At 32.0% G+C, this 72,089-nt stretch overlaps 6 protein-coding genes and 1 long non-coding RNA gene across 7 annotated transcripts; 3 read left to right on the top strand and 4 right to left on the bottom strand.

Annotated features, from left to right (window-relative positions):
• Positions 1-1,794: 1,794 nt before the first annotated feature.
• Positions 1,795-3,562, bottom strand: LOC106391374 (protein C2-DOMAIN ABA-RELATED 1). The gene is made up of 3 exons (XM_013831996.3): positions 3,346-3,562; positions 2,429-2,524; positions 1,795-2,358 (listed from the first exon to the last, which is right to left on the bottom strand). The coding sequence occupies exons 1-3, from the start codon at positions 3,454-3,456 to the stop codon at positions 2,059-2,061; spliced, it is 507 nt and encodes a 168-aa protein (XP_013687450.2). The 5' UTR covers positions 3,457-3,562; the 3' UTR covers positions 1,795-2,058.
• Positions 3,563-3,819: 257 nt separating this feature from the next.
• On the bottom strand, positions 3,820-6,302 carry LOC125595993. The gene is made up of 6 exons (XM_048771355.1): positions 6,108-6,302; positions 5,944-6,030; positions 5,837-5,870; positions 4,250-5,768; positions 4,078-4,174; positions 3,820-3,987 (listed from the first exon to the last, which is right to left on the bottom strand). Exons 1-6 carry the CDS (start codon positions 6,200-6,202, stop codon positions 3,954-3,956), a joined length of 1,866 nt encoding a protein of 621 aa, XP_048627312.1. The 5' UTR covers positions 6,203-6,302; the 3' UTR covers positions 3,820-3,953.
• A 6,646-nt stretch (positions 6,303-12,948) lies between these two features.
• LOC125595988 (wax ester synthase/diacylglycerol acyltransferase 1-like) lies at positions 12,949-17,653 on the bottom strand. The gene is made up of 7 exons (XM_048771352.1): positions 17,399-17,653; positions 16,068-16,646; positions 15,912-15,978; positions 13,976-14,070; positions 13,668-13,877; positions 13,434-13,571; positions 12,949-13,289 (listed from the first exon to the last, which is right to left on the bottom strand). Exons 1-7 carry the CDS (start codon positions 17,597-17,599, stop codon positions 13,122-13,124), a joined length of 1,458 nt encoding a protein of 485 aa, XP_048627309.1. The 5' UTR covers positions 17,600-17,653; the 3' UTR covers positions 12,949-13,121.
• A 29,928-nt stretch (positions 17,654-47,581) lies between these two features.
• Positions 47,582-49,784, top strand: LOC106451553 (protein REVEILLE 2). The gene is made up of 5 exons (XM_013893496.3): positions 47,582-47,877; positions 48,272-48,346; positions 48,488-48,599; positions 48,733-49,043; positions 49,129-49,784. The coding sequence occupies exons 1-5, from the start codon at positions 47,821-47,823 to the stop codon at positions 49,537-49,539; spliced, it is 966 nt and encodes a 321-aa protein (XP_013748950.1). The 5' UTR covers positions 47,582-47,820; the 3' UTR covers positions 49,540-49,784.
• Positions 49,785-53,002: 3,218 nt separating this feature from the next.
• On the top strand, positions 53,003-54,417 carry LOC125595991. The gene is made up of 2 exons (XR_007330739.1): positions 53,003-54,077; positions 54,225-54,417. It is a non-coding gene; the product is annotated as an uncharacterized LOC125595991 (long non-coding RNA).
• Positions 54,418-56,688: 2,271 nt separating this feature from the next.
• On the bottom strand, positions 56,689-61,503 carry LOC125595989 (sucrose synthase 5). Its single transcript, XM_048771353.1, has 13 exons — positions 61,208-61,503; positions 60,700-60,854; positions 60,438-60,621; positions 59,836-59,954; positions 59,431-59,743; positions 59,170-59,343; positions 58,946-59,062; positions 58,531-58,697; positions 58,211-58,435; positions 57,467-58,033; positions 57,229-57,367; positions 57,051-57,136; positions 56,689-56,968 (listed from the first exon to the last, which is right to left on the bottom strand). The coding sequence occupies exons 1-13, from the start codon at positions 61,451-61,453 to the stop codon at positions 56,920-56,922; spliced, it is 2,541 nt and encodes an 846-aa protein (XP_048627310.1). The 5' UTR covers positions 61,454-61,503; the 3' UTR covers positions 56,689-56,919.
• Positions 61,504-64,952: 3,449 nt separating this feature from the next.
• LOC125595990 (NDR1/HIN1-like protein 6) lies at positions 64,953-66,302 on the top strand. Its single transcript, XM_048771354.1, has 2 exons — positions 64,953-65,672; positions 65,785-66,302. The coding sequence occupies exons 1-2, from the start codon at positions 65,213-65,215 to the stop codon at positions 66,078-66,080; spliced, it is 756 nt and encodes a 251-aa protein (XP_048627311.1). The 5' UTR covers positions 64,953-65,212; the 3' UTR covers positions 66,081-66,302.
• The last annotated feature ends 5,787 nt before the right edge of the window (positions 66,303-72,089 follow it).

The following is a 72,089-nucleotide window of genomic DNA, read 5'->3' as shown; positions in this document are numbered from 1 at the left end:
AGAGGCTGTCCCTCTACCAGCAGATCAACTGAAGGATTCTCTACTTATTTAGGATCTAATATTGTATCGTGGTCATCTAAGAAGCAATCTACTATCTCTAAGAGCTCTACAGAAGCAGAATATCATTCTCTATCAGAGACAAGATCGGAGGTTACCTGGCTGTGTCTCGTGCTTAAGGACCTCGGAATCCCTCTTTCTACTACGCCTCTGATGCTCTGCGACAATCTCTCCACCGTGATGCTTGCAGTGAATCCTTCGTTCCACTCCAAGACTAAACACTTCACCAGAGACCACCACTACATCCGTGAACGTGTGGCTCTGAAAGCTGTCAAAGTCAGGAACATCTCAAACAAGTTTCAGGTCGCCGATATCTTTACGAAGTCAAGCCGTACCTGCAAACAAGACAAAGAAGACATTAAAGCTCCCAACGTTAAAGACCTGTAGGCGGCGTCCGTAAAAGCAAACTCAAGCTCACAGACAGCTCATGTGATTGCAACGGCTAATAAATTCCAAGCTCTATGTGATGAGCTGGCAGAGACATCTTAAACCCTAGTAGAATTCTCTATATAAGCAATTGTAAACAAAGAACAATGCAAGAGAGTTTATGAAATAAGAAAGTTTTACCTCTTCACCTCTGTTAAGCCTCTGCTTTCACACCAAACAGAACCATGAGCAGAGCACCATTGAAACAATCAAGACTGCTTCTCCGGGAGCTGAGAACCGGTGCCGTGTAGAAAAGAAACAGAGAGAAGGAAACCGTCAGAGCTGTAACGGGGAGGCTATAGACGACCCCACCGAACAACAACGCCTCTTGTCTCCACGGGCCTACGCTTGGAGGACCGACACACGCCGCTACACTGAAGCTGAGCTCGCCTCCGAAGAAGAAAACACTCTGGAGCTCTCTAGAGAAAGGTTTTGTTACAATGAATAGAAATTTTTAACAATGCAATCAGAAAAATTTACGGCTCCTCTGTTTGAGCCTTCTGCGTATACCACCGTGTATGCTTGGGCGCAATGTTTACATACAATCATCGAACGAAAACATGATAGTGATTGTTTTCTTTGATTTTAGGTATGAGGAATCCAAGATTATTGAGAACAATACGTTTGTGATCAGTTTCCAACTAGATTCTGATAAACTATAAGGGGTAAATTAGGTGGGCTTACACATTGTTGCATGTTTTTCGGCATTCAATTAAAATGCAAAGTAACTATTACATTGTGTCATTCAGTGTGTAAGAGTATTTTACAGGAGAATTTTTTTATTAAGCACACACTTAAGCTAGTTTTAAAGAGACAACATAAGGAAAAGAGAGAAAAGGACGAGTCAGTGAAGGATTAGCTCGCTATAGATCACTAGCTGATATGTTCACGGCCACCACCAACTGTAGTCCATTGCATCTCGTTCTTTGACCTTTTGAGTTGGGTTGAGTGGCTTTTCTTGTAAGAAACTCTGAGCAGAAGCGGTCATGTCTGCATGCATTGCAAGGACTCTGTTTCAGGAGCAGACTCCCATAGCTCGAATAACGCAAACCCGTGATCACACTGCTACTCCGGCGGACCGGCCATATCCATTTCATCCACAACCACAGCTTCATTTGGAGGGTTTTATGTAGTATGTATCATTGACTTCCGAGACAAGATAATTTTAGGATAGATCTTCCCTCAATGAACAGTGGCTATTTGGGAGGTTGGCAATCTTATTAAAAGCTAGTACTTTCTGTGGGTGCAACCTCACAAATATGTGCTTGTGTAGCTAAAACTTCTGTATTTTCATTGATATTGCTTGGAATATTGCTCTAACAAGAGTAGCCTTTGAATTTAATGTGATCATGTTTAAGCTATATGAGAAACAACTGTCTTTGAAACCAAATGCTACACTTAGTTATTCCTCATGGACATGCACTTTTTTGGGACTCAAATAAAAAAAAAGAAGACGAGATTATTACATAACCAGTTCGAGATTCTTTCTCTGACCAGTTGGAAACCCCACCGCAGGTCTAAGTTCTAAACCATGTATGCACAAGTGACGAAGGATCGGATCAATAAATTGGTGACTTAAATACCCTTTGAACCGGGGACATCGATCCACTCAAGCTGTATCTCTACCTCTCCACATTCCACGTGCTGGAGCCTAAGGAACATGTTCTGAACAAGCTTCCCTTGGTTCCACACAATATGGCTCTCTTCAGACAAACAGTTCTGTCTGGTCGGCTGTATCTTCATTATAATAGTTCCATTGGGAAGTCCTCCTTCGACCTTAGGGCGGTATTTAACGGCTTCAAGATATGTAGCAATGCTGAACTCTGCTTCTCCCATCTTATCATCCGCCGAGAACAAGTCCTTGTCATAAACTGTCTGCGTCATGACAAAGAATGCTTCATTTCTCGGGTGAAACTAGCTAAACGAAAACGTAAGGATCACTTACGAGTTTAATGGGTAGATTTGGATCAGTCACAGAAAGAGTCAAGTCGTCGTTCCATTCGGGGTTTACACTGTGTTTGATCACGTGGGTCTTCAGCTTCTGTATCAAATAAACAAAATTATAAAAAAAAAAAAAAAACATCACAAACTACAAGATTAGGATACAATTCAGTTAAGTAAAAGAATCAAGAATTCTAGTATGCTTTTCTTATTTTTTCTTACAAAAAAGCATTTGATAGTTTTTGATTCTTATTATGAATATGTACAGAATAAATATCGCAAGTCATCATTTCAATTATTTTGTGGTGGAAATGGAGTATTTTTGTTGACAGAAGGAAGAAAGTTGGTGGCTTGGAGTAAAAAAGTACCAATATGCCAGTTACATAAATTCAATAGATTAGTTGTACAAGGACCCACAAATAAGAACATAATCATAAGTCTTCTTTTTGCAGAGGAAAAAATATCACGTCTTCTCAACCACTACCCTAGCAGAGAAGAAAGATATGCAAAAGTCTAACCACTCATTTATATTAGTTTAAGACATAAAGACACCATAACCACTCTTCAAACATATACTAGAAATCAAGACCAAAGACTTCACATTAGTTAATGCATAACTATGACATGTACAGCCTCTAAGTCTGCCTTCAAATCCCATTAACACCTTAAATCTCAGTTCTTCGTGAAATTATGTTGGAGATCTATACCATCAAGAATAAGTAAACCTCATCAAAAGACCCAATAGAGTTATCACTATACAGATCATATTATTTTTTATTGATTACCAACCAACATTTAACAAACACACCAGACTCGAGCAGATGCATCAATAGATTTAGTCTTTTTTTTTTTGAAACACAACAACATATTTAGCCAAACATGCAAAAACTGAAACTAAGAGACCAAGATATTTTCCTTTACCTGCTTTCCAGAGTGAACGACGACGTAAGGATCACTGCTTGAGATATCTCTAATGGCGAGATTCACTCCCCTCTTTACATGAATTCTTAGAAGGCCCAACAGATTCTCCATTGCAAATTTGGTTTCTTCTTCTTTCTTGGACTCTCGACTGATTTAACAATTTGGAAAGCTGTGGTAGGTTTTAGTATTTTATATAGAGATGCGTCAGAGGAGAGAAGGTCTCATTTGGTTTACAATAAGTTATTTTGTTATTTATCATTGACCTAAGAAAAAATATTTTTATTATTCTACCTCTGGCAACCTCTGTCTTTTTACATACGGAGAATATATATACTATTAACTTTGTTTCCCTTGTGGTCGTCATTTCAAAATACATGAAAAGAATCAATAGATTACTGGATCACGGAGTGAGATATTCTATTAAATTTTGCAAATATTTTTGGATAAATATTTTTTGGAAATAGTAACTAAAGATATGCAAAATATATTTTAATGATTTGATCTAATCAAAATTGTAAGAATGTTTAGTTTTTGTCAATACAAATATGATACATATTTCTAAAATCCATTAATATACTTCCATTCTTTCTTTCTGCGTTCCACTGCGGCTACTCCAACAACTCTTTCAATTTCAATAAGACACTGTTGAAAACAGAGATACTCAGCGCGCTTACCAGGCAAGATGAAACTATCATTACAAAAATGAAAAACAAATGGAAATAATGTGTATACCTCTTATCAAGGGAGGGTATTATCTCTTGGACAGCAGAAAGTGTGATGGACTCATCTAACTTCCCTTGAAACTGTAAAGCTTGCTTTTCTTCACTCACTGAAATATATACAGACATTAAAACAAATAGAATGAACATGTACGGGGAGAAAATGTGTTTGCTTTTACCCTCACCTTCTACATCTTCTTGAAGCCTGGATTCTCCTCCTCTAAGATATGAACGTTGATCCACTTTTAAGTCTAGGCCTTTCTGGTCTGCAAATTTCTCTAGTAAACGTCCTATTAGGTTATACGCAACCAAGCTTGCGTCGTCACAAATTTCTTGAACTGCGAGGTACTTGTTCTTTCTTCTGATTGGATTCTGCGCACCATGATCATCACTCTTTATGTTTTCAACAGAATACAATGAACGAGGGCTAATCTGGTTATCTCTGACAGGTTTAAAATCACTGGACGTGGGAGTGGCAAAGATAGACATAGGATGATCTCTTGTAATACTCTCTGTCAGGTCCCTTATAACGAGAGAAGAGCTGATATGATGCTGGTTTGTTTGGTCTGAAGAAACAGTCGAATTCAAAACTGAGCATTCTGCACCAACTTCGTCTTGATCCGGATCGTCTTGACTGTAATCATCATCACTGTCTTCTAGCTCCTCCATATAAGCATCGCCAAAGTCCTGATCAAGCTCATAATCTGGTATACATTGCCAAACTATTTGCTTCACTTGAGCACTCACATTTAATATACACTCGGTCTCTTCCTCAACTGCTTCCCCTGGAAATACTCTATGGTCTACAGTCCGCGTACTCTTGTTGACCAATGAAAGAGCGTTTGTCAAAGACTTTGGGATGACATCCATATCACAGCACTCAAACAGATATTCAATCAGCATTCTCTCGACCGCTGATCTTAAGCTGTTTTTCGATATTTGGGCTTCTGGGTCCAAGATAAGACCCACTCTTTCAAACGCAGCATCAATCCTGGCCGTACGGAGTGACCAAACTGCCTTCACTATCTCCTTCTGCAGCTTCTTTGTTTCTGGTGAGAAATGGAAAAAATCTGTGGGAGCTTTAGTTTTGTTGTAGCCAGGACTTAACTTAAGTGATAAATCTACTAATGACATTGCCTTAGCCAATGGCTCCTGCAGTTTATCCCCTGAAGAAAGTTCTGAGAGCATCTTCTCGCTAGCTTGCTTCACTTGGTCTATCAGATCCATCTTCTTTTCACCCGTTTTACTTGGTTTCAACCGAGGTATCGTCGTAACTGAACCTTCAAGTTTCCTTTTCATTGCAAGTAGAGTCTGGGTCGACAACTTATCTAGCTCATCAAGTACCTTCAACGCAGCATCACGATGAGACGGGAACATGGGTTTTGCTGAATCATTCCGGAAGTTTTCAGAATCACCAAGAGCTTGATGCAACTGCTCAACAACGTCTCTCTCTCTCAAATCTGTGCGGATAGATTCTCTGATAATCTGTTTCATTTTGGGCCGAGTCTTGTCAAACGAAGTAGAGCCTCCAGTGATGATCTTTACAACGAGAGAGAGACCTTCATTCGTTAAAGAATCAAGATACATGCTAAGCCTTCTAACAACGTCTTTAGAGCACAACATGGACTCCTTTCGTTGAGCCTCTTGGCTCTTGCGAAACCCAAATGCTTCTTCTACACGCGACTTTGCTGTCTCGTAGAATAACTGAAAAACAAGATTCGTCAAAAGGCATCTCAATGAAAAATATCAAGAGAGAGAGAGCAAGACTTTACATCATCTTCCCTGAGCAAAGATTCAGGGAGGCATCTGTCAAAACACAAAAAAAAGCTCATCATAGTTGTATAATCTAAGACATTAAAAAATTCAGCAGCTAACTCACTCGGATTCGAGAAACTCAGTCTTTTCTGGAGTGTGATCCTCAGATTCGAGAAACTCAGGTTTAGGCGTATCAAGACCCAACAGCCACCTATATTTTATAAAAACAGAACTAATCAATAGGGAGATTGGTTCAAGATCTAATAATCATTCGAGAATCATATAAACCTTCTCTTGAGTTGAATCCGCTCCTCTTGGTCTTTCATCGCTGCAGCTATCGAATCGCAATCATCCTGAAAGAAATCTGAGCCATCCATCGCCATCTTCTTAGGATTAGGGTTTATCAGTTAAATGTTTATCTGGTGAAGAGTCTGAACTTTGAAGTTGAAAGAACGGGCAGCTCTGAACACATGGTTCGGTTCGGTTCTGTCCAGGTAGGTTGGATTTACAATCCTTAATTTCTTTTTGGTACGGTTTAGATATTTTTTCGGTTCTGTTTTTCGTACTTTTTCGGTTCTATCCAGGTAGGTTGGATTTACAATCCTGAATGAACAACCAAAATAAACTCAGATCACCTAGCTTATGCAGAACAGATGGAGACCAAACTTATTTATTGAATTGCTGTATTTAACTAAATGTTAAAAAAAAAAATTTAAAAAACAAGTTATAAATTTAAAATAAACATCATGTTGACAAATAAAAAAAATATCTAGTAAATTTTTTGAAAAATATATAAAATTCATTACAATAAAACTCATATTGTTAATTTTATATATGGTATTATATCAGCATAATCTTCATCTAAATTTTTAAAATATAACAATACATACATATATATATATATATGTTTAAAGACAAACAAATTATGTTTGATATTTCATTGTGAAAAAATATTACGCAATTATAAATAACCGTTAAATATATAAGTATAAGTAATAATATGAAAGTATACGCATCATTTTATTAAAATAATTAAAATAAAAATATTAATCATGTTTTCTTACTAATAATAATTTTAAAGGATACACTTATATATGTATATCACTAATTATAAATAAATCCATCTAAAATAAATATTACGTAAAAATAAGAAATGAATTAAATCATACTTTTAAAGAGTTTTGTAAATGAGATAAATATTATATGATTATGTAGTTAAATAATACATATTTTAGATTATATAAGTCATGCATTACTACTTATTGCAAATAAATTATATAAAACTAGTATTATGGTCCCTGCTATGCAGGAGCACGTTATTTTTAATACAAACTAGATGATAATCCGCGCGTATGTGCGGAGTGAGTTCTTATAATAATGTTTGTTTATGAAATGATTTTAACATTTTGAAACACTACAATCTTTATTGATTATAAAATGAAGAATACAAATGTTGGTCTCTTAAATATATCATCGGTGTTGAAGAGTTAACGTATTACGTCTCATTTTAATTATTTTAAGACTTTATATACACAAAATAAAATTAAGTTTTGCGGCTGATACAAATCACCAAAACCAAATAGGTAACATCAATTGTATAATGACAAAAGGGGATTATGTTTTCTATTCTCTACTTGTTTACTATTGACTACTTATTGCAAATAAATTATATAAAACTAGTATTATGGTCCCTGCTATGCAGCAGCACATTATTTTTTAATACAAATGTTAATAAAAAATATATTAAAATTTCTAAAGATATGAGCGATGTAAAATATACTTTTTCTTAAAATATAATATAAATTTATTTATTATGATTGAATAAAATATTTATAAAAATATTAAGATATTTATAAAATATGAAAATATTTATCAAAATGATTAAATATTTTTACATATTTTTTTAGAAAATTAAAAGCATACACATTTTAAAAATTATATCTTAGCAATTAAACACAATATTACTATTTTCTTCAATTAAACATATTAATCAAACTTGTGAAGGTAAGAAGAGAACACCTATTAGAAACATGATTTGCAAAAATTTATGGACTTGGGAAGCACTAGATTAGGGTAGATCATGATCGTCACCAGTTTTATCTACAAATTTTGAAAGTGAATCATGATCCTCGCCAGTTTTATCTGCAAATTTGGGAAGAGTGTCAATTGAAATCTTAAAAAGTCACAATTCAATAGAAAACAATACTTACCCATGAGCATAAATTATCTTAATTCTGACATCTTTATAGGTCAAACCCAGAAAAAAAATCGTATGCCTATGTAATGTTTATCGTTTTTTTACACATAATAAAGAGTAAAGTTATCCATTGATGGTGATTTTAAGAGAGGAATTATAGTTATTTATGTAATTTCAAGATGAGTTGAGATCGTGGACATAAAAAGTTAAAAACAGTTAAAGAGATCATGGGAAATAATAATTGTCATAATTCATTTTTGTTAACCCATTTGTTTTCGGAAAAAAACACAGAAAACAATTGTTTAAAATATTTGGTGACACATGTCAATACTAAAATTGTAAATTAACTTGTGCTTTATAATATAAAAGATTATAATATGTAAACTAAAATTATAAATATTTTCTAAACCATTTTATAAGAAACAAGATATAAATAATAGAATACATATGTATATTACATATTCATAAATAATATTTTTTAAAAATTATAATATAAAAAGAAAATGGTATAAAATATTAACAATAATTATGAAAGATTTGGTTTTTGGTTTGAAAATAAATGAAATGAGATAAATAAACTATTTATAAAAAAATAATAGGGAGGAAACAAAATAAAACCTACATGATTGGTCCTCTCTATTTCTCACACCATTTTTCCTTACTTTTTGCAGATCAATAAATATCCTTGTAACAATAATCTGCATGCAGATTATACGATATATAAATGATCTGCATTTAAAAAGATGAATAGACAATAAATACAGTTCATTATGCAAAATAAATGTTTTGAATTAAATCTGCATTATAAACTGCATCTCATTCAAAGGTATACAATTTGAGTTTACACTTAGAGACACGTCCCACATGTGACACACAAATTTCATGTGGATTGTCTCTTATACCCCTAGACTAAGCTAACTATGCACTTTCCTATTTTCAAACTAAACAAAGATATATAAACTAATCATTCTCTAAATTCTTCATTCTCTCTCATATCTTAGATCAAAACCATTTTTCTAAATACATGAACTCTAATTTTTTTTCTTTTTTTTTCTTCTAGTTTTGTTGACGACAACGAAGAACTGGATCCTCTCTTAATCTTTCTCGTTCTTTCACTAATCTTTCTCGCTTTTTCACCGGGTTTTCATGTCGCCATTCCGCCTCGTCTCCGTCAGCCACAACCACTGATGATGGGTTCTTCTCCATCATCATTGAGAGGAGAAAGAGTCCGAGATTTGTTGGAGCTAGAGGTTGAGTTCTTGCAAAGAGCTGATTACCTCAAGTGATTGTGTTCTGGGGGATGGGAGCCACATGTTAGAAACCAAGCTCTTGACTGGATTCTAAATGTTTGATCTTTCTTGAATCTGGTTTGGTCTCTGTTTAGAGTTCCAAGCTATGGAGAAGAAGAAACCAAGCTATGGAGAAGAAGAAGATGGAGTTTGCTAAACCTTTATCTCAATTGAATCCCAATATCCACTGTTTTTTATTCATTTCGACCTTATCACTGGTATATGTTTCGCGGCCATTGTCTCTTAGCCACCGCCTCCACACATCCTTGTTCCCAAGATCATCAGTTGCCGACATGCAAGGTAAAGTTCTCAACTTTGTTGGTTAAATTTATAGTTCTTGCCTAAACTTTGATCTTGAGAGACCTTGTAACTCTATATGAAACCAATTTTACCCCAGGGAATCTTATATGTTTACCATTCTTTTTTAATTTATCGTGGGAGGAGATTTGAAGATTCAGATGACATCACTCAGTTGGGGGTCGTCATCTGTGAAGACTTGAGCGCAGCAGATGGACGAGAGTTACCAGTTGCAGCTTGCGCTAGAGTTGTGATTTTGGACTGAGGCTACTTATGCCTACTTGCTCGAAGATCCAAACTCTCTGAATCCCGTGTTGGACGAGTCTACGACTTCCCCAAGTTCAGCTGAAACTGTTTCACATCAATTCTGGATACTATTTTAATTGCATCTTCTTCCTTCATGTTTAGCTTTGTGTTCACAGAATTTTTAAATTTTGGGTTTCTTATTGCTTTGGTTATCTTGGTTTATTGAAAGCTCTGAATTTTTATAATGATATTGTTAAACAACACAGATCCTATGATAGTACTGATCTGGTATGTTGTATTCATCCAACGTTCTGGTTCGAACAATCACAACATTGTCATCATCTGCGATATTTTATCCATTTGCAGTATCGTTATCAGCTGCCTCTGGTTCATGGATTACAGCCCCAAGATCACAAATCTTCTAAAGATGAATACTAGGAAACAGATGTTGCAGTACATTCAGGCTGACTTATGATTTGATAATTTTTTTTACTGTTGAGCCATTTGGCTAAATAGAAAGTTCAATACTACCTTTACGGATGATTTTCAAAGAAATGTCTTATTTTCGAATAATGGAATGATTGACATTGAAGTAGTCATTGATGAATAAAACAAATTATGATGCTTATTTATGGGGACCCTTTTTAGAGAGACAAGAACAAGTGAGGGAACATCTTACGCGTTTTACCACTTTGAGAAATAGATCTTGGTTCATGATCAGTGATTTTAATGAGATTACTTGACATAATGAAAAGGAAGGAGACATGCACCAATTACATAGCGCTTTTTTTTGTCTTTCAAGCAGATGCTGAGTGATTATGGAATGTTAGAGTTTTTATTTTCTGGAAATGTGATGTCTTCGATTCGAAAAAGATGACTACTGCCAGTTAGATGTTATCTTGATCAGGCTGTAGGAAGCGAAGCCTTGCTTGAAAAGTTTCCACATTCTTCAGTTTAGTATTTACACATGTAGGGATCGGATCATCGTCCGGATCTAGCCAACTTCCTAGTGAAACCAATTTAAAAAAAAGTTCAAATTCCATAAGCTCTGGTTGAATAGCGAGGAGATCCAACATGTCATTTCAGAGGGATGGAATTCACCAGAGCTTCCATCATGCAAATATAATTTCCAATATCCCGAGTTGCCGCAGAGATTTTAGCCAGTGGAGGAGACAAAATGATATAAATTTAGAGAGGCAAGTAGAGGAACTAAAAAAAAGTGGAGGCTATGTATTCAAATGATGATGCATCAACAAAAGAAATAGCAGAGGCATTAAAGAAACTATCTAAAGCTCTTAAGGCTGAGGAAATATTTTGAAAGAAAAAGAATAGAGTTCTCTGGTTGAGAGAGGGGATAGGAACTCAAAAGTTTTCCGACAAAGCAAAGACTGGCGAAAAATCAAATTGGGACTGGTATCAGGAAATTACACGACTAATTGATGCATCAGGAAATATAACTAAGGATTAAGAGGGACTGGTAGCGATGCTAATAGTTATTTCAGGAGATTTTTTGAATCATAAAATCCAGAAGAGGTAGAGAACGCATTAGCAGATATTACTACGACTATCACAGATTCAATTAACGATAATTTACATCTCATGTTCCAGAATTAGAAGTCTAACTAGCCATGTTTTCGATGCATCCTGAAAACGTTTTTGGACCAGATGGAATGACTGCTCTAATCTACAAGGAGTTCTGGAATATAGTGAAGGATGATTTAGTCCATAAGGTTAACGAGTTAATCTTTGGTGTCTTGCACAGAGAGCTGGAGGTCGGAGATTTGGTGGCTTGTTGTTGACTCTTAGCCGACGACACCGCCAGTAGTAGGGTTCATGTCGTCTTTTGTTTACTCGATGTCGTCAGAGGATTTGTGGTGGTGAAGAGTTTTTTTCTTGTCTTCGCTGGACCGCTGGCTTTGCTAGCTAGTGGTGTGAAGATGGCGGCTAGCGCGGCGAGACACTCGTTTGTCTCCTTGTAAGCCTCTTCCTGCTGAGCGAGGTGTTACATAATGAGATGCATCATTTCCGTCATGGTCGGTGCCTCTTCTACCTGTCCAGGTTCAGTCCCAGCATCGAACAGTCAGGATTCATGCTGATCTTATTAACGCTACTTTGTATAGCTCCACGATGGGTGCCAACTGTTTAATTGGAGTTTTCTCGTCTTGAATAAGAAAAACAAAATTTTATTATGGATTATTTCGAAGACGTTTCTATTTATCTGATAAGAGAGGTGTTACAATGTGTATGAAAAAGATAGAAATAAGCCGGCATTCGGTGGAGTATACCGGAAAAATACAAGTCGGCGAGAAGGAGTTAAGAAAGTGTAAAACCCTAATTTCTAGCCGGCACTCTCTATGTGTCCTAGTCTGGATCCTCCCTCTGGTCTTCCTTGTCCTCCTTTTATACATATACCTCTTCATCTCTTTTCCCTAAGTCGGCTTAATCTAATGTGTTGGGTCAAGCTTAACGGGCTGAGCAACAGGGCTGAGTCTTCGGGCTATCAGACCAAGCTCATGGCGCCGAGTTAAGTCGAGGTTATCAGGCCGAGCTCGTGTGTCGAGCTCATGATGCCAAGCAGCATTGAGTTGAACAGACTTTGTAAACCGAGTTTTCATTCGATGAGCCTTGTTGAAGGAATGTAGGATGCAATTCATCTCAACAAATATTCATAACTATACGCAACTGTGAACATTGATTTATGAGCTATATGCTTTTCTGAAAACAGTAGTCATACGTAAACAATATTCTATGATATAACAATGTTACTAAAGAACAGTCCTAATATTACATGCAAACAATGAATAAATTTTGATGAATGAAACAATGATTCAAAATGGAAAAATCACGAGATTAAACTCTAGCTTATTAACGTTAACCTGATCTCATCAAAATGATCAAACGATTATCTTGAAATGAGGATAAATGTATATCATCAACTAAAGCTTAACTCAAATGATTATAAACTTGTAAACTCGTGTTGATAATGTATTATAAGTAAAGAAGAGACGAGAATGAATTGGTGTGTATTATTCCATGAATATAATGAATTATTTATATAGTAAGAGTACAATAATTTTGAGACAAAGTCTAATTTGAAAAATAAGTAAAATTTGGGAAACAAATATATTAAAGACTTTCCATAATGGACATCACCACAATATTCATAAACATTAACACCACAATATTTGTAACATTAACGAATTTATTCGAAAATAAAAGACTTCATAATTATATATTGGAGAACTGCAGGGGCTAAACATCCAATAACATGCTTCACACCTCCATGTTATGAGATCTTTTCTCCTGTACTGCTGATTTGATGATCTTAAGCGCTTCTACAATTTCATCACATAACTGATGAGGATCTGGAATTGTCGTTGTATCCACAGCTAGATTGATGATAATCTTGTTTACGTAGCTTATAAAATGGATATTGAGAGCCTTGTTGAACATCAAGTAACACCCACAAACGACAATAAATTAATTAATCTTATAAAAACTGAAAATTGTTTCTGAAAAATAAACTTATATTCTTGAGAAGACATGATAAGTTGATAACTATATTCTTCAGAAAAATACACTCACCTGTGATCCAACTAATGCACTTCCTGCGACATAAGAGATTGGATGGCCAAATAAACTTATTTCTTCGTCGGGACCTTTCACATTTGAAAATGCTAATGATGTGTTACCAAATATCCTCTTTCCAAAAGCTTCTACTGCCTATTATTTTATCACAATCAAAATTAGTAATAATGTAATATGCACAATAATTAATATTTTGGATTGAATAGATCATATATACGTTTGGTATCTCACCTTTCCCCCAAAAAAATTCAAGGTGAATTTAATGATTCCATAAAAAAGGAATGCTTCTAGTGATATTTTCTTCCTATCCATAGTAGCTTTGGCTCGTCGTACGTACTCCAAAGGATCCTTCTCTGATTTTATCCATAATGGAAATATAATAGTTCCTATGAAGTTTCCCCACCTACACTTTGATCCCTTCGTCATCATATTAGCCAAATCCTACATTTTCACATTTTATTAAAAATTTACACTCTAGTTAATTAGTTAAAAAAAATACAATTTCGTTTGATTGTATAATTATATATATTGATTATCACCTCTATATTCGTTGCTGGTCTGAGGTTTATAGCTACAGCTCCACGAAAACGGATTTTTTCCAAGATTTTTTTCTTCTGGGACATTGTATATCCATCTGTCAATGATTATCAGATTTTAGAACTGTTGTAGAAAAATGTATTAACAAGACTCTCTTATCTAGTAGAAAACCTAACATTATGAAAAATATAAAGTATATGAGTTTCTGTTGATATTTGAAACTGGGATTAAAATCTCCTAGTATACGTTTACACTAGGTAACTCTTATGTTCTCATTCACGGATATATATATATATATATATTATTACAAATGATTAATATTTTGTTTTCAGTTTTATTAGTGTTTAAGTGTTTTATAATGTAATTTATATGTATAAAAATAAATACAATATTTCAAATATATATGTGACTTTCCTTGTAAAAAACTCTTATCGGTTCAGTTATTCTTTTGTTAATATTGGATTGCATTTATTCCTTAGAGTTAGACCAGACTTGTTTCATTGTTCCAAATGAGCTGAAATTATATTAACTGTTTTTCTTGCATTTAGTTTAGTTCAGTGTCTTGGATTTATAATATATTTTGGTTAGATCATGTATAATTTGATATACGTTAATTTGGAAAAAAAATAGGAAAATATTGTCGATCTGAAATTGCATAAGTGAATATAACCAAAAATATTTTAAATTTCATGAATGCATATAAATATTTACAAAACCTAAATCTTAATAGCTTTTAATCACGTATTCATTAGTTTTGAGTCGTTTGTAATTCATATACATAAAAATTAAATAGAATTACTCTAAATAAAAATATGTTAATGTCTTAATTAGGCCTCTATTTTTAGTATAAGAATTTGGATCCATTCAGCTACTCATTATTTGAGATATTGAGCTGTATATATTCATCTAAATGAAACACCACTATTTTTGTTCTAGTTTAACTACAAACAGATTATTTTTCTTGTATATATTTTGGTTCTCATTTTATATTTTAAAATATATACTCTGTGCATCTATTTTCCAAAGATGCGTATTTATGTGTGTTTACACATATTAAATTTTGATAAGAAAATAATATTTTCCGACATAGAGGCAGTATGTTTTAACTTTTCTACAATTTCATAATATGCTAATGCTATTTAGAATAATTTTATCAACCAAATTTATATATATGGTAATAATATTATTTTTTGTTTAAAAATAAATATCTAAACTATTCTGTAAAATTTGGTTTATATATACAACTATATGTATTTAAAAATAGATATTTTCGTTTTCTTATTTATGTTGCATTATGCAAATATGAAGAAAAATAAAATTTAAATTCTTATACGGAAAATTTATATATTTTATAGATATTTTGTTTTTATTATTTATGTGATTTTAATAAAAGTTTAAAAGGAAATTAAAATTAACAAAAACGTAACTAAAATTAATTAAGAAAAAGAAAGAAAATATATTCTTTAATAATGGTAATTATTATGTTAGAAAATATAATTATTAAGGATAAATTTGTAATTGATCTATGTTATAATTAAGGTAAGAGAGACACAAATAAAACTGATTTTTTAAATAATATTATAAAGATAACATATTAAGTGGGTTAAGAAAACTTAATAAAATTTATTTAATATTTTTATTAGATCATATTTATTTTATGTATTATATTAAATATCATTAACAAATAAATATAAATTAACAAATTATTACTATTATTATTGAAAATTATTATCTTTTTTATAAGAAGAGTATATCTCAAAATAAAAATATCTTAAAATTTTATAGTACAAATCATATTCAGTAGGCAATTATTTTGAACTTTTTATGTTTTGTTTGTTACATCTTTATCCATATTCAATCATATACTATTGCAAAACTTGGTATCAAGTAAATGGTAGGTTTGATAACAATATTATGGTAAGAGAACTTTGAATTTACCATATTTTGTAGTCAAATATCTTGAAAGACCTGCTTGGGTCATTCCAAGAAGAACATCATTCACCTTCTGCATGATAATATTCACGTAATGAAGTTGTTAGTGTAAGAAGACGATATCAACTATTAATATAAATCAATACAACAATAAATATATACCATGTTCATTGTGTTCTTCACTAATTTGACATCATCAAAACTTATTATCCGATGGATAACCTTCCAAGATTGAATTCCATCATCGGGGTTTCCCATTAGAGGATTTTTGGTATCCCGCAAGAAACATGTTGTAAGCATTAACTTGAAAAACTCAACAAGAGTGGTGAAGGTGACTCTTATCATAAACCAAAGTCCAGCAATCAACCACCATGCCGAAATCATGGATTTAACAGGTTTTTTTGTGGCCGAGGTATTAGAAATTAGTGCGCTAGGGTCTGATGTTTTTCTTGAACAAGCAAGCAAAAGAGACATAAGAGACATTCCATCACCAACTGAATGATGTATTTTTGCTAGAAGCACAGATTCTGCATTTGATGTCTTTATGTTGAGTAAATGGAGTTCCCAAAGGGGTTTAGACATGTCCATTGGAATATTAGCAATTCTTGAAGTATAGTCTTCTAGGAACTGATCAGGATTTTCGATATTGGGGTAATCAAGATCCGGAACAGTTACATGATCTTCTATTCGGATGCTTACAGGAATCCAGACCGGTTCTCCATTTTTCTTATAGTTAATAACCTGAAAATTTTAATTTATGAAAACAGATCAAATTAAGTAACTTGTAATTAAGTAATTTATGAAAATTTTAATTTAAACTGTTTACGAACAAATTAAAATTTTATGTTTACACATATTGAGTGAACCAAAGGAATTATATAGATCATCATGATTTAGAAGAATATATACCTAGACATTAACAATGGAATTCAAGCAAAGTGAATTTAAGAATACATAAACAGTTCACATTTGTGACTATAGTATCAAAGACCTTAATATAGTTTTTTTTTGCGTTGATCTAAGATATTTTTTTCAAAAACATAAGGTGTATGTTTTTTTCATTTATGTTTGTATAATATCTTTTCATCTTTTGTATGGATTTGAATATGTAATACTTATTTCCAAAAGAAGAATATATATAGTGATGATTTTGTTGGATTATAAAAAAAAATACTATCAATGTTTATATTATTTTTGGGTTTTTCTGAAGAGTGTATTTTGTTATTGAAAAATAGATATACTTATTTTTGTATTTACACCGTTTATATAATCATGAAGTAAATAGTACTTAAGAAAATAAAACAGAATCCAAAGTAGAAACTAAAAATAATAGAAATAATTAATCAGTTTCTACCTAACCAAATTAAGTGGATCATATAAAATTCCTATCGTTTATTGAAGACTTTTAGTTATTATACATAATAATAATATACTTCTTACACATTCCCAGTTCGTGTGTGCACATATGCATGCGTGAATGTAATTTGTTTTACCATTTTGCTAGAAAATCTGGGAGCATTGATCAGTGTGGTCTTGAAGCCTTCAACAAAGGCCGATGGGTTGCATTTAGTTTTAAACCCAAAAGTTATCACAATGAACAAATTTGGCGAACTTAGCATCTGTGACATTGGGCTAAGCGGCTCCATGGACGTTGTCTCGAGGTCGTCTCTCTCCAGAAATTTTTTCTTTTCCATAGTTAGTTTGATGATTCGACAACCTTTGCATTAGATACGATCCATTTATACCAATGTTTCTTTGTCCTATTTAATGAAGGTTGGTATTAGATCAGGGTTTTGTGGTTGTTATTCTTGTGACCTTTTATGTAGCTAAGAATGACTTCTTTCATTTCTCACAAAAATGATTTTATTTTTATTTTATCTTAGAGGAAGGAAATTATATGATTTTTTATGTTTCAAATAAAATCTGAAAACTATTATTTTACATATTTTGTACAAATTAATATGAATAATTTATTATATATAGCTTATATATTAAAACAGAAGTCACAACCTTGATTCATGTGTGTTTTTTTTTTTAAATGGACTTATTCCTAGAAAGTCATCTTACATGTAATCTCTAATTTTATCATTTAAATTTTGGGTCTACCATAAATTTTTATTGGGCTATCAATAATTAGATTTAAACAATAAATGATCTATTGATTTATAGATAATATAAATTAAATATATATAATTTAATATTTTAATACCATACCTCCATATGTTAATTATTTAAATATTTATCGATGTTAACTTTTAAAATTATAAATATTTTTTTAAACAAAAAAATAAAATTATTTAACAATGATTAATCTTTACTACCTTAAACCAATGAAAACAAATTTTAAATTATATAGTTTATTTTAAAAATTAAACAAAAACTAAATGTTTAATTATTTACTCGACAATATAAATCTATAAAACGAAAAGTTTAATTTTTAAAAAACTTTCTAAATTTGTGAAATGTTACAGTATCTTTGGATATGACAATAAAATAGTATTTTACTAATCGTTATATATATAGTTACGATTTTAATAATGAAATAATAATCCAAAAATATATATATAGAAGAAGATACAAATACATGTGAAAGTTTGAAACAACCAATTCAATGAAGAAAATACCGTAAACTTATTATGTTTTAAAATTGATAGACACATATATTATAATATATACCAATTTAGAACTGAAACAATCAAGTGTTTTATTAAAGTGTATATATATATATATATATGTTCAAATATTTTGTTGATAAGTATAAAATGAGAAAGTATTACTTAAATTTGATTTAGGTATTTCAGTTTTCTAGAAATATTTTTGTCCTATTATTTCTTCTTATCTTTTTTATTAAAAAGAGAAGTAAAATTTGTATCTATCATAAAAAGTTGTAATACGTCAATATCATCAATTACATTCATTTGATTATTTACATTAATCTATTAAATATATAACATTTCTCAAAATTAATAATTATAAAGATATTAATAATAAATCATTTTTAAATGTAAATATAAATTTTACTTTTAGTTATAACAAAATCTGTTTGAGAAAAATATCTAAATAAATCTTACGAAAAAATTAAATATTTTTTCAAATTAATTCATTTATTAATGTAGTAACTAGTATTATATATTATTATAATTACTTACAAATAAAAGTTTATTATACAAAATATATGATATTTTTATATAAACTTTAATTGTAGTCTATTGTATTAAAATAAAATAAATATATGAATGAAATATGAAAATATGTTAAATTGATAAATTAAAATATTTTTAAAACTTAATTCATTTAAATATGAATCACTGTTTAAATAATTAAAATTCGTAAGTTATATATTATTTTTATACAAAAAATTGTTAACAAATGTCAAAATTTTATATCTACCAATATATTGTATATTTATTTATTTTAAAAATCACAACAATATACCATCTAAAATTGATTATATACAAATATAATAGTATGTAACTAACCTTTAGTTAAAGTTTTATTTATAAAATATGCTATTTGAAAAATTTGAAATATAAATAATTCATAAAAGATACTAATAATAAATCAACTTTAACTATAAATTTTGTTTTATTTTGAGTTATAACAAAATATGCTGAGAAAATATAATGCATTAGTTTGTGACAAAAAAAATCAAAAGCGATATAACTTTCTAAATTCAAAAGTAGTTGTTTAATTTTCCAATTGAAATGATAATATTCCAAAATTTTCAAAAGATAAAATCATAGATGCTAAAGTATAATTTTTTGAAATGCAACAAAAGAAAAAAATATTCTGAATACATCAAAGTGGTATAATATTTTGAAAATTTGATTCAATAACATGAGAAAAAATATTTTTGAATACATCAAAGTGGTATACATTTTTGTTATTGATATATGCGATATGTATAAAATCATTATACATTATACATATAGCATATATCATTATACATTTAGATTATATATATAGCATATATCATTATACATTATAGAAATTTTTAGAGATTGTTACTTATTATTTTATTTTGAAGAATACGGTGTTACAGAATCATGTAAATTTTGTGTGTTTTATATTTTAGATTCTAAAACAATTTGTAGATTCAACATAATGTGATTGTTCAATATATTATTTAAGAATACCAAAATTTATTTTTGGAGTTTTTATCTGTTTTGATGCCATCTGAACGTTTTTTAATATGCATGTTTTTCAGATCTGAGTCAGACTTTGGAAGACTTACTGGAAGTCTTCCGAAGTTTTCTAAAGTCTTCCTAAGTTTTCTGAAATCTAATGAAGCTTTCTGAAATCTTACAAAGTCTTCCGAAGGTAAAGTGAAGTCTTCCCCGATAAGTCTTCTATAAAAAGTTAAATTTCTGACAAATTTCGGTCAATTGCAAAACTAACATGTTTATCCGAGTCTCGAGAAGTCTTCTTTAGGATTGTTCCGGTTTTTTTTCTTAACAAAGAAAAGTTAGAAGACTTCTAAAGAAGTCTACTTGATGGAGAACACATCTAGCAAAGTCTTCTGAATGTCTTCCCGAAGTTTTCTAAAATTCTTCGCAAACAGATTTGAAAAAAAAACGATTTCATACTTTGAAGATGTTAGATGACTTGCTTAGCTTTTCTAAACACCCAGAACTTCACTACAAAATCTACCAAGTCGTTAATGACCAAGAATCATGAGCTTCAATATTTCTACAAACTTTACAAAGCTTGGAAACAAAATCTTGGCTTTTTGGATGAATTTAAAGAGAAAGTGAAAGAAATATGATTTGTATGCATAATTAATTTGATATGAAGAGTAAAAACAAAACTTTGGTACATTAAGAGCTTCAAATTGGTTGTTTATGTTAGTTGGTGTATTGATGGTAGTTGCAATATTGTAAATACTTTGTGAAAATTAGGATGATAAGGTAAAAGACTCATTTTTGAAAAGAAAATAATAATGACATATTTGTGAATAACTCAAGTTTCTAAGGTGGATAGTCAAATTTTTTTTTTTTTTAAAACATTAAAAACATAGATTATTTTCATGTTAGACTTGAAATTTTAGGTCATATTTAAACAAAGCCCTACCTTTTTTTTTTTGTAACAACAAAAAACAAAGCCCTACCAATTGCCATAGTTCTCGCATGATCATTGTTCAGTGCTTTTGTTTTTCAATTTGTGGGTTACCAAAAGAATATATACTCATCTATTTCCTTCATGACACAAGATGTTTCAGCCAAACGTTTTTTTTTTCATTTTAGGTGATTTTAAAATCTTTTAGTTTTTTATTTTTTAAATAGTAATATTATCTATCATTTTAAGTAGTGTTTAAAGTTTTTACACAAAGATTAAAAAAATATAAAATTTTATGTAGTTTATTTTGGTTATACAAAAGTAGCATTACATAAATCAGTTCAATCAATAAAAAAAATATTTTGTAATTGGTTACAAAGTTTAAATTAAATTATTTTTTTTAAATAATGAGAACTTCACTTGGTATGAAATAAAATAAAAAAATTTAAAAACTATTTAAAGTGATACAGAGAGAGTAGTATTTTGCATCTCTATTTTATTATGTATCATCTTAAGTAGTGTTTCGATCCGCGCAACCACGCGGGTTTTTGTTTCATTTATTTTAATATAAACATTTTGTTTTCAATTCTAAATTGGTATATATTATAATATATGTGTTTATTAATTTTTAAAACATAATAAGTTTACAGTATATTTTTTCATTGAATATATATATATTTTTCAAATTATTATTTCATTACTAAAATTGTAACTATATATATATATTAGTAAAATATTTTTTTATTCTCATATTCAAAAATATTGTAACATTTCATAAATTTAGAAAGTTTTTAAAAAATTCAACATTTCGCTTTATAGATTTATATTATCGAGTAAATAATTAAACATTTAGTTTTTGTTTAATTTTTAAAATAAATTATATAGTTTAAAATTTGTTTTGATTGGTTTAAGGTAGTAAATATTAATCATTGTTAGATAATATGATTTTTATTATTTAAAAAAAAAATCTTTATAATTTTAAAAGTTAACATCGATAAATATTTAAATAATTAACATATGGAGGTTTAGTATTACAACATTAAATAATATATATTCAGTTTATATTATCTATAAATCCAATGGATCATCTATTGTTTAAATTCAATTATTGATAGCCTAATAAAAAATTTTGGTAGGCTTAAAATTTAAATGATAAGATTAGAGATTAAATGTAACATGACTTTCTATGAATAGATCTATTAGATTCATTTTCAAAAAAATTACACATAATTCAAAATTGTAACTGCTGTTTTAATATGTAAAATGTTGATATAAAATAAATGTGAGAGAGACAGAGAACTACGTGTCCAACAAAGGACTTCAATGGTACAACTCAAACGACGACACAATTTATCTAATTAAAAGTCACGTAGCTTTTGATAGATGAAAAATGGTACGCGTGTTCAGAAAAATTTATGAACAACTTTATATTGGTAGTTGTTGTATGATGTACCTACCTACTAAGCACCCACTATATTCAAATCGGATACAAACATAGTTTGAGAATAAAAGAGGTTGGGACAGATTAGAGTGCCAAACTTGAATTGAAACTAACTCAAATGAATTTCAATTGGCTGAGGGTAAGCGTGCTTTTCACAGTTAAACCACTTGTTTAATTTAAACATTGTCTTCACTTCTGCTAAATATAATTGACATCGTCTAAATCGATGTGTAAAATTTGCAAATTTCAAAAGTTTGTGTATTTAATAGAAAACAAAATATAGTTTATGTATTAAACGAGGATTCAAAAATAATTCGTGTATTTTATTAGCAAATGAAAAATAGTTTGTGTATTTTAAAAAAAATTATTTTCAAAACTTAAACACGTGTTAATTAAACACTAACGCCGTCGTCACTACCGTTAAATATAGTTAGCGCCGTCTAAAATTATGTGTAAAACCTACGAATTTCAAAAGTTTGTGTATTTAATAGGCAACGAAAATTAGTTCGTGTATTCAACAGAGATCCAAAATGGTTCGTGTATTTTATTAGCAAATGAAAATTAGTCCGTGTATTTTTAAAGAATTTTCCCTTGTATTAACTCAAATTGTTATGAATATTATTTTAGATATTGATGGAATTACACAGGGTGAACGTGCACGACTGTTACAAAAAAAAAACGTGTACCACTTGTTATGAATCTTTATAGGGTTTAATCATTAAAGATTGTAAATTTGTAATGAATAGTCAAATTAGAATATTACTTAGTATATAAGTTGTTTTACATATTTATTCTTGTTTTACAATGTTAGTTATTTTCAAAAAATATTCTAATATGAAAGATCGAAGATTGACACGCAAAAAATTCACAAGCGTATGATTTTTTCTTATAAACTCTAGAGGCGATTATTTTTTTGCACAAAATTCATTAAAACACTTAAAAGATCTTAGATCCAAAGTTCAGCCCGTGTTGGGTCCAATACAATATAGTTGCTTAATGTGGTTTTAGCAAAACAGTCGGTTTCACCATTAGACAAACAAGGAAGATGAAACTACCAAGAACGGCTGATGAGATCTGATGGATATCTTTCACAATACCATAGATCTTCTCCGGCCTGCACTATTTTGCAAGACCAGATCTAGGATTTTGGGTGATAAACAATTACTAAAATTTTGATAGATGACATATTTTATTTGGTTTATTGTGAATGAGGAAGGTGATTTTTATAGATAAATATGGATAAATTTCTGCTGGTCTTTTGATTAATTTTCTATTAAAAAATCCATCAGAAACTCGTCAGAAATTTTAAGATTTTCAAAACAACTGCATAATGGTTATTAATTCCATCAGCAATCCGTTTGAAGTTACAACTACATATTCGGGAATTCATTGATAAATTTCAGACATATGTGTTTTGTCTGAATTTCGTTGGAAGTTCTCGTGCTTTCCTGTAGAGCTACAGAAATAAAGTAGAGAATAGTTAGGTTCTGAATTGGCAAAAAGCATACGCTAGTTGGTGTAGAATAATGTAGTTGTATGGATCATACGCAAAATTTCCCAAGTTTGCCACAATTCTCTCTTTTCTTTCTCCAGGTGCAAGACAATAATCATGTTAATTTACCAATAATGCTTGAGTAAACTGGAAGAGATAAATGATATATTAGGGTTTAACTAGTTTTTAATCTATGTTTTGAGTTTTTTTATCCAGTGAAATAAGTGTTTTGGAGCCTTTTGGTGTTATTTAGTGTTTTTACACGGTTTAGGTCTACTTGGAACAAGGTCGAACTGGATGAAAAAAAATGAAATTGAAAATGCAAAACTATATAGATGCGTCAGACATTTGATACGTAAGTGGATGGCTCGACCATCAAACCTATCGATCAGGACAACCCACATGATGTTCTGGAAAACCCAAGAAAGCTTGTATTGGAATTTAAAGCATGAGAAACACTTCAGTCAAGCCAAAGTCAGTTTGGGTCATGATATTTTGAAAGATAGTTGAATCAGCCACATTCTCATCCATATCGAGCTAGTTCGATCATCCGAGGAACCAAAACATTGGACGAGCTCACCAGGTCGGCTAGGACGAGCTCATCAGGTCGGCTAGGACGAGCTCATCAGGTCATCTAGGACGAGCTCATCAGGTCGGCTAGGACGAGCTCATCAGGTTGGCTAGAATGAGTTTAACACTTTAGACGAGCTCATCAGGTCGGGCTAGGCCAAGGTGAACACTTTGGACGAGCTCATCAAGTCGGGCTAGGACAAGTTGGACGCCTGAGCAAGCTGAGAAAGCTTGTTCGACCACCCAAAAAGCTAAAAATGGATAACCTTCATTCTGATCGACCAACGACCAATCCAGGCAGGCCAAAGGAACATATTATTCAGTCTACAAAGTTCAAAGTCGTGCATCAAGTCAAGGGTCTTGACCAGCCAAAGAGTCATTCAACAAACACATTTATTTTAGTCAAAAATTCTTTGTCTTCATTTCTATTTCCTAGGTTTCTTATTCTCGTCAATCCCCTATATAGTAAAGGAGAAGCACTTTTAAAACTTACCATAAAAGTTTAATGGCAAGGAATGTGACGTGGTGACGTGGCTTCACGAGAAGCTTTTATTTAGTAAAACGCTTAGGTGTCATGCAGAGAACGCTTCTTACCAAAACTGTAAATTTAATGCGTTCACACTAACATTCCTTTAAAAAAAACTTCATACCATCTTTATCATTATTTTTCTCGACGAACACTTTTAAGTGATAAACCCTCAGCTTCAAATTTGATTAGTTGATTTATCAATCGTCTCAATATAATCATAGCATCAATAAATCTTCCTTATTTCTCTATATGTTTCTGTTAAAAACGATAACCCATTTGATCTATCGCCATTAAGTCGACTGATTCGTAGAGACGACAAAATGATGAAACTTTAGTATGATGCAAGTGTTAATGAAATAACCATTTTCTCCATACATGCCTTCATGCATTTAGTAGAGCACTCGCGTTCTTGAGAACCGTCTCTCATTACTGAAAGAGGACGTTGAAAATATATTTCTAGATAAATGTGTCATACTCGATTTTGTTACTGTTCGATGAGGTGATATCTGTTTCGAGGAGATTGAATCACTGTAAATCGTCTCAGTTTAGTGTATTAGTCTTCTCGAACAAGCAATATAAGCATTCGAGTGTCACCACCTTCACCGCCATGGGAGCTCTGCATTAGACGACTTTGAAAATGAGGAAAAAAATTCAGGAACGAACCACCAGCAAGTCTCACATGCTGGTCACATCCAGAACAACCTTTACAATTTAGAAGATCGAATAACTTTCATTTTTTTTTATTATGCAACTATGTTTTCTGAATTTAAAAAAGCTATACTTTTTTTGTTTCACACAATTATTGTTTTGTTTATAGTATGTTATTGATCCATATTTTTTCGATTTTATTTATTAAATCCCTAAATCCATAACTATTATAACGTGATAAGCGAAAAAAAAAAAATATTTTCCGAATCTTCTTCTCAAATGCAAACACCATATATCAAATTTTAATATTAGTGCACCCATTATACCTTTAGTTCTATCTAACTATCACTTAAAGTATATATTATGTTATACATAATCATAATATATCATTTCAACATTAATATAGACATCTTATCCCGCGTAAAGCGCGGGTTACTATCTAGTCCTTTTTGTTTACCAACATATGGAATTCTATAAAAGGAGGAATAACCAAAATGAAAAAAAATGAACCATTTTTATCAACTTTGTGAGACTTTATCTCTTTTGTTCTTTGATCTAGCTCAAATTACCGTTGAGAAACATCTCAAATAAGAGAATGTTTGCATCACTTAGGGATAAAATCCACATGGAGCGTGAATCACACAATAGACTATAAATATTAAGATTAAGCTAGGCAACACTATTAAAAGCGGTAAATAAACAATAAAATTGATTGTGAGATAAATTGGAAAACGTCAGACTTAGGGTTTCATATAGGCAATCAGAACTCAAATTTATAGATGTTAAGGGTTTAATAAGAACAGTCTTGGAACTCGAATTCAATAAGTAACATATCCAGCTCTTGCTGCGAGTATAATCAGATGTCTAAATCCTAGAATTCCAACTCTCGTATGTGAATTCAATTGTTCAGACAAGCATTAATTTCAGTTCGATATGTTAATTAGTTTTCTAAAAAAAACTCTCTTTGTATTTATTAACCTAGCTCAGCATGATTAGATTTAGGAGTCAAACACACTCTCGCGGTTGTCGATTATCATATGATCATGTTTCTTGTTAGCTAATCTAAAATACAAGCAATAAGATCAATCTTTTGAAGGATCCAAGATAATAACCCTGGAAGTTCTATATTTTATAAGTTCATCAAAACTTTAGAAAAACCATAAAATTTAACAAGCAAAGTACTCATACATAATTAAGCAAGACATAAAGATAAACTAAATGAGTTGCATTAAAAAGTCAAAATATAAATATTGGATTTCCAATCAAATCTGTAAAGAGGTCTTCTAATCTTCTCTTCAAAAATTTCTAAGAATAATATAAAGCTTAATTCAATCTTTTTTACCAAGACAATGGCTTTATAAACTATATAAATAGGTTAAAAGTCGGCCACGGGGAATCTTGTAATTTATGGAAACTTCTAGACCAAACTTGATTCGAGAAATAGAGTCGCGTACTCGCATCGGTGTCGATCAACACTCTTTTCAATTTTCGGCCCTCACTTCTATTTTCCTGAATAAGTACATGTTTCTTCATTTTTAAGCTCCAAATGGCTTCATGATCTCCACAATGCTCCAAAACATACCTAGACCTGAAAAGACTTTAAATTAGACTCAAAATATAATATAAAGACTCTAAGTAGGACTTATAATATGGCTAAAACCGGTAAAAACCATAGTATATCATTCTTCTTGAACAATCTATTGTTGGTGTGTCATATCATGCAGTCAAACTCAATCAAACTTTTTGTCATATCCAACAACGACTGTTATAGGGTAAATCAGACGCAATTCCACAACTTTTGTGCAATCTTTCGATCCATTTTCCTTCTGTCGTTGGTGTTAGTAACCCATCGACCAATGGCCTATCCAATTAACCATCAGAAAAGTGCATTCCTTGGTCCAGATCGTATTACGTGGTATCAAAGCACAATTTCCTAGATCGTTATCAACGTCTTAATCATCTCTTGATCTATTCATCTTAAACTCTTATCTATCTATATGTTTGCTAACCGAGCCGGCCGTATAAAAAAGAGTATATAATAAAAGAGAAAGCAAAAAGGAAAGAAAGAACAGTAGAAAATAAATAAAAAGAAAGAAAAGATCCGGGAGAAATCGAATCATGTTTAGGACAATTTTCAGCTGCAAAAATATTTCAACTACCAATCTTACTTCTCTTCTTTGTTGTTTGATTTGGAGGTTCGACTACCGACTTGATTGTTTTGTGAAACTTGAGAGTCTCTGAAAATCTATCCAAAAATTTGAGAAAAAAGAACAAATCATGAGTGAAAGAGGAGAGGAAGAGAACAGGGTGCTGCGCAGAGGAATGTGGAACATTGCTGGTGTCCCAGTGGTGTTAACGAAATGGTCACCAGTGATTGAGAAGGAGAAGCCACCCACACAATCAATTCCTATGTGGGTGCACATCAAAAATGTTCCAGTGAAGCTGTTCTCGTGGCAGGGTCTGAGCTTTGTGACAAGTCCATTGGGGAGTCCAGTGAGATTGCATCCGGAGACAACTCAATGTCTCAACATTGAAGTGGCAAAGATATTTGTGAAGGTGGACCTTTCAAAAGATTTGCCAAAGAAGATGAAGTTTAATATAGAGGGAGAGGAAGTCATGGTGGAATACATCTACCCGTGGCTACCAACAAAGTGCCCAAAATGTGAGAAGTGGGGACATACAGTAAAGAGATGTCCACAAGGGAATGAAGAGCAGTCCGAGGAGAAAGACCAAATTGAAGAGGGAGAAATAAGAGAAGTTCAGAGTGAGGAAAAAGTGGAGAAGGAAGGAAAGGAGGAAGACAGAGTGGGTCACATGGAAAATAAGGAGGAAGAGAAGAAGCTTGAAGAAGTTGAGGAAAGTACGGAGAAAGAGAAGGAACTAGAGTGGTCAGAAATTACTCCAGGGAAAGCTAGCCGCTCCCCTAATACGAGTCAAAGGGGATTGGAATATGATCAAGTTTCTCTTATTACAGAATCCAGATTCTCGGTTTTATCACCAGAAGAAGGAATGCAAGATGATGAGGAGAATGTAGAACAGATTGCAGTGCAGTCTAATTCGAAATTGAAGGAAAAGGAGGAAGTAAGAGTGTCAAGGCAAGTCTTGCCTAGAGACTCAAAGTTGAATCACAGATATTTGGGAGACAAAGGAGGTCAGAAAGCTCAGGAAGGCGATCCTAGCTATCTGAAAAAGAAGAAATCTCGACGCTAATATGTCTGGATTCTATTGGAATATAAGAGGTTTTAATAAAGCATCTAAACAGGAGGTGGTCAAAGAATGGGTGAAGAAGAGAGGGTTTCAATTTGGTTGTCTAATAGAAACTAGAGTGAAGGAGAATAAAATCAGGAGGATTGTAAATAAAGTGTTTCCAGGGTGGTCCTATATGGAGAACTATGAACACAATAGGTTGGGAAGAATGTGGATTGTGTGGAAGCAGGGGGTAAGGGTTACGCCTTGTTTTCAGAGTGAGCAGCTTATCACAGTATCTATACTAATGGAGGGTTTGGAGGAAGAATTTTACTGTTCTTTTGTTTATGGTTTGAATTTGGAGGAAGAGAGAAGAGAGCTTTGGAGAGATCTCAAATCCCATCAAGATTCTCCAATTATCAGCAAAAGGGTGTGGATCATTCAGGGAGATTTTAATGAGATATTATCAGGAATTGAGCATTCAGTAGAAAGCTCTTCTCATGATTCAGTGGGTATGAGAGAATTTCAAGAAGCTGTTGAGTATTGTCGTTTGTTGGACATGTCGTATCAAGGTCCAAGGTTTACCTGGTCAAATAAGAGAGAAAATGGTATTATCTGTAAGAAGTTGGACCAGACTTTGGTAAATGAGGTATGGCTTCAGAGCTATCCTCAATCATATTGTGTATTTGAAGCTGGTGGCTGTTCGGATCATCAGAGATGCAGGGTTATCATAAAAATGGATCTGTTGAAGCCAAGAAAGCCCTTCAAATTCGTAAATGCGCTTGTTGACACTCCGGAATTTCTCAGGGTGGTAGAGAGCTTCTGGTCTGGAACTGAGAATCTGTTTGTCTCAACTTCTGCTTTGTTTCGGTTGTCAAAGAAGCTAAAAGCTTTGAAGCCACTACTGAGGAAGCTAGGAAAAGAAAAATTTGGAGATATTTTTAAAAGAACGGGGAAAGCATATAAGGTTCTCTGCGAAGCCCAAATCAAGACATTGGAGGATCCTAATCAGAATAATGTGGTGGCAGAATCAACTGCTTATGGAAGGTGGTCTCTTCTGTCAATGGTGGAAGAGAGGGTTATCAGTCAAAAAGCAAAAGTCCATTGGCTAAGTGTGGGAGATGGAAACAATAAGAACTTTCATCAAGCAGCTAAAGTGAGAGAAGTTAGAAATGCCATAAAAGAAATCAAGAGGCTTGATGGTTCAGTACCAGAGAGTCAAGAAGATATAAAGTGGGAGGCAGTAGATCATTTTCGAAACTTCCTCACACATATTCCATCAGACTACAGAGAAGTGCCAAGGGATGAATTGAAGCTGCTTTTAAACTATGAATGTTCTGAGGAAGATGGAAGAATGTTGATTGGGGTAGTTACTGCGGAGGAGGTTAAGAAAGTTCTATTCTCTATGGCAGCGGACAAGTCTCCAGGCCCTGATGGCTACACGAGTGAGTTCTTCAAAGCTTCATGGTCTATTACAGGCAGGGATTTTGTGGTTGCGGTTCAATCATTTTTTGAGAAAGGGTTTCTGCCAAAGGGCATCAACTCCACCATTCTGGCTCTTATACCGAAGAAGAATGATGCCACCTACATGAAAGACTATAGACCTATCTCATGCTGCAACGTATTGTACAAGGTAATCTCGAAAATTCTTGCCAATCGCATGAAAAGACTTCTGCCATTGTTTATATCGCTAAACCAATCAGCTTTTGTTAAAGATCGTCTGATCATGGAGAACGTTCTTCTAGCTTCGGAGTTGGTAAAGAGTTATAATAAGGACTCAGTCACAGAGAGATGTGCAGTGAAGATTGATATATCAAAGGCTTTCGACTCGGTTCAGTGGTCGTTTCTGCTATCTGTGTTGGAAGCTTTGAATTTTCCAGCAAAGTTCATTCTCTGGATTAAGAAATGTATAGAGTTGGTGTCTTTCTCTATTCAAATTAACGGCGAGCTGGCAGGATATTTCAATAGTAGAAGAGGGCTACGTCAAGGATGCGCACTCTCGCCATACTTATTTGTGATCTGTATGCAAGTGTTAACAAAGCTTCTTGATAAAGCTGCAGTGGAGAGAAGGATTGGCTACCACCCGTATTGCAGAGATTTGAATTTGACTCATATATGCTTCGCTGATGATGTCTTAGTCTTCTCAGATGGGAAAAAGAGTTCAATTGAAGGGATTCTAGAGGTGTTTCAGGAGTTTGCTAAGATATCAGGCTTGAATATTAGTCTTGAGAAGTCTACCCTGTTCTTGGCGGGAGTTAAGAGTGAAGATAGTGCCTCTATACTGGAGCAATTCCCATTTGAAGCTGGTTCACTGCCAGTAAGGTATCTTGGTCTTCCTTTACTAACAAAGAAGATGAGTGTACAAGATTATTCTCCTCTGATATCAAGAATAAGAACTCGTGTTTCTTCTTGGACTGCAAGGCACTTGTCATTTGCAGGAAGACTTCAACTGATTGGTTCAGTGATATACAGCATCACCAACTTTTGGATGTCGGCTTTTCGCCTTCCGAGTCAGTGTATAAAGGAAATCCACAGCATCTGCTCTGCTTTTCTCTGGTCTGGACCAACGCTATCCACACGGAAAGCAAAAATTGCGTGGGCTGATGTTTGTAAACCAAGAGATGAAGGTGGGTTGGGTTTGAGGAATTTGTTGGAAGCAAACAGAGTGGCTTGTCTGAAGTTAATATGGAGAGTGTTATCTGCAAGGTCTTCGCTATGGGTTAAATGGATTTGGAAGTATCTCATAAGGAAGGGATCGTTCTGGAGTGTAAATGAAAGGAGCACTCTAGGCTCTTGGATGTGGAGAAAACTCCTGAAGATGAGAGCTGTTGCAGTGCAGTATTTTAAGGTGGAGATAAACAGTGGCTCTACTACTTCTTTCTGGTTCGATAGATGGTCACCTTTGGGGGTTCTTATTGATTTCACTGGAGGAAGAGGCTGTGTAGAATTGGGTATTCCAATAAATGCAACGGTGGAGAGAGTCATTCAAACTTATAGGAGAAGAAGGCGTAGAGTTCCTATTTTACAGCAGATAGAACAAGAGATTATGGTTCTGCAGGAGAGAAGTCTTAATCAGCTGGATGATGTTTGTTTGTGGAAAAGAGAGAGTGGTGACTACGCATCGGAGTTTTCTACTTCCCAAACTTGGAACTTGTTACGAGAAAAGAAGCAGAAGGTTCCCTGGTCTAAAGGTATTTGGTTTCCTGAAGCCACACCAAAATTCTCCTTTATGGCATGGATTGTCATTCATAACAGGCTGGCTACTGGTGATAGGATACTTAAGTGGAATCCTCAAGCAGTGTCTGTTTGCTGGTTATGTAAAACACATTTGGAGACTAGAGATCATCTTTTTTTCGAGTGTGATTATTCAAAGGAAGTCTGGTTGGGGTTAACTAGAGGCTTAACAGGCAGTGGAGTGTGTCAATGGGCGCAGGTTATGCAGATACTGATCAATGGCTTACATGAAAGGGTAGTGACGTTCTTATGGAGGTATTGTTTCCAATCTGTTCTTCATGCGATTTGGATGGAGAGGAATACGAGGCGTGTGGAGGATAAAGCTCTGCCAACTTCTTGTCTTATGGTAAAGTTGGACAAACAGGTCAGAAACAGAATTACTTCTTTGAGAAGAAAGAATGGAGGTAAATATGAGAAAGCAATGGAGGAATGGTTTAAAAGAAGGTGAAGAAAGGAGTATAGAAGTTAAGCAATAGATATGAGTTCTTTTTTGTAATAGGAAGCAGTCCCCTCTGTAAAAAGGTTTTTTTGAAGTGAATAAATTTTAAAATTCTTTCAAAAAAAAAAAAAAGAAGAGAAATCATGTGCATGTCCTAGACAAACGAGAACAAAGGAGATTGGCATTTGACAAACAGTTTGAGGAATTCAAAGAAAGAGTTATCCAGATCAGTTGAGCCACAACTCAGAAAAGGAGTAGCAACACCTGATGTATGTTCTGGTTCACTTGTTGAGAAAAAAAAACATTCCATGGTGGAGAAAATAGAAAAAGAACCAAGTTTCTGAAGTGATTCCAGTCATTGCTGGTTAAGAAACCGAACCAGAAATTCCATTTCCAATGATACAAAGGCATGAAGGTCAAACCATGAATGAGCTCGTAGGAAAACACACTGATTCCTTTGAAATTACCAGTGAGAACAAGATTGTAGTGTTTTTCAATCGGTCTTTGGATGGCTGTTTTTCGAAAAGGTGATTTTGAGTTTTGTTAACCCTAAATTTGTTTTCCCTAGCTGTTTTGTTTCTTTGTCTCAGGTTAATGGTGAAGACAGGCTAATATACTCAAATTATCATTTAAGCTACTCTCTCAATGAGATGTTTCACTGTAGCATTTAAAGGTTAAATCCACCTTGGCTCTAAGATTACACAATAGACTTTCATTTTCAAGTCAAGTTAAACAATAGAGAATGAAATGCAGTGAATAACAATTAAACCAAGAAGGCTGTAAGTTATCAAAGATGAGAGGAGTTAGACCCAATGAAACTCGCAGGTGTTCAGACCTGTAGATAAGATAAATTATCAGGAGTTTAATTAAGATTCATTCTCAAACTCAAACTCAAAACAACAATCAATCAACTCTCATTTCAGAGACTATATGATGTCTAAATCCTAGAATCCCTACTTTTGTTGCAAATTCAATTATATCAGACTAGCAATAAACTAAGTTTTGATCAGTTCACTAAATCCTCACACCAGCTCTCGCTGAAATAAACATTTAGCTCATCTAAGTTCAGTTCCAGAAATTGATTACACTGTTGTGTCTCACGTTTATCCTAAGATCTAGATTCAAGGTGATTAATCGAGAAACAAGCGTTATAGACAACTTAGATGAAGAACTAATGGATTACCCTAACAATCCTATCAAGCATAACAATTCATTCAATAGCCTTTGAAGAACTGTAATATAACACGATATTTACTCAGGCGTGATCAAAGTACACATAATTATAGACTGAATAGATTGCAAAAATAATAACCAACGGGAGTTCCAAGAAAACTCTAAGAGAGTTTTTCTCTTCTCTCCAATCTAAAATAAAGTTTAGCCGTCAAGAATGGCTTAGAAACAAATAATATAGGTTAAAACACATTATAGGCCCAGGGCCGGGCCTGATAATTTCGGGCCCAGAAGCAAAAAACAAATTTTGGTCCATAATCTAAATAAAACATGAAAATATTAAAAGGTGTTCCCATGTAATTACCTCCAGCAGTAATATACCTAGCTTTTGCCACCAAAACTAGAGAGAAACATCAGTTATTCTTGGCCTCTAAAGTAAATATTTTATTGTTGGCCCCAAAGCCAATACTTGATCTGCTTGGTATCAGGCACAGCCATGTATAGGCCCTTTTGTAAATAAAAGAAACTTTGGGGCCAAACTAAAATTCTGGAAACCTGATAAAAACTCATCAGGAGTAAATCAGAAGGAGTGTTGATCGACACTATGCCACACCCCTGACAGTTTCCCCTCACGCTTTAGACGGACCACTTTCAGTAAAACGAGCATAACTTTTGGTGCAACTGTCTGATCGACCTCAACCCGGTGGAAATATTAAGATAACTAAATTCTATATCTTGTATCAAAATATGGGATTCACCCGATTCTGGGAAGTCTTCCATCCGTTGCTATATTTCTGACATATCTACACATTTCAGCACCTCAAATTGCTTCAGAATCTTCAAAGTTTCCCAAAACGTACCTAGAACTGAAAAGACTCTAAAATGACTCGGAATACATAATAAAGACTTCAAAATTCCTCTCTTCAATACTCTAAAGGTGGTATGTGCACGGGCCAGTATAGGTCTGGGCATAAAATCCGGAACCCGAAATTTGAACCGAACCCGAACCAAAAAACCTGATCCGTTATTCGATCTGAAATGTAAAAATACCCGAATGGGTTTTTTAGGGTGGTATGAAACATATCAGAACCCAAAATGTTATTAACCAAACCCAAACATGTAACCCGAAAAATCCAAAATTAATAGGTAATATAAATATTTGAAATATATATAAGCATTTAAAATACTCAATTCAATATTTATGTTGATATGATATAGAAAAATAAACATTAAAATTTAAATAAATACCTTAAATACTTAATTAGTTATAAATAAGTACTTTATAAATTTGCTTGTTTTAATAACAAATCTATTCTATTTATAAGGTAATTCATCTTGTTTACAAAATCCAAAATACCCGCTCTAAACCCCAACGGGACTCGAACGCCCATACCTAGGCCAATATATGTTGTCATTTTCTTGGTAGCCGCATGAGAGATGGATCGTAAGGCAGAAGTGGCCTTTCTATAATGATGACCGCACGGTCTTCCTGCTCCAGGGTGATGGTTCCGGCTACCAGGGGCGGTATTTGGGTTTATAGGTGTGGAACCATGGAAGGTGTTGGGAAACAATAATCCAGAAAGATATTACTCCAGCTTCCGAGCACGACCTTCAGATTCCCGACTGGATAAATCCTGGCTCAAACTCTTCTCTCCCTTCCTCCAGGTAAAAATGGAAGATTTCTACTAAGGGGGATTCTTCAATATTTTTGAATATGGAAGTCACTGAAAATCGACTGTGACTCAACTATATAAGGGGAGCCTAAACCCTAGAACAAGGGATCGACAAACAGAGACTAGGAGAATAGAACTAGGCGACTAGAACTAAATTTTATACATCAAACGTTGTACTTCATGCTCAAAGAATCAATAATACATTTCTTTTAGTTTGAAATCTTGTTTCTTTATTGCTTACTTGTTGTTCCATAGTGATATCACTCAAATTACTCCAATAAGTGACTTTTACACTCTCAAATAAGAGGTTTAGTCGTAGTACTTAGGGATCGAATCCACAAGGAGCTAGGGCACACAATAGATCCTAACCAGTTTATGATTAAGCTAGGCAAACAGAGTAAATCAATAAAAAGTAAAGGTGAACAAGGTAGTTTTTCAGTTGATTGATTGGTTGAAAGTAAACAATTATGAGAAATGAGCTAGATCTAGGGTTTCAGGTAATCATAATTATAATTATATAGATGCTTAGGTTGTCAATCCTATAACTCGAATTCTAGTGAGAAAGTATTCCAGCTTCCGCGTGCAAATCAATTCTATTGATTAAATCCAATATCTCATATGTCGCTTGTTGATACGGACCGACCGTCGATCAATACTATGAGATTAGCGTTGATCGATGTTTCCTTAGGCACGCTTTAGAGGGTTGATCGATAGGTTCACTAGTCTTAACTAAATCAGCCGTCGTTTGTTTCTAGCAATCCTAGCTCAAGGGAATTAATTCTGGTAACAAACCATGCCGCCGCGTGCGCCTAGTTACACTAAGTTTAGGGTTCTAGTTAGCTACTCTAGAACACAAGCATTACAAGAAATTTCTTGAAGGATATCTATCACCTTATCAGTTCTATAGTTTGGGCTAATCCCTCATAACCTTACCTAAACCCTAAATCTAACAATAGAAATACTCAGACAAAAGAAAGCAGAACATAGCAAATAACTGAATAGAATGCATAAATAAAATAAGGTAGAAAAATTGGAGTTCCAATACAAATCTCTGAAGGAGTCTTACATATTTTCTCCAAACTACTAAAAACCCTAAATATGTTTGCTGTGAAAATATAAAAGTATGAAAGCGTCTCTTGCCCAAAAAATTGGTAGAACACATAAATATTAGGTTAAAGTCGGTCAAAGGTATTTCTGTAATTGATGTGGAACTTGAGCTTCAAGTCGGCTAGAACCAAGTTGGGCCTTGCGCGCTTCGCTGTTGATCGACGACAAGATATTTTTGTCGATCGATATTTAACTCTGAATGTCGACTCTAGAATGGTTTGACGAACAACTCGAGCTTTATCTCCAAAATGCTCCAAAGTCACCACATATCTCCAAAACACTCATGAACCTATAAATACTCTAAAAAGACTCTAAAACATAATAAATAGATTCTAAAAAACTTATATACCATGGCTAAAAACCGGTAAAATCTATGGTATATCACATAGTACCTAAAGATCCCACCTAACAATACCCTAACAGTTTAGTGCTAGAAGGATGGGATAATCTAAGCTATGTGACGATGATAGACAGTAAGCATGTCGAGCAGCCTCTGTCCACCACGGTCAAAATTAAATTATAAGCTCGAATCAAAGCCTTGCAAAGCCAAGTCACCGAGATGGATAAAGCTCGAAACGGCGCTGCAAATAATCATGAGCTTCTCTCGGAAGTTCAAATCCTTAAAGACCACGCTGAACGAACACTCCAAGCTATTGGAGCAAAGTGTGGAGATTTTTTCTTAGCTCGAAGCTGAAAACCTAGTTCTCCGAAAAGAGAACAAAACTCTTCACACAACGAATAACAAGGGTAGGCATAACAGAATTAGTCAAACCTTAACCATTAGGCCAACTTGTCTTTTACACATTTCTTTAAAACTATAAATATATATACTAAAATAGCCATTATATATAGAGAAAAAGACTAAGATAGCACCAAACCAAGTTTTTGTTCCCAAAGTAGCACTCAAGGCTCAAAGTCACAAAAATAGGTTTCATTAAAGAGGTAAATATACACTTATACCCCTTGGGTTAATTAATCCAAAACTTAGGGTTTAGAGTTAAGGGGTGGGGTTTTAGAATTAAGGTTTAAAATTTTATAAAAAATAAATACTAAAATAAAAAATAAAATTTTTAAAAACAGTTTCAAAAAGTATTTTTAAATTATAAAAAGAAAATTTGAAAAAAAATTCAAAAAAATTCAAAAATTTTTTTTTTAAAAAAAATTATAAAAATTTCGAATCTGAAAACACATAATCTGAAACTATAAAAAAAATTTATTTTTTTTTTAATTTTTTTTTATTTATTTTTGTTTGTTTATTTAATTTCAAACCAAGGGTATTAGGGATATTTTACCCTTTAATGAATGTCATTTTTGTGACTTTCTCCTTCTAGTGCTATTTTTGAGACATAAACTTCAAAATGTGCTATTATTGACAATTGCCCTTATATATATCACTAAAATAAATTTCCAATTAGTTGATTTGGTGTTAGGCCCTTCCCAACTGAATGTGTTACGCATAGTGCAATTCCAAACACTGTAAAAAAAACAATACTTGGGTTCACTTCCTGTAGTGAATTGTTAAATTCCCCTCACTTTTTATAACCAACCAAAATGTCACATAGGCTTAGTAAAAAAAAGTAATGATTTTTTTTAAATAATAGCTGGAAAAAAACAATACCGACCTTAACGCCGTCTGCAAACACCTAAATTCTAAAAATCTAAAGACTAACCTTAAATCCTAAACTTTAAAATCAAAACCCCAAATCTTAAATTCTAAACCCTAATCTCAAATCATAAATCCTAAACCCTAAATCCTAAACCCTAAACCCAAAACTCTAAACCGAAAATCCTAAATCGTAAATACTAAATTTTAAGCAATAAAACCTAAACCATGAATCATAAATCCTAAACTCTAAACCCTAAATCCTAAACGCTTAACCCTTAATCCTAAACCCCAAATTCTAAACCATAAACTTGAATCCAAACAAGTGATGGATTTAGGGTTTAGGATTGATGATTTAGGGTTTAAGATTGATGGTTTAGGTTTTATGGTTTAGAATTAAGTGTTTAGAGTTATTGGATTTAGGGTTTAGAGTTTAAGATTTATGGTTTAGAGTTTTTGGGTTTAGTGTTTAGTGTTTAGGGTTTAGGATTTAGGGTTCAGAGTTTAGGATTTAGAGTTTTGGGTTTAATGTTTAGAATTTGGGTTTTAAATTTTAGGGTGTTTGGTTTAGGATTTATGGTCTAGAGTTTAGGGTTTAGGATTTAGGGTTTAGATTTTAGATTTTTAAATTTTAGGATTTTGCAGATGGTATTAACGTTGGTACTGGTTTTTTTAAGCTACTTTTAAAAGAATTTTATTACATTTTTTACTAATTGACCCTTTGGTTGGTTATAAACCACAAGGGTGAATCCTAGCATTCTTCCTGTAAAAACAACCCGTTCGTGATAGCTAGGTGAAAGATTTCTTGGGTGAAAAGAACTTGGATAATAGATCTTATGTTATGATGCTACGAGAAGCCATGACCAGTCAAGTGGTATGAATCTTTCTAGGAACTATCAATTTGACATTTCCAAATTATCAGATATTGTCTATCCATAAAAATGCCCTTCAGCTTAAATTTTACATTTGGGTTTTTTATTATGAAAACCCTTGCACATCTTTCACTTAAGCAATTTATACTTTGGGTTTCATGTGTTACTTACGCCTAGCAAAGACCATTGAAATATTGGTCCAAGTCACAGATTATACATAATTATATACAAAACTGCTCTACTTTCCCATACACAGATAATACTAGACTGTTTTTATTTCTTTTTGATGCCAATACTAAACTTTTTTTTATTTCACTAAATATCATTATTTTGTGAGTTGGGTATAATATTAAAACGAAAGTGAAATATAAGATGAATTATATAAGCTGACTAGCCATGAAAACGCTATCGGAACCATCCTCCTATATATTGATTGAGAATTATTAAAAAAATTGTAACATATATTTTGTATTAATTAAAAAAAGATCTAATGATGTGTCATTTAATTAAGGTATTAATTTGGCTTACATGGCAACATAAAAATCAATTGAATAATTTGTAGGTCCAAAATCCAATTTCTAGGGAACATTATATTAACCCAAAATATAAGAATCCAATTGATAGGGAACATTATATTAATCCAAAATATAAGAAACATGTATTCTTTTCTTAAATAAAAGCTACGGTATTACCTAATATGATTAACATATATATGATAATTAATGATGATAAATAATAAATATTTGATAATAATTTTTGTATCCTTCCTCATTTTTGTTTAATTTTATATTATTAAAAGAAATTAAACAATCACATTAACCATATAATAAAAAATTAGGTTTTTTCTTATATATTATATTTGGAATTTTTTTAAACGATTATAAATTACAAAAATGTTAAAAATCCCACTTTGAAAATTTTGTGATCAATGGCTTAATTTTTTTTGTTTTAACAAGAAAAAATGATCATAAAATCGTATTAATATGAATTTTTATTTAATAGATATTCATATTAAATAATATATATTTTAATATCGTTTAAATTAAATTATATACCATTTAATAATACAAAAATATGTTAATTTCGAACTTTGCATTGAAAAAGTATTGATACCTTAATATTTTAATTTTGAAATTTGCATCAAAAAAATATCACATCGAAAATTTTTGGATTAATGTTTTAAATTTTTTGTTACATCAAATATACAAATGTGAATAAAAACGTATGAGTAGGAAGTCTCAATAATAAATATTTATATTAAAATATACTATATATTTATGTTAATATCATTGAAATTTAATTATATACCATATAAAATAAATAAAATAATTATTTTAATTTATTTACCATGAAAATATTATAAATAAACAAGAGGTATTTTTTTATTTATGTGATTAATCTAATCTCCTATATATTAATTGAGAAACAGTTGATTACTCTCGCAAATGTAAGATTTAATTAATTAATATTGTTTAAAAATCTTACAAAAGATCGATACAACAAAAATTTATTTAAAAGCTATTGAAATCACCTAGCGAGAACATGGATTGCACAACAAATTTTCTTTCCTAACCCTAAACCCCTTTCTATTCGTCACAACACCGACATAGACTATATGAAACTGTTGATTGACAATTTGAAATGGTAACTTATTTTAAGTTCAGCCCATTGTTTTCTATAAATGGGCCTAGGACAGTTTTAATGATTAACTAAATGGTCCACGTACATACTAAAATGTGTCTTGGTTTAAAAATTATTGCATACTCAAAATCAATATGAACCATCATCATTTTTGTTTCAATTTTCTTACAATAAAAATATAGTGTTAGGCAAAACATCTAAATCCAAAAAAATTGAACCAAACCCAATCCAAAAAATAGTACTGAACTTTAACCAACATTGGTTAGATATCTGAATGAGTTCAAAATATTGGTATCTAGAGAACTGGAACCAAACCTGATCAGAACCAAAATATTTTGGGTATCCGAATATATTTGAACAAGATTTATATACTTAAATCTATTAATTATTTTCAAAATTTACTATCTAAAAGAATATACAAAATATATAAGATGTTTTAAGTTGTCCAAAATACTTGGAAATATATACAAATAGTTATAAGTACATGATTAAAAGAGCTAAAGTATACTTAAAATACCTAAACTACTTAAAATATCTATTGATTTCCTATCAAAATATTTAAGTTAAACCAATTTTTATGTTAAGTTTAAGCATTTTGGCATACATTATTCAAATTTATATGTTTTATACTATTTTTATTTTTTTATATTTTGAAAAATATAAAGTATATATGAACTTTAATTTTGAAAAAATAAATAAATAGGTTATCTGAACCCAAACTCAAACCAAACCCGCAAATATCCGAACCAAACTAAACTCGCAAGGATCCGAACTAAACCAAATAGTAATCGAATGTCTACCTCTATATAAATATAAAAAAGGTTGTTGATAAAAAAATGTATGTTGTTATAATATTTAAATACAATATATTTTAAAAAATTCATCCCGCGCAGAGCACGGATTATCATCTAGTTAACTTATGTAAGAAAGATAACTAAATCAAATGTGAGTTAATGTTACACCACCATTCCAAGTAAAATCAAATCTATAACATCCCCTATATATTAATATAGAAACATTGAAAAGTTGTAACTTGTAGTTGATAATAATTACAAAAGAGTTTTTCTGAGTTGTCACTTAATTAAAATGCCAATTAATCTTACATGTCAGCTTAAGAATCAATTGAAAAAATTGGTCCAAAATCCAATTATTAGATAACATTATATTAACCCAAAATATAAGAAACGTGTATTATTTCCTTAAATAAAAGCTACATAGATAAAGATTTGATAAAAAAATTTATATCCTTCCTCATTTTGTTTAATTTTATATTATTAAAAAAACATTAATCACACTAACCATATAATAAAAATAGATTTTTTCGTATATATTTTATTTGAATTTCTTAAACGAATTTAAATTACAAAAATGTTAAAAATCCCTTTGAAAATTTTATGATCAATGGCTTAATTTCTTTTGCTATAACAAGATACAAATAATCATGCAATCGTATTAATATGATTTTTTATTTAAAAGATATTCATATTAAGTAATATATATTTTAATATCGTTTAAATTAAACTATATACCATTTAAAAATACATAAATAAGTTAATTTTGAAATTTGCATTGAAAAAAATATTGAGACTTTAATATTTTAATTTTGAAATTTACTTCGAAAAAGGAACACATCAAATTTTTTTGAGATTAATGGTTTAAATTTTTTCTTAAATCAAATATACAAATGTTAATAATACCATATGAGTAGGAAATCTCAATAATAAATATTTATATTAAAATATACTATATATTTATGTCAATATCTTTGAAATTTAATTATATACCATATAAAACAAATAAAATGATTATTTTGTTTTTTTACCATAAATAAATTGTAAATAAACAAGAGGTATTGTTTTGATTTATGTGATTACTATAATCTCTTATATATTAATTGAGAAACATTTGATTACTCTAGCAGTATAAAATTTTATTAATTAATATTGTTCGAAAATCTTACAAGAGATCAATACAACTACAATTTATTTAGAAGTTATTGAAATCACCTAGCGAGAACATGGATTACACAACAAATTTGCTTTATTAACCCTAACCCTTTTCTATTCGTCACAAAACTGACAGAGAATATTTGAAGTGTCGACTGATAATCTGAAATGGTAATTCTTTTTAAGTTCATCCTATTATTTATCTTAAATGGGTCTAGAACAGTTTTTAATGATTAACTAAATGCATCACGTACATAGTAAAATGTGTTTTGATTTAAAATTGTTGCATACCCAAAATCAATATGAACCTTCTTCATTTTCATTTAAAATTTTGTCAAAATAAAAATTTAGGGTTGGGAAAAAAATCTGAATCCAAGAAACCGAACCAAGGCCGATCCAAAGAATAGTACTTAACTTTAACCAAAATTGGTTAGATATCCGAATGAGTTCAAAATTTTTGGCATCTAGAGAACCAGAACCGAACCCGATCCAAACTAAAATATTTTAGGTATCCGAATATATCCGAACAAGACTTATATACTTAAATATATTAATTAATTTTAAATTTAATATCTATAAGAATAAACAAAATATATAAGACGTTTTTAAGTTGTCCAAAAAACTTGGAAATATATACAAATAGTTATAAGTACATGTTTAAAACAGCTAAACGATTCTTATAATACCTAAAATACTTAAAATATCTATTGATTTCCTATCCAAATATTTAAGCTAAACCAGTTTTTATGTTAATTTTAAGTATTTGTGCATACATTATTCAACTTTATATGTTATATGTTATTTTTATTTTTATATTTAGAAAAAAATTAAGTATATATGAACTCAATTTTTGAAAAAAAAATTAAATAGGTTATCCGAACCCAAACCCAAACTAAACCCGCAAAGATCCGAACTGAACTAAACCCTCAAGGATCCGAATCGAACCAAATGGTACTCGAATGTCCACCTCGAATCAAATATTATTGATAACAAAATGTATATTGTTTATAATATTTAAGTACAATATGTTTTTGTAAATCACTCTGCGTATGGCGCAGACTATCATCTAGTTAAGGTAGTATTAGAGCATCTCCAATCCACTTTTTTCATTTTTTAAAAGAGGTTAAAGTAAAAATATTTTAATGATATTTTATTTTTCATTTTAAATAGACTAAAATGAATTTATTCTATAAATATAATATATTTTTTTGTGTATCATTCTATTTTCTAATATAGAGCATAGTTGGGATAAAACATAACTCAGTTATAGAATCAATTTATTGGTGAAGTAAAAAGTAAAATGAATCATTGGAGATGGTCTTAGCAATCTTTTTAGTTAGTGATATATAATGACCAAAATATGAGTTTTAACCGAATTCAGAAAAACAAATTGTCACAAAATGCAGAAAAATACATGAAAACATGACTAATAACATATCAGATTCTCAGTGGCCACTACGCCAGTATTGCCGGTATTAATATTATATTATTATATACAATAGTGTCTAGGTTGGTAAGATCTATAAGGACATATCCCAAATAAATTATATAACTTCAAATATGAAAATTTTTGTTCACCAAAAATAAATTTCAATACTTTAAATATAAAATTTTATATTTTTATTTACATTTTAATTTTTACAATTATACATCACAATTATGATTCTGAAATACTTTATTATTTATTATTTTAATTTTTAAAAGTTTTTATATCTCATTAGTATTTCAAACTTGTTTTTACAAATTTGAATTTTACACATGAAATTAAATAAAAACTTTAAAATAAGATTAAATGTTATGGAAAAAAATTGAAATTTTGGCAATAGTTTTCTGTAATAATGTTGTATTTTGTTTGCAATTTAATATTTCTATTTAAATTTTATATATTACTGTAAAATTTTATCAACTAATATTATTATAATATTTTATATATGTGCTAATTATTTATAAAAAATTTATGTATTTAAACTTAATTATGACCAAATATAAAATATAAATATTTTTGAAGTTATGTTTGAAGTTTTAATTTTGAAGAAAAATATTTTCGTACTTTAAATATGAATTTTGCAAATTTGAAAGTAGAGTGTCCAGTTATTCTAAATGCAAACTTTCATAAACAATGAGAAAATAAAAGGAAAACATAAACCTAGAAGCTTAGAATACCGAACGAGTGGGCTACGTTTTTCGGTAATTAAATAATAATCGAGTGGCGTACAATTGCAAACCATTCATATTCATATCTCCTCTTTCTCCCCTAAACACTCTGCCACGTGTCTGACCTTTCGAGCATCCCATAAGACACTTTTGCTGACTCGGCGAAAAAGTGCAACCAAAGTTATGTTCTTTTCTTCCTTTAGTTTGAGACAGTTGTACAAGAAAAAGTCTAAATGGATAAATAGTTATTTTAGACTAGATATTTAAACAATTTTGTCCTTCACATAAATATCTATTTTATTTATTAACAATTTGTTTATGAAGTTGACGGCTACTGAAATTGAAATATCTTTTCCTTCTTTTGGAAACCACCCTCGTGTATGTTTCATAAGCTACTCGCTTTCTTTGCCACATGATTTTGGTCAACAGAGAAGCACTCCAGAAATATGATCTGTCAATAAACCTAACTATTCCTGGTTATCTATGTTCGTAGCCCAAGTTTTTTTAGTATAAATAATACCCTCTCGATTCCAAAATATTTGACGTTTTATATATATAAAGAATAATTAAAAAATATATATTTACATTAAAAATATAAGCCAAAATTTAATTTAGGCAATTTTTTTAAATAAGTATAAAACATCATTGGTCACACATTTTTCAATAAAACTAAAATTAATATAAATATATCAAAACATCATCTATTTTAAAACAGTAAAAGCTTTCCAAAACATCATACATTTTGCAACAGAGGGAGTACATGTTACGACTTTCTTTTTGTTCAAAGATGTACATGTTAAGATTTTTAATCCATTTTTTTAGCGTCAGATATTTTTGGTATGTCCATAGATGCTAAATTTTAAATTAAATGAACCAAAAAGAAACCTAATAAGTTCAATTTATAAGATAGTTTTCATAGTTTAAATTAAAATGTTGAAAAATCAAAATTTTAGCTAAATCTATCTAACCGTGCTTAAAAACTTTTTCTGTACAAAATATGAACTAGATTTAAAAAAAATCTGATCAAATTATCAAGTATTATGCTGACAAAAAAATTATCAACTATTATTAAAATTAAATACAACATTAGACACAAAAAAACATTCAAATCAACTGGTTGTCTGTAGTTTTTGCTTTAGTTTTTGGTTTTTTGTTTTTCTAAAAGTCATTTTTATCTAATAAAGTTTTACCTTTTAACTTTTAGTTTTTCGTTTTGTAAAAACCATTTGATATGTCAATCAAGATTTTTAGCAAAGGGATTCCCTAAATTTTAGGGAATTTGTTTTTCAATATTTCAACTAATTTATGAAGAAAAACCAAAAATCAACTTTTGTGGGCTTTTAATAAAAAACGAATTTATTTCTTTTTTTATAGAATGTACTCATTTATTTAATTAATAATTAAATAATTAATTAAATAAAAATATTTAATAAAGAAACATTTTCCATACAAGTTTATTAAGATAAGATATCATTTAAACAATAATGTAAAATAATTTATTTGCTTCTCATATCTGTAAATAAATTTTGAAATTTTTATATAATATCATTTAATCTTAAACCATTAGTTATTAATTTCTAAAATAAAAATACTGAATAATTGTAAGAATTATCAGACACACTAAAAATAACTAAAACTAACTAAAAATATTAATATAATATATTATATAAATTTTGAAATAGCCACTCAAGTGTTAAAAATAAATATATTTTATATAAGAAAATTAAAATATTTTAAAATTTTAAGTTCTTTTAATTTATTGATATTTTGTGGTTTATATTTTTGTATGATACTTAAATTAAATTATTGTAAGAACATGTTAATATATTTTTTATTTTTAAATAACAATCACTATATTTTGATAAATTTTAATGGAAACTTCTAAATATTTCATTGCTATTTTGTATTATTATTTTAAAATTATGTATATTGATAATTTGTGAAAAACAAAAAACTACAGCAAAACCAAAAACTAAAATCTAAAAATTAAAAACCAAAACCAAAAGCTAAAAATCAAAACTAAAAATCAAAATCAAAAAGTTAAAAACCAAAATCTAAAAACTAAAACTAAAAACTAATCCAAACAATCATCGCTTAAACTAAAATTAAATATCTTTAGCATGGCGCAAGATTTACTTGTAGAAATAGATTTCATAGGACAGCTCAGAATAATGCTATCGTCTGTGTAAAAATGAACCTAATTAAGGGGGTGTTAGTGGGACTTAAATTTCTATAGAGTTTGTTGATTTTAAAAGTTGAGAGATTTGTTAAATTTGGAAAGAGATGTAGAGAATTTTGTATATTGTGAAAATCTATGAAAATAAAGTAATGTAATGATTCTAAGAATTCAAGGTAAACATGTAGTATTCTCAAAATCTTAATTTGTGAGTTAAAATGATAAGAATTCAACTCCCAATAACATTTACTTTAATAGATTTGTAGAATCATTAAAATCTAAACTTTTTGAATAACAAATGATTTTGTATAGAGTTATAGAATCATCAAACCAATAACAATAGATTTCAATGAGAATATGAGAATCTATAAACCAATAACACTAGACTTAGAAATTCTAAGATTCATTATAAATCTCATCCCCACTAACACCCCCTAAATCAAATTTGTTGAAAAAATTAAAGTGAATTGTATTACCTACTTGATTATAAAACAAAAAATAAAACTGGTTTAATTAAGTATGTCTGACAACGTTGTTAGACAGCACGCGCTTGCCATTCGCGTTTGTCAATAATTATTATAAAATTTCCGACAGGATTTAACAGAAAACAGATAATATCTTCTCGCAAAAACAAAAGCGAAAGCGAAGAAGATGAGAAGACATCGACCACGTGTCAAAGCATCTTTTAACCTGAGCCACATGATACAACAGAGTTCTCGACTCATCTCACTTAACATTTTTAAAAACTAAATTTTAAAATTTAAATAAACTTATACTGACGTGGCTTATCTTCCTCTTGCTCTTTTAAAGTAACCCTTGACTCTGCTCATTCCATAAACATCTCTCATCTCTCTCACCAAACATAAAAAAAGACTTCTCTTTTTTTTTTTGCTTCTTCTTCTTCGTTTTCCGGTGAAACCAAGTCCGGTTTCTGGTTATCTGGTGAATATACCTACCAACGGTACTTGGGTCGAGGTGAATGGTACAAAATCTTATATCGGACGAGTCATTTTCTTCTACAACCATGGTTATGCAGGTGTGAGATCTTTCTTCCTTTGTTTATATATGTTAGACAAAACCTGAAATTAGGAAAAAACCAAGAGAGGTAAGTTAGGTCTTTCCAAATCCAAAAGATCAAACGAGTTTTGATGGTCTATGTCGGAGAGATATTGGAACTGAAGAATATTCGATTGTCGCAGGTTAATTGTGTAATAGACAAGGCGAGTTTGTGGGATGTTAAGGTCGGTTGTGTGTTAAGGAGAGTCCTACTTAAATGTTATTGGGAACTAGGTAAGATCAAGTCTCGAAACCCTAATTATTTGATGGTCTAACTCCTCTAGATGCGTGTGAATTAGTTTTGTAGAGACTTCAAATCTTTACTATGAGCTCTGCCTGTCTAGAGACTAATTGTTTTTTTTTTCTGATTATAGGAACATTGTGAGAGCTTATGCGACAGAGCTTCGGATGAGCTTATTATCTCTTCCACAGATGCCTTTTGTCTCAAGGTATTAAATTGGGTTTCTAAATCTCTTGATAGGTTTCAGATTTCAAGTTTAGTTCTAAATATTTTTTTATTTTTTTTTTTAAATAATGAGTGTGTTAAATTAGTTCTAAATTTTGTTGTTTTGGGTTTTGCTGTTATTCAGACAAGAAAGCCTTACACGATCACTAAACAAAGAGAGAAGTGGACAGAAGCAGAGCATGAAAAGTTTGTAGAAGCTTTAAAACTCTATGGCAGAGCTTGGAGACGAATCGAAGGTGTGTGTGTGTGTGTTGCTTTATCTGACTTTAGAGAATCTTTTATTTAATACACATTATTCTAAAATACTAGGTTTGAAGAACATGTTGGGTATATATTGTTTTGACATTTATTAATTCTTGATTTGAACAGAACATGTTGGAACAAAGACTGCGGTTCAGATTCGAAGCCATGCTCAGAAGTTCTTTACTAAGGTTGCTCGTGATTGCGGTGTTACCTCTGAGAAATCCATTGAGATCCCGCCTCCACGGCCGAAAAGAAAGCCGATGCATCCATACCCTAGAAAGCTAGTGATTCCAGATGCAAAAGAGATGGCATACGCCGGCAAGCTGGTTCCGGATGAAGATAGCCGATCGCCAACATCGGTTTTATCAGCTCATGGCTCAGATGGCTTAGGTTCCATTGGTTCAAATTCGCCTAATTCTTCTTCAGCTGATTACCAGGTTTGTAGTTACAAGACACACAATCTGATACTAGTGTTTAGTTGTCATTTTGTGTTTAATTCTGACATTGTTATGTTTTCGACAGGTGCATGAGTTATCATCTCACACTGAGGAATCATTGTCTCCTGAAGCTGAGACCAAACAACAAAGTCTCAAGCTGTTTGGAAAGACTTTTGTAGTTGGTGATTACAACTCTTGGACAAGCTCTAATGATTCAGAAGATGTTAAGAAGAAGTCAGACTTAGAAACGCAGTCTGTCCGATGCACTTCTTCTTCGTCTTCTTCATCAGAAAATGCTGAAACGGAATTGACACAACAGGTAGTTGTAGTAGTAGTATCGGAGGAGTTTAAAAGAAGCGAGAGATCAGCATTTTCTCAGTTGAAATCGTCTGCGATTGCGATGAAGAATATGAAAGGGTTCATGCCTTACAAAAAAAGGATGAAGGTGGAAGGAAACACTAACAGTTTAGTGAAAACGTCATATCCTATATGGTGAGGTGGTTTGTGTAAAGCTTTTCTTAAAGTCAGTTTGTGAAAGTCTTTTTGATCTCAACTACAGTCTACAGATCATGTGTATAAAATTTGTCAAGAGAGCTAGGGACAGTCATCTTGTTTGGGGTTTCATTCGTAAGAAAAGTCCAAAGTTCCCAAGTATTTTATGTAACCAGTATGAAATTGATGTATCTAATAGTCAACTTTTCTCTAAGTTAAAAAAAAAAAAAATCAAATCTTCCATGTACTCTTTTATTGCATTTCCACATGCTCTCAGACACAAATTCATGTTGCAATTTTACACTTAAATACTGCTTGCCGACAAAGGAATAACGTGTTGCACACCAAGCAAAGTGTACCGGCTCAATAAAATGTTTAAGAACATCGACAGGAAAAGTTCACTAATCTAATGATTACTAATCTATTACCCCCTCTGTTTCTGTTTCTGAAAGTAAGAAGTTTTAGATTTTTTACTAATTCCACAAAAATAGATTTTTATATATGTTTAAGGTATTTTTTTATATTTTTAAAAAATATTAAATATAAATATTTGAATTGATTAAATTTTATTGGTGAAAAGTTATTGAAAAGTGCATAATAAAAAAAAAAAATTAAATTATAAATATTTATTGAATTTTGAATAAGCATGAACACTTTAAAAATTCTTACTTTCGAAAACATAGGAAATAGCATTTTAAAGCTTATTAAAAATTCTAGAATGCATTTGAATCAATGATGATTAATTACCGAATGAGAAAGAGCTTTCAATCCCTCTGGTCGTTCGTATGGGAAGACAATGACTTGGAGAAGGATAAATAATAGAAGGATAAATACATAATTTTATTTTATTTTTGTTGACAAATACATGTACTAGTATTATTTTTTTAATAATATTAAGGATTACTAATTTTTCTTATTTTTATTTTATTCAAATTATTATTATTATTAATTTAATATCTTTACTAATTATTTTAAATAGTAAAAAAGAAAAAGAAAAATGCTCTATTTAAAAACTGAAATATCTTCATGCTTTATTAAATCCGATATCTAATCTTGTATATAGTATTTGCTGTTAGGTTAACGTCATTGATAATTACCATAAACTAATAAACTAATACGAAAACCAATTACCATAATTTTCCTTAACTCCCCCAAAATATATTATCAATTTTTGGCTTGGTTCCAAAGTTTTTGCATCTTAAATACAAATTTTCTATATTTACCTCGTACCGAATTGTATATCAAGCCAATTATATTCGATATTTAAGCATAAGAGTATTAAGTTAATAGTACTTAATTGTTTGATCTAATAAGGAAAACATCATTTATATGTAACGAAATTACACTTCTTCGAAATGTGTATACTGGTTTGCGAAGATTAATATGTTACTAGATCTTGATCCGCGCTACAAAGCACGGTATATTGTTTGTTTTGTTTCTTCGGTATATTTTTTATAAATAGCTTAAAATGAATATCATCCTGTTCATGGTGAAACAAAAAAAAGGAATATCACCCGTTCCACATTCATAAAATCAGTTAAATGTAAAAAGCAATTAAATGAAATAGGTATGTGTTTTGCTCATAGGAAGCAACAAACATATCAATATACAATTTAGTTATCAATATTATTTAGTATATGAACTTTAAGATATTAAAAATAATTTAAATGGGTTATTCGAACCAGAACTAAAATTTAAAAATATCTGAAAGGGCCTAAAATATTAAACTCCGAAAACCCAAAATACGAATTAGATCCTAACCAAATCGGAATGAGTACTCGAACAGCTACCCCTATTTTCTATATAAGATATTGTATAGGTTTAGACACATTTACCCAGAACCAAAAAATCTAAAACCAAATGTAAACCTAATTCATAAATAATCAAGTGAATCATATATCTCTGTAACCAAAAAAATGAATTGAACCGGAACCAAATAAGTATCCAAAATTTTAAAATAAAATTATATACCCACAAATATTAATTATACTTAATTTCTAAATAGTTAAATATACTAAAAATACTATTTATTAACAAAATTACCCGAATATTTTTATCCATAAATTTAAAATTATCCAAATTATTTGATATTTTTATTCAAACCGTCCGATATTTAAAGCTGGTATAATTATTTATTTATTTGTAAACATAGTTATTGATACTATGAATATAAATGCTATTAATTGTTATTGATAATGTATATACAGAATGGTATCAGGCATGGGAAAATCAAAGTATCTAATAGATGAATTGGTTGTTGTCAATGATTGTAGTCGAATACTTTTTCCACTCAAAGTAATGCATTCCGAAATTATAGGAAGTAAATGGAAGAGGAGGTTTTTTTTTCATCGGGAGGTTATAAAATACCAAGGGAAGAGGAGGTTATAATATATATACATGTCATGGCAGTTAAATTTTTAAGAAAGTGGGTTATAAATAATTGGACCAAACAAATATCAAATGGTCATGCTGCAGAATTAATAGAATAGAAATAGGTATGTGTTTTGCTCGTAGGAAGCAACAAACATATCAATATACAATTTAGTTATCAATATTATTTAGTATATGAACTTTAAGATTTTTAAAATAATTTAAATGCGCCATTTTATTCAACCAGCCACTGACCCATTTTCTATTTATTTAAATTAGATATAAAATAGACGGTAACTTCATACGAAATTAAGTTGCATATAGAAATATTCTTCTGTATAGAAAAATATTCAAATAATGTGATAAATAATATAATAGTTAAATCATTTCTTTCCTTTTTTTTTGAACTACAGTCTTTCCTAAAAGATAAATTTTACTGGAAAGATTGTTTTCTATATACATAAAGATTAAACAATATTATATTTCATTTTCAAAAGAAGACAAGATAGTGGAAAGATTGTTTTCTATGTACAAAAGATTTATAATATGTAAATATGATATAATATTTTCTCATATTTGATTATCTCTTTCAGAGCCGTTCCTATTAGTTTGGTGGCCTAAAGCACACTAACATAATGTGGCCTTTATATTTAATTATCAAATGATTATATCATATAGTTTCCTTATAACTAAATTTTATTATGATAATAATGTATATTTTTAATAATGAATTTGAAAATAAATTTTACAGAAATGAGCCAATATCTAACAAGGGAATAATAAAAAACATTGTCTACTTGATTAGTAGTGTTTTATAATAGTGACAGTAAAAATGATATGAAGCTACAAAAATCATCAAAGTATTACAACAACTTCAGATACAACAAACTGGTTATAAATAAATAAAACCTATAAAACAATAGTTATTAAGAATGAAAAGAGATTTAAGGAGAACATACAGTTTTCAGCTGCAAAAAAAAACATATAGTTTTTTTTTTCTGTAAATGAAGAAATTTAAAGAGAACATATAGTTAAATAAACAATATATATTACATCTGACAGAATGTAGTAAGAGAATACATAAAATATTATTTAAAAAAAACTACCATAATTGGAGTCGAACTTTCATAATGTCATTACTAATACCAGTGAATAAAAAAACCATAAAACAAGTTTATTAAATTGTTTATTAAATTGCGGCCCTTAAAACAAGTTTATTAAATTGTGGCCTAAAGCATATGCTTCTTCTGCATTTGCATTATGTAACGACGTCTTCAATCCAACACTATTGTTTTTCTCCAAAACGGATTAAAAATAAGTATGGAATAAAAACTATTTCAATCCTATTCCATTTCATAATGGGATTTATTCTACAAATGGAGTAATTTTTTTTTGTTCATTAATTTATTATAAAGTAAAAAATAAAATAGAATTAGAGTATTTTTACTCCATATTCAGTTTTACTCTATTTGGTAGAAAAAAATTGAATATTACATTAGAAATGCTCTAAAGAATGGACCTCATCTCTTTCCAAACTAGATATTTGTGATGGCTCTTGTTTTTCGTTTGTGTTGACTATTCTCTTTCTTGATTATTCTGTCTTTTTGTTTCATTCTGGCTATATTTTTATTCCTTTTAGATGCAAATAAATGCATGTCTACGATTAGTTCTTTGTATGTTTTTCATGCAATTATGATTTATTTATTTTTATGAGAATATGATTAATTACTTTGTCAAATTAAATGGTTAGGATCTTTTAATTATAAATTTTGCTTTGTTTCCAAATACTGTAAGATATAAATTAAAGTAATAGAGATTTGCTATCCATAGAACAGTTACAAAATTAATTGTATTCTCTCTTTTTAGTCATACAAAATGAATTGTATTCAAGTCAAAGCAACAAATGTATTACAATGACAATTAATGTTTGATTTCATTCATCTCATCATGTACATATATAATATATACATACACAAATTATACATATCAAACAACAAACATCAGTTTAAATTTTGAATTCCAAGTCTAAATAACAAAATTGTCTAAGAGAATGGCACAAAAGGTGTGTATGATAATGATGACACTGATAATGATCGGATGTCATCTAAAAGCATGCAGTGGAATGGAAAACATTGGAATGGAAAACATGTCAAAGGAAGGCCATCTCACAACGTACGTAACTTACAGTTATCACATTTATTCATCAAGATATTTTTCCAGATCAACCTTTATCATAAAAACCTAATGGATCATTGTCAATGCGTATATACATATATATACATTTTAACATATGTAATAATAATTTGTGGTTGTGTGCAGAATGGAAACAATAAGGCCAGATGATGTTCCAAACCCAGTATGCATAAGGAACTGTAGTGTTACTAGTCACAGTAAAAAAGAGTTTCAAGATTGTATCACACATTGCGGATGATCAGTTCTGAATGTTCTATGACGATGTATTAAAGATATTTACAACTCTTTTTCGATAAATAAAAATAATAATAATGCATTATTGAACCGTTCGAATACAACGGCATAGCTGAAAACGTTTTTTTTTTTGAACGACCGCTAAAAACTATTAGTACCCAAAATACATAACTAAAATTGGGAAATGCACTTAATAACACCGATATACGAAAGAATTGTTGAATTAGAGACATGAATTTTGGTCAATGAACAAAAGATGAGTCTGGTAATGTAACGGTTGTGTGGGGATCTAAATTCCAAATTACAACTTTCTTCCTACTCGAACAACTCGATAACATAAGCTAACTAATCATACGATTTGAACTTGTATCAGGAATCTTGGTGTGTTCTTCAGTTGATTCTTAGCATCTCGACTATGTATAAGTATAACTTGATTTAGATTTGGTTTGTTTATGTAAAAATGTAATTTCCACAATAAAATCAACAGTTGCAAGAAAATGAAATTTGCCGAAACGTTAGAAAATTAAGAACTTTCTTTTCATATATGTTTCTTCAAGTAAAAGAAACCATAATCGCCAAATTACATAACCTGATACGATACCCAAAAGCTTAAAACTACCAACAACTAGGTATGTGTTTTGCTCGTAGGAAGCAACAAACATATCAATATACAATTTAGTTATCAATATTATTTAGTATATGAACTTAAAGATTTTTAAAATAATTTAAATGGGTTATTCAAACCAGAACTAAAATTTAAAAATATCTGAAAGGGGCTAAAATATTAAACTCCGAAAACCCAAAATCCGAATTAGATCCTAACCAAATCAGAATGAGTAATCGAACGGCTACCCCTAATTTCTATATAAGATATTGTATAGGTTTAGACACATTTATCCAGAACCAAAAAACTAAAACCAAATGTAAACCTAATTCATAAATAATCAAGTGAATCATATATCTCTGTAACCAAAAAATTGAATTGAACCGTAACCAAACCGCTAACCAAATAAGTATCCAAAATTTTAAAATAAAATTATATACCCACAAATATTAATTATACTTAATTTCTAAATAGTTAAATATACTACAAATACTATTTATTAACAAAATTACCCGAATATTTTTATCCATAAATTTAAAATTATCCAAATTATTTGATATTTTTATTCAAACAGCTGGTATAATTATTTATTTATTTGTAAACATAGTTATTGATACTATGAATATAAATGCTATTAATTGTTATTGATAATGTATATACAGAATGGTATCAGGCATGGGAAAATCAAAGTATCTAATAGATGAATTGGTTGTTGTCAATGATTGTAGTAGAATACGTTTTTCACTCAAATTAATGCATCCCAAAATTATAGGAAGTAAATGGAAGAGGATGTTTTTTTTTTTTCCATCGGAGGTTATAACATATCAACGGAAGAGGAGGTTATAATATATATACATGTCATGGCAGTTAAATTTTTAAGAAAGTGGGTTATAAATAATTGGACCAAACAAATATCAAATAGTCATGCTGCAGAATTAATAGAATAGATACCGACCAATTTTTTTTTTGAATGTTGTTGAAGTTAACCAACATCAACACCTTCTTCTGTTTTCAACACTAAATATACAGAACACTAATTAATCCCCTATATGATATCCTGGTCTGACTGGTGACCATTCGGGAAACAAGAAGAACGAATAAAAAAATGAATGTTTGAGAATAAAATAACAGGAATGAAAAAGAATGGTTGTTCCTTATCAATTTTATCAAGGAATAATTTTGTTCTCTAATTCTCTACAAAAAAATGAATGAAAGGGAATAAGAAAGAATTATTATTCGTTGTGAATGGTGATTTTTTTAGGAACGTTAGGAAATGCATTATTCCTCGCCGTTCCCTGGTCACCATTCATACACTAGAATTATCAAAAACTTAAAAACTCACAGATTATATCACCGTTTGTATATGATTATATAGGATTATCAAATATTCCATATTTACATCATCGTTTATATATGATTCCATAATGGAAAAGTGTATTTGTATTAGACGACGTATGAATACGAATATACTTAAACCAGTTTTTTTGTCTTTCATCATAACTGAAAGACATTTACTATGCTCGAGTTTGGTTTACCAATTTGCTTATCGTATACCATAAATAATATACAGTACACGTTTGTTATACTATAAGGTTTTCTAGCTATTAGATTTTGGACTTACAAATTATTCAATTGATTCTTATGCTGCCACATAAGTCAAATTGATATCATAATTAAGTGATACATCATCAAGTCTTTTTTTTTAATTAGTACAAAATATAGGTTACAACTTTTTAAATGATTCTCAATAAATATATAAGAGATTAGTTCGATGTATATTTTCAAATCCTTCAATTTCAGCATACTAATTATTAATCACACTTAAAACTTTCAAATAAGAACAATGGTAAAAGTGAAATACATTTGTGTGTTTTCCCTTTATTTTACTGTTTAATCAAACAATTTAATACACATAAATATATGAAGTAGAACACCAACGACGTTTGGATATTTTTGCAATTAGCTACACCTTTTCAAGAGAGCTTAAGCACCAAAGAGCCTGAAACTCAATCGTGACTGTGTTCGCTTCGAGCTGAAAAGTAAGAAAAAAAACTAGCAGTAATTAGCACATACTAACAGTCTCCAGTTATTTTTGAATAGTTACTTCAGTTTACCCTCGAGTTGCTGATGGTTTAACTAAAGGCTTAGGAGGAGGGGGAGGAGGCTGAGGAATATCACTCACTATGGGTATAATTTTCACCTGGTCCAAACAAAAAAAAACATGTATGCTTCAAACTTTTGATTCTGATCATGTCATAAGTTAAAGAAAAAAAGAAGATTAAATTATTTTACCAAACTCTTGTATTGGAGATTGTAGAAGGAATGGATGTATCTTTGCTTTGCCAATTTCTGATCTTTGTTCAAATGCCTCCAGTAGCTATATGTGCTTCCCATGTTTATCAGTTTGTTTGCATATATCTTCCATGTATAGCTGCACATATATAATCATAGAAATGATACTACTTTTAGAATCATTCCCTTTGGATGGCCTAAGCTATTATCTTCCATAAATAGCTGAAGATATATATACCATTCATATATGCGTTGCAGCCCTTCAGCCGAAAACAGATTCCAATAATTAGGATCGATATTGCATTTCTCAAAGAAATCTGCAATCTTATCACTCGATTCTTCTCCATCGCTCGGATCAATGTGGAATCCAGAGACACCATCCATGATAATCTCGGCAGGACCTCCTTGGTTCGTGGCGAATGTGACCAAACCACAGCTCATGGCTTCAATGACAGTAAGACCAAAGGCTTCATAATGTGCAGGTTGCACAAAAGCACCTCTTGTATCCGCAATACACCGGTAAAGTTCACCGTTTCGTGTCCGATCAGTTTGAGCTGCGATCCATCTAAACTGACCCTTGAGTTGGTATTTCTCAATCAGGGAGTGCATCTTCTTTATCTCCGAGATCTCTTCCCTGTCTTTAGACTTGGAAGGGTCAAAGAATCCTCCTACGATTACAAGGTTGACTAAATCTCGTAGCCTCTTGTTCTTGGCGTACCACTCTGTTAATCCGGTTAAGTTTTTCACAACATCTAGCCTTGCCATTGAGAAGATGATCGGTTTCTTCTTGTCCACCAAGTAGCCACTTTTGTTCATAAAGAAAAATATCCATTAAATTTAACCACTGACAAGAAATATATCAGTTTAGAATTTTTAAATAAACATCTAATGTAATTGATGATTTCACTCAATGTGATAGATATTTTATTCAAACAGTTGAATGTAAACGAGTAGAAAAGGTAAACAGGGAAAAGAGACATACATGTGTTCATCATTCTCATTTTGGCTATACAATAGTTCTTCAATGGAAGGATGAAACTTGGTGAATCTTCGGTCTTGTGAGGTAAAAGGGAAGTATATAGAGTCATCCGCGCCAGGAGCTGCAATGTTGAACCTCGGATCAAAGACATTGATGCCGGAGACAACTCTGTATAGTCCCGGGAGTGTGAAGCTCATGTGGCTCTCGTATTGTCCCGCTCTTTCTTTGCTGTCAAAATTAAACCGAACAAGACAATGTTATAACCATGGTCGAGTTTCCTTGATGAGAATAATGCATTGTCCTCGTGAAATAAATTAAATCACCTTCCAGCAATCTCTTGATAAGTGCTAGCTATGATGAAATCGGCAGAGTTCATAGAGATTAAGTCCGCCGTGAATTGAGATGAAAAATGATATTTAGGATCAAACTCTTTCCATTTGTTGTCCGAGTCTTCGTATTTAGTCTTCTCCAAGGCATGTGCAATAGTTGCCTGGATTATATGAACAAAAAAAACTTTTTCATTTCAATTATTTTGTTTTGACATCAAACGACTGTACATTATATATATATATATAATTAGTGTGCATCAAATGAAATGAAATCCAGGCAAGTATATAGAGTGTACATAAGTACATTATATATATCAAATGAGTGTACATTATATATATATATATATATATAATCCAGGCAACTAGTGTACATCAAATGAGTGTACATTATATATATAAGTTAAGTAACCTGAGTAATTCCAAGCTTATTTGCCATCAGCGATGCCACCAAGTTTCCATCCGTATAGTTTCCTATAACTAGGTCAGGTTTCCCCTCCAAAATATCCAAGATTTTTGTTGTTGCATCCTACTCATGATATAATTTTACAAGTACAAAGTAAAAGTTACACAAAAATACAGAGAAATTGGTTCAAAGTAAAAAAAAATTTATATTCTTAAATTTGGTCTTTTTACCTTGGTGAATTTCTCTAGGTAAGGGTAGATATCAAAGCGAGATACCCAACGACGTAAAATTCCATTCTCTGTTACAAATGGAATTCGAAGAATATTTGAATGTTTGGTACCAGTGATGGGTTCTAATTCTTGGTTACATTTAGTATCCTTGGCGTCGGGGATTAATCTTGTCACCTAAACCAATTTCACGATTTCAATATCATTCAAGACTTTATGTGGCTACGACTAAGGGAGGGTGGAAAAGATTCAAAGAGAACTTACAACAAGAATCTGAGGTTTGAAATTTAGGCCTTGAGAGTTGATTCTATGAAGCAATTCATCTTCAAGGGCCTTGACTTGGTCAAGAATGTAAACGACCTGACCACCAGTATCAGGCAAACCAAGAACATCGTTTTGACCAAAATAGCCATGAATCGAGAAGATGACAACGTTGAAGATTCTAGGAATCCTGGCGAAGAATCTATCAATATTTCGGGGGTCAGGGGCTTGAAGAATCTCCGACAAGATCCTCATTGTCTCTTTTACTTTTCCTGCGTTTTCTCCCCATCCTTTCTCGAAACCCCACTCCTTAAACCTGTGTGTATGTGTGTGTGTGTTTTTACTCAAAATTAAATCAGTTAACTAACGCATGGATTAGCAATGCATGTAAATAGTTCAACGGTTGACCTGAGTTCGAAGGCTTGGAAAGGTGTTTCCTTAGGCAGCTCCGATAGGAAAACATCAGCCAAAATCAAACTCATCTCAAGCTTTCTTGCCGTGTTTAGTGTCTCATTCATCATAAGGTTCTGAAAACATAAACGTATGCTCAGAGCCTCAGAATTAGGTATATTTTGTGTTATGTTCGCAATTGTGTTATTATGCTTAATGTGATATTTTTTTAACAAAATGTTATTGTCATATTTCTTCAAAAGAATATACAAGTTTTGTTAGTTAAATGTAAACTTAACACGTGAAAGAAAATAATATCATAAGAAAACGGATAAAAGTCTGAGAAATTCTAAAAATACCATATACGTTTTTTTTAAACTATCATATAAACCGTACACTTTCAAAGACACCTTATTTTAAACAAATGAAATGTTTTAACAGCTTAGGAAGGGGATCTAAATGTATTAGAACCATTTATAAGTTCAAAATCCCTTCAAACACCTGAATTTTTTTTAGAAATAATACACGTTTATTTATTGTTTAAGACAAGAAGTTTTGTGAATTACACAAGGAAAAAGAGATCATTGAAACAACTAATTTTATAGAGAAAAAATATTAACCTCTCCTTGATGCTCAAGTGACAACAAGTAGTCCACGAGAGACTGCGGGTTGTCGTTTAAACGGCCGCCAAGCTTTGAGGACACAAAACTCAGGCCGTTCCCTACTGAAGACGACAGCGAAAGCTGAGGCAGAGTGAAATCGAACGCCCCAAAGTCGACCTCCAATGCATTGTCATCCTTAGCCCTGATTACAAACATAGATCAAGACACCAGGAAAGTGAATGTATTTGGTGAAGAAAAAGAGGAGGGAATGTATAGGCACCAGTTCTCATCAAAGAGAAACTCTTTGAGTTTGAGATATTGAGTGTTCGATAGAGCCTCCACGGAGAGATCGGAAGAGTTAACCTTCACATATTGCCAATTTCCCGGGTTTCCTCGTACCGCAAATGCTACATTTGGAGGTATTACCACTGCCTCCTGTAGTTTTATTCACATTTATATTATTAACTTTAGCTCACCATATGTTTTATTTCGCAAAGCAATTAGCATTAGCGATTTTGAATATTTTGAAAAGTATAAATTAAACATAATCAAGTTTGTTAGAGATAACATCATTTATTGCCAAGTATTTGGAAATATAATTTATAGATATATAGATTAAAATTGAACTTGCCATTTGACATAATATGTTTGGAAAGTATTATGCACTAAATATATGAGATTATTAGCATAATGTCAATCTATGACCCTTCATATACATAAAAAGCTTCTTGAATTGTTAATTTCATTTAATTAAAGACTGTAAAATTAAAAAAAAAGTATGGTAAGACCTGAGTGAAGCATAAGATCTTGCCAAGATCACCTTCCATGACTTGCTTTCTTTGGACTAAATCATTGATAACAATCTCCATCTCATCCATCAACTGGTTCAATTTCAACAACCTTCTGCCCTTCTCAATGTACTTCTCGAGGCAACGTTTTATGTTCCCGCGGTTTTGTCCCATCGCTTCTGGGATCCCATTGCCTAACAATCCAGAAGTCATTTCCATTGTGTTATGTATCTCAGGATTAATCATAAGAAGAATAAAACGTGGGGTTTCACGTTAGTTTTGGGTGGTTTCCGCAATGCCAACTTTGTTTACTTTTATAGGGAAGATATGACATGCCTTTGCGAATATGTTATTTGTGTTTGTCATATACCTTACGTTTTCGCGAGTGCATGTTTTGTCCTCCAACTAATCAAATTACTTGTTTGTGTTTGGAAGGATTCAAAGCAATTTATATAACCAAATAAATATTTGGCCACCTGAGAGAAATTGGGAAAAAGAAATTTGGGTCAAAAGAAATTCATTTAAATGGGGTTCAAGCTCTGTCACAAGTCATAATATGATAATAATAAGCTAGTGACAGTGAAATATGGCGTAAGAAGTAATAATTCTACTGTCGAAAAGGTCAAAATAGCCAATATGCAGTTTATTACTTATTTATAAATGTTGCAGAGAATATATGCACTAAGCCACTAATTAAACCTTTGTTGGCTATTTGTTTTATTTTGCAAAACATAAATAGTTGCAAAGGAAATCATAGATATGAATGATTTATTCCATATTTTCTTCCTATGGTTTTTAAAAATAGTTTATGTTATTAAGTCGTTGACAATTATTTTACATGATATGATATTATTGTAAAGGCATGTATTTATGGTTTACAACAGTGTAGTCATCACCTAAATTATCCAACTTAGTAAATACTAAATACCAAGAGATTTTAAAAAAGGATTTTAATTGTTTATCCTATATGTAGTACCGCAGAGGAAGGATAAAGGGAAATTCCAAAAGCATAGAGCAAGACGAAAGTAAAGGATCTAAAAGTGGACCATACACACAGATTCGTTCCGTTTCATAGCTGCCTCAAAACGATCTTTTTCTTTATTTTATTGTAAGAAAAAGTTATACAATATACATGTGTAAGATAGTGGTTCAAAAAAATACATGTGTAAGATAATTTCGTCAATACAAACTTAAAATGTCAGAGCGAAAAATGACCTAAACTGTTTCTTACATTTAACACCACAAATTCCAATATTAACTTTCAAACTAATTATCAGGCCGATTCTTTCCTTTTGTCCCTCTAGTCAGTTTGTTTCGGTTTCATACTAGCCCGGTCCGCATTTATTTGGCTTGTGGTTTATTTTCTGGTTGACCTTTTGTTGTATTTTCTTTCTTTTTACATTTTAATTTCCGGTTGTATTGTATTGAAGAAAAACTAAAAATAAATTAATAGGAAAAAGAGAAAAACTTTTAAATTCAGTTCAACAAGTTACTTCACCCACATATATTTAAAAAGCTTGGATCTCCGTTACACATTTTCATTCCATGTTTTAATCCAGTTTTTATCTTAAAATATAAATTAAAAATGGGCTAACATAAAAATCCAATTAAGAAAATCCTAATTGTTTTCTTCTATAAATAAATAAACTTCACATAATCTTTTATATAATCTTTTATCGTCATGATTTTTATCGTTGAACGTTCATTTTCGTTGTTGACAAAAAAAATATTCATTTTCGTTAGTTATTTTCACTAGTAAAAAAAAACGCATATAGCAACGAAAGTGCCACGGTTATTTCGTAGCAAAACAAAAAAAAATACACGAACTTGCCACAGTTTTGTTACGAAAAAGGAAACATGGCAAAACTTATTTAAATCGTAGCAAAACGTGGGTTATCTCTGGATCATCACTATTAAGAAACTAGTGAGCAGAAAAAATCGCTGATCAAAGTAGATCCCTAGGAGTGTTTCCTGCACAAGTAGCAAACAAGGTTAGAAATAAAATCTTCACAAGTGTTAATCTCCTGTTTTCTTTCTCTCTCGAACCACTCAGTGATTCTCAGAAGTTCCAATAGAACAAATCAATCAAATCCAGTGAGGTTCTCCAAATAAATAGAAGTTTAGATAGAAAGATTGCATTTTCTTGGAAATTCAAGCTTGTGGATCGGATTTCTCCTCGATCTCGTTTCTTTTTCTTTTTTCTTTTGAATTTGATTTTGCTTTTTTTTTTGTACAAGGTTACCAAGCTGCTCAGTTTCCTTACAGTAGATAGAGAAAGTGTTTGTGAAAAGATGAGAAAGATGGATATAAGATAGAAATACTGAAACCTCAAGTGTCTCTGATATCACCTGATGCTATCCTGGGTACGATCTGTCCCTGAATGCACTTTAGGATGGTATTGGATAATCCTTCACTTCCAGAAGGTCATGTAGCAAGCACCTTGGGTATATTAAACCCAAAACAAAGAATGTACTTAGGACGATTGTCAAAGGAAACAAGGCGATCAAGCTTAGGATTGAAGAAGGCGTGTGGACTGAACCTCAGGTAAATGAAACCCAAGACCCAAACCCTAACTTAGAACGCTCCTTTGATAATCAGCTGGTCGAATGGCACCACAAGATAGGATGGAGATATCTTGATAAACCAGATTTGATTGTAAGGATATTACCCACCAAACATGACTTAGAACTGAGTAGAAATGAGTTTGGTTCATCAAAAACCATTAAGTGGATCAGATATCTATCCGATGGACTCTTATGGACGAATGGGTCGATAGTCATGAAGTATTGATAATCTTTCAAGTTAGCTCGTTCCAAGCTTGATCTGGCTCGACCAAGTTCTTCTTCATGACTTCTTGGACGAGTAAAGTGACCATAGTTAATCCATTTGAGCTCATGAACCTTTAGTTCCACTCCAAGCTTTCTTGATTGAACTCTCGGATCGCCCATATCGCCGTGCTTGCCGGTTGGACTGGCATGATCGATGATTGGATCGCTTGTCTCATCCGTGCCGATGTTCAATCCGTGTTGGATGATGGTCGAGCTGATCAAGATTGTATCAGTTTTACAAAGCTTAAGAGAGATACTTGTAAGTTTCTTTATTCTTAGACTTTTTTCTAAGAAACCTTAAAGAGGATAATCTAATTGAAAGAATGTTTGGAAAATAAACCTTATGTTATGGAAAAATTATATATTTTCTTAGTTCTTACAATTTTAGATTTAACTACAAAGTTTCGGTTTTTGATACACGGTCCTATTTAGTGATGGATCCACTTGTTGATTTATGGTATCAGTTGACACCACAAATAATAACAAAAACTTAATTTGTAAGCTAATTTTGTTGATCATTTGTGGTGTACTGGTTAGATAGTGTGGGAATGCATCCACGGAATGGGGGTTCGAATCTCCTCAACAACACCTTAAAAGCCTAATTTTTTTTTTTGGGTCCGCCACGGGTCTGCCACTGGTCCGCCACTGGTCCTATAGGGGGGAAGTTGTGTGTTGGGAGTACAAATACTCAATCTTATTTCACGATGATGACCCCCCAAAAAAAAAAACTCCTAAGTGCCCATTAAAATGCATATGTTTTTCAATCAGACCCGTTGCTACTATGCACGAACTTTCATCCTAGGGTCCGCGGAACCCAGAATTGACATCGAGTTAATTATGCTTGGTTTGACACAAAACTATCCGACTAATAATCAACGGTTGACGATTACGGTCCAAAAAGGGTACAAGGAATTCAAAAAGACACGTTTTGTCTGAAAAATTAAATGTTTAATTTATTCCGTCAAGCAGATGTTTTTTCCTACTTTTTAAACTTTCATACATACATGCATACGTATTAAACCAAACACCAACCAGCTTATAAATACCATTAACCTAGAGAAAACGTGAAGAAGATCCTCTCTCCATTAAAACTTTCTTCCTTCATTTGCCCAAAAATCTAAAGATTACCTGAATTTTAATTACCAAAATATAAACCAATCTTCAAGCACATAAAAACATGTCCGATCACCAGAAAATTCATCCGGTGAGCGACCCGGAAGCTCCACCTCCGGCACATCCAACGGCTCCTCTAGTCCCACGTGGCTCCTCAAGATCGGAACACGGTGACCCGACCAAAGAATCTGTGACGCAACCACCACTGTTGGATACTCCTCCGAGGAAGAAGAGAGGAAGCTGTTGCTGTAGGTGCGTGTGTTACACGCTCCTAGTTATTTTCCTCCTTATTGTCATCGTTGGAGCGGCCGTTGGTATTCTCTACCTTGTCTTTAGACCGAAGTTACCGGATTACAATATCGACCGGTTACAGCTCACCCGGTTTACACTTAACCAAGATTCCAGTTTGTCCACTGCGTTTAACGTCACCATTACCGCCAAGAATCCCAACGAGAAAATTGGAATCTACTATGAAGACGGAAGCAGAATTAGCGTCTTGTACATGCAAACCAGACTTAGCAATGGTACTCAAAAATGTTAATTTGTTAACTATGATATTTTAGTTTATTTGTTTTAATTTGTTTAAATTTATTTATAAGAAAACCAAAACAAGATATTATTTTTATGCCTCTACAGGGTCGTTGCCGAAATTCTACCAAGGACATGAGAATACGACTATTATATTCGTAGAAATGACTGGTTATACTCAGAATGCAACCAGTTTAATGGCGACACTGCAAGAGCAACAACAGTTAACCGGAAGTATACCGTTGCGGATTAGAGTTATACAACCGGTTCGGATCAAACTCGGGAAATTAAAGCTGATGGAAGTAAAGTTCATGGTGAGGTGTGGTGTATCCGTTGATAGCTTGGCTGCTAACAATGTGATTAGTGTTAGAAGTAGTAACTGCAAATTCAGGTTTAGACTATAATTTCATTTTTTTTTCTAAATTCAAAATTATTTAATTACTGTGTTTATTCAGCAATTTGCATTACAATATGGAGGGGTTGAGTTTCAATTCGTAGTACCTCCCCCCACCCCAAAAGACGATCATCTCCTTTGCTTTTGTTTTTAAAAGAGAATAAACAATTTTGTTTCACACCTTGTAACCTTGTAAATAATTAATAAATAATATACACTTTTGTTTGTTGTTTGTTCATTATTGGTTAGGTTTTTGTTTCATTCAAAAATATAATATGATTTGGAGACTCAAAAATGGAATTTTCTTTCGCATTGACCGAAAAGAAAAGACTGGTATATATTGTTTAACTGTCTTAGACCAATGTTTCGAGAAGCATTGAATTTTATTTACTTAGGCCTTGTTCGTTTGTACATCTGGAAGATGCATCTAGATGGTCCATCTAGATGTCTTATCCAGATGCTCCATCTGGGTGTTGTTCGTTTTTTCATTTCGTCCATGCATCCAGATGAATCATCTGACTGCAACTATGTTCGTTTGCTTTTCATTTTTTAACTTCCATCTTCATCCAGGTGGACTTGTTAATAAAATGACTAAAATATTTTTTTTTTACGTTTCGACGGAAAAATAGCATTTTTTACAGTTTTGACCGAAAATATGTTTGTGGTGTTTGAGGAAATATGTGTGTTTTCGCGAAAAAGTGCATTTTTATGGTTTTGGCAGAAAATACGTTTAATGGGTTTGGCGGAAAAAAAAGTTTTTGCGGTTTGGACGGAAAAAGTGTGTTATGAAGTTTTGGCGGGAAAAATGTTTTTTTGACGGGAATTTTTTTTTTTCACGATTTTGGCAGAAATTTTTTTTTTTCACGATTTTGGCGGGAAAAGCATTTTTGCGGTTTTGGCGGGAAAATCTATTTTCCCGGTTTTGGCGGGAAAATACATTTTTTCGGTTTTGGCGGGAAAATACATTTTTCCAGTTTTGGCGGGAAAATGCGTTTTTCTGGTTTTGGCGGGAAAAATGCGGTTTTCCGGTTTTAGCGGGAAAATGCTTTTTCCAGTTTTGGCGGGAAAATGCGTTTTTTCGGTTTTAGCGGAAAAATGCTTTTTCTGGTTTTAGCGGGAAAATGATTTTTCCGGTTTTTGGCGGGAAAATGCGTTTTATAGTTTTGGCGGAAAAATGCGTTTTTACGATTTGAAAATAATATTTGATTTTAAAAGATCATTTTTGTCATTTATCATTTCAGATTGAACTAGATGCATCTGCATCCAGATGCACCATCAAGACTCACCTTCATTTGGGTGAGAATTTGAGATGAGTTTTTAAAAATTCAGTTGGGTGATCTATCTGGATGTAGCATTATAATGCACAAAACAAACATCAATTTACATCTTCACCCAGATGGATCACCTGGGTGAGCAAACGAACAGAGCCAAAACGAACATCAATTTGCATCTTCATCCAGATGGATCACCTGGGTGAGCAAACGAACAGGAAAATGTTTACTTACTAAACCAATGTTTATTTAAGTAAATAAAATTCCTGTCCTATTGTTTAACTAAATGCTTCTCGAGAAAAATGTTTAGTAAGTAAATAAAATTCATGTCCTATTGTTTAACTGTCTTAGACCAATGTTTCGAGAAGCATTGAATTTTATTTACTTACTAAACATTTTCTAGGACAGGAAAATGTCGATTCTACATTGGAACCCGAAAAGGAGAAAAAAGTTGTTAAAAGTAAAAGTCAACACAAAGAGGCTTTCACGTCTCTTATCTTGTGGAGACAAAGTTGTGATCTTTCAAAGTCTTAAGAACCATTTCAACTGTAGTTTTTCTCTTGGTGACTACTCTCTGAACAATCTTGTTATTATTTTTCTTGCGGATCATCCCAGACGATGATGCTTGATCTCCAAAATTTTCCTTCACATGATTTCTGTTCTTTTGTCTTTTGCTTATTTTCACAATTTGATTACTCTGTCCAATGCATTAAGAACAACTTAGTGGCGACTAGCACAAAACCATTTGTGTGTACAAACTTTTGGATTTTTTAATTGACCTGACGATACATATATATGTTCATAGATGAATATTCAATCTAATTTACTGCTTACGTATAACTCTCTGCATAAGTTAGTCATGAGATAGATATTTTTTAAAAGAACCCTAGCACTGGCGAGTCGATAGGGGATGCCGGCTCATGAGATCAAAATCTTCATTGGGGTTTTGATGTTCTCTTGATCTAAACGTTCTTCGACATTAGATCAACCGTGTCTCTCCTTCTTCACGTTCAAGGAATCTGCTTCTCATCACCAGTTTCGTGTTGTCTCTTTAAGTCTTCTTCATCAAGTCACCAAAAGGCTCACCAATCTGCGGGTTCATTGATCTCTGATTGGTTTGGATTGGTTTTGCCTCTCATCAGATCTGATCTTACGTCAGGTCCTGCTTTTATCCGACTCCTTGGCTGGTTTAGCTCCGTCTCACCGTTCATAATGCTCTGTTTCGTCCTAGCGATATCATATACTTACATGGGATCCTCGATCTCTTACGTTCTGCTCATATGGCAGATATCGAAGGGAAAGATATCCTCTATGAGGATGAGGATGAACCTATTCACCTGGTGGATCAGAACGACTCCCACACCATGCGTGAATATCGTATGTCCTTGATCGGAAAAATCCTAAACCCTAAAAAACAAAACGTCAAAAAACTAATCAAGTTCATGCCAATGGGAGATGCGAGATAAAATCACAGCCAACGGAATATTCTTATTCAATTTTGCATAGGAAAAGACTTGCAATGGGTGTTAAGACAGGGATGTTTTTATTATAACGTTTGCATGTTTGTGATGGTCCGATGGGAACAGATAGTTCATGATGAATATCCGTGGATTATTCCCTTATGGGTGGATCTTACAGGAATCCCCTTGCACCTTTGGATGGTGGCAACCTGAAGAACATTGGAGGAAAGATTGGCAACATTGACACAATGGAGCTATCTGAAGGTCGCTTGTTGGTTGATTTGGACACTAGGAAAGCGCTTGTGTTCACCAAAAAAGGTCTGGAGACCAAGTGGGAAGGAGGTTTCCATTCGAATTAAATATCACAAGCTATTTAAGCATTGTTCATATTGTGGATTATTGAGTCATGAAGTCGGGTACAGCAAAAATAAGGAGGATGATCAGTGTGTTCAATCGATGAAGTCAGGAGTATTCTCGCGTGTCCAACTACTTTATGATACTCTTGGCCGTCAATCTTTGTTGCGGGATAGAGATGATCGTGATCATTATCAGTCACAATGGACGTCAGTTGCTCAAGAGCAGTGAGATAATATCATACAGAACATCACACTCTAAGAATCAACATAATAACCGGTTTGAAAGAAATGCTAGACGATATGACTACAATCAGGAGAGAGCTTTACGTAGGCCAGGAGATAATCGATGGTTCCGTCCTGCTCCTAGACACAGCCGTCCATATGTTCCATATGAACATAAGAATGAGCATAAGAAGTTGCAGACATGGAGAGAATATGACAAAAGAGCAGATTTTGGAAAATCAGGTACAAAAGTTACTAGTGGACATCAGAGTCGTATAATCCTCTCAGGACTGGAAACTCGTCAACATCAGTGCCAGATGATCCTATTTCCAGTCAGCTGAAGGTCTCTCACACTGGTAGGAAGCTTGCCAGTATCATAATTACTCCATCTCGAGAAGACTTTGCTAGTGAGATTAACGTAACATTCCATAATAAAGGTGCTGCCCGCGCTATCACTTTCTCTCCTACGGAGAAAGATAATTTGTATAACGCCCCGGATAATGGTCAGGTTGTTGGAACTTTGCAAGGTATGGAAATTGGTGACTCAACCACCATTGTAGATCAACAAAATGAAACAATGGTGGAATGTGATGTCCTAGGGGATGACTTACTTGGTGAGGAATTGGAAGCAATGGAAGAAGGTAAAATTTTATTGCAAAATAAACGGTTACTATTGTTGCTGCAAAGAGTGAAAAAAACAAAAGTTTCATCATCAAGCAAGGAATGAGCAAGACTGGAATACCATACGGGTTTCAAAGCAAAAATGTAGAGTTCCTTCGTCAGGGATCTCCAAGGAAACGTCATTCTAACTCGGGTGGTTTACCCTCTTCCAGGGAAACTGAGCATCATGGGAACAAGCGTCACAGTGAATCAAAGAAAGATAAAGTCAGCTCTCACAAGGATAATGGTTTGCAGGGGTCAACCCCCGAACAATCTTCTATGAAGTCTCTGAGTTGAAACTATCGGGGGATTGGGAATGACTTCACAGTTCAGCGCATTTGTCAAAAGCAGGCTCGAGACTTGTGTTCCTTTCTGAAACGAAGAACTGGAGGCTGCTGTTGCAAAACATTCAGGCCGGCTTAGGATTTGATCGTTTGTTTACCGTTGAGCCACTTGGCCTCATCAGAGTTTTAGCTTTATTTTCTATGGATGAATTTCAAATAAATGTTTTATTTACGAATAACAAAATTATTGACATTGAGGCAGTCATTGATGGAATAAAAGTATTTTTGACGTTTGTTTATGGGGACCCTGTCTTAAAATGCAGAGATCAAGTTTAGGAACGTCTTACACGTTTCTCAACGACACAAACTGGACCTTGGTTTATGATAGGAGATTTAATGAAATCGCTAGTCATAACGAAAAGGAAGTTGGAAGACAACACTCTGAAAGCTCGTTTTTGCCTTTTAAGCAGATACTAAGTAATTTTCGCATATTGGAGTTTCCATTTACTGGAAAATGACATCGTGGGTTGGAAAGAGATGACGCACCACTGTCAGATGCCGATTAAACAGAGCTGCTTAAAATGAGGATTAGCTTGAGAATTTTCTTCACTCAGCTGTCAAGTATTTGCGTTTACGGGGATCAGATCATTGTCCAGTCCTATCAAACATTCTCACAAAACCAACTAAGGCAACAGTTAAATTTAAATTTGATAAGCGTTGGTTGGATAATGAGGAATTGAGGCAAGTCATTCTTGAGGGATGAAATTCATCAGATCTCCCTCTTGAAGAAAATATTATGGAAAATATTTCTAGTTGCCAAAGAGCCTTAAGCCAATGGAGGAGGCAGAACAATATGAATTCATAAAAATTGGTGGAGGATTTGAAAGAGAAGGACGGGAATCTTTACTCGATTGATGATGGTACAACCGAGGAACAATCAAAAGCAAGGAACTATCTGATGCTCTTAAGGCAGAGAAAATGTTTTGGAAACAAAAAAAAAATTCAGGTACTATGGTTAAGAGAATGAGACATAATTCAAAGGACCTTAACAAAGAAGAGGAGAGCAAGGAATCAGATTACACAGCTCTTAGATGCGGCCGGAAATATGGTTGAAAAGGAGGAAGGATTGGTAGCGTTGCTACTAGTTATTTTAGTAAATCATGGAGTCCTCTAGCCCAGAAGATATAGAAGAAGCGCTATATGAGGTTTCAACAACAATCACTGGGTCTATAAATAATGATCTAACAGCTCTGGTCTCTGAAAGGGAGGTGAAACTGACGCTTTTTCTATGCATCCAGAAAAAGCTCCAGGCCCGGATGGGATGATGGCCCTCTCCTACGAGAAATTTTGGGATATCGCAAAGGAGAATTTAACCTGTATGATTAATCAATTCTTTTTTCAGGGAACAATGGCAAAAGGGCTAAACGATAGCCATATTTGTTTAATCCCAAAGCAACAAAGCTAACATAAAAGTCCCAGTTCAGACCGGTTAGTTTGTACAATTTCAGCTATAAGATAATCTCTAAGGTCCAATACCAGAGATTGAAGAAATTCCTACCAGAACGTAATCATAAATCCAGTAAGCCTTTGTTGCTGGAAGACAGATTACAGACAAGTTCATGACAACACATGAAATGTTTCATGCGCTACGGACAAAGCCAAGTAGAAGAGAAAAAATAATGACAATAAAACGGATATGAGTAAAGCCTATGACATGATGGAGTGGCCATTCATCGAAGAAGTTAAGATTGATGATTAAACATTAT

This window comes from Brassica napus, unplaced genomic scaffold, assembly GCF_020379485.1.
Source record: "Brassica napus cultivar Da-Ae unplaced genomic scaffold, Da-Ae ScsIHWf_1110;HRSCAF=1577, whole genome shotgun sequence".
Classification (NCBI taxonomy): Eukaryota; Viridiplantae; Streptophyta; class Magnoliopsida; order Brassicales; family Brassicaceae; genus Brassica; species Brassica napus.
Note: the sequence above shows the minus strand (reverse complement) of the source record. Positions and strands in the feature narration are given on the sequence as shown.

Bases quoted from the DNA above. Each gene is read 5' to 3' on its own strand.
- LOC125595990 (XM_048771354.1), top strand. From the start codon at position 65,213: ATGTCCGATCACCAGAAAATTCATCCGGTGAGCGACCCGGAAGCTCCA. The intron at 65,673-65,784 runs GTACTCAAAAAT...ATGCCTCTACAG, and splicing joins GCAAACCAGACTTAGCAATG to GGTCGTTGCCGAAATTCTAC.
- LOC125595989 (XM_048771353.1), bottom strand. From the start codon at position 61,453: ATGATTAATCCTGAGATACATAACACAATGGAAATGACTTCTGGATTG. The intron at 58,698-58,945 runs GTTACTTAACTT...CATATAATCCAG, and splicing joins ATAAGCTTGGAATTACTCAG to GCAACTATTGCACATGCCTT. The intron at 58,034-58,210 runs GTATGTCTCTTT...TATGAACAAAAG, and splicing joins AATGAGAATGATGAACACAT to TGGCTACTTGGTGGACAAGA.
- LOC125595988 (XM_048771352.1), bottom strand. From the start codon at position 17,599: ATGGAAAAGAAAAAATTTCTGGAGAGAGACGACCTCGAGACAACGTCC. The intron at 14,071-15,911 runs GTAAATTCAAAG...AATCATTGACAG, and splicing joins ATATTTGACTACAAAATATG to ATGGATATACAATGTCCCAG. The intron at 13,290-13,433 runs GTGAGTGTATTT...ATGTTCAACAAG, and splicing joins GTGCATTAGTTGGATCACAG to GCTCTCAATATCCATTTTAT.
- LOC106391374 (XM_013831996.3), bottom strand. From the start codon at position 3,456: ATGGAGAATCTGTTGGGCCTTCTAAGAATTCATGTAAAGAGGGGAGTG. The intron at 2,525-3,345 runs GTAAAGGAAAAT...TATTTGATACAG, and splicing joins TCGTTCACTCTGGAAAGCAG to AAGCTGAAGACCCACGTGAT. The intron at 2,359-2,428 runs GTAAGTGATCCT...GTCATGACGCAG, and splicing joins CAAATCTACCCATTAAACTC to ACAGTTTATGACAAGGACTT.
- LOC125595993 (XM_048771355.1), bottom strand. From the start codon at position 6,202: ATGGCGATGGATGGCTCAGATTTCTTTCAGGATGATTGCGATTCGATA. The intron at 5,871-5,943 runs GTGAGTTAGCTG...GTGTTTTGACAG, and splicing joins ACTGAGTTTCTCGAATCCGA to ATGCCTCCCTGAATCTTTGC. The intron at 5,769-5,836 runs GTAAAGTCTTGC...CTTGTTTTTCAG, and splicing joins CTTTGCTCAGGGAAGATGAT to TTATTCTACGAGACAGCAAA.
- LOC106451553 (XM_013893496.3), top strand. From the start codon at position 47,821: ATGGTACAAAATCTTATATCGGACGAGTCATTTTCTTCTACAACCATG. The intron at 47,878-48,271 runs GTGTGAGATCTT...TTCTGATTATAG, and splicing joins CTACAACCATGGTTATGCAG to GAACATTGTGAGAGCTTATG. The intron at 49,044-49,128 runs GTTTGTAGTTAC...TGTTTTCGACAG, and splicing joins CTTCTTCAGCTGATTACCAG to GTGCATGAGTTATCATCTCA.